Raw genomic sequence first — 72,089 nt, 5'->3', positions numbered from 1 at the left:
GAAAGGGGTAGTTAAGTGACACACATAATATTTTTCTTGCATATAAACAAACAAAGATAATGAATTAAATCTTCATATCACAAACATTGTTTTAGATGAAGACAATAAGCCCTAATTGGTATCGGTAAAATCAAGACTTCAATCTGGCAAAGATGTTCTAGAAAACATAAATGCTTTGGGTGTCAAGTAGAGGGAAATGGATGAGACCAATAAGTTTTGTCTTGTCTACAAAAGGAGGTTTTAGGGGAAGATTCTGGAGATATATAGACATGGATCTTAGTTTCTAGGTGGGCCCTCACTGAACATCCAGATGACCCCTTAGAGGCCAGAATAATGGAGATGTTCCAAATGTCTGTGTTCATACATTTGGCACACTTCGTACTATTGAGAATGCTCCATGGAGCATGAGCAATGTAAGCATTAAATGGATGTTTTCATTGGACTAATACTTGATTTTAACATTTGTGAAATGCATTTGAATCTGTAAATGTTAAATAATTTATTTTTGGCACTCTGTGAACCAACAAGATGTGTTGTACACTTAAACTGATGATGTAGAGTAAGTAATATGTATTGAAAGTGTTATGTTTCTCTGGCAAGGAAGAGATTCCCTAAAGTATTCTTAAAACATACTCCCTTGGATTTATAGACCACTGTACTTGTGGTGTTTTTCCCAGTATTGTACTAAGCGTTTATACCCAAATTATATATATTTATATTTTATATACTCAGTAAGTAATTAAACATTCTCTTATTAGCTATGTGCGTAATTTTAAAATAAACTGAGAGTATGCTTTTACAGTACATCACATAAATATTGCTAAATGAAATAAAATGTATATTTTGCGCACCAATATATTATGACAAATGACTATCTTGTGCATATAAATATTGTATAGTATATGTGTGGCATAGGATGGAAAAAGCTAGGCTATTGAGATTTTAGAATTCTATTTTCATAGTGAACTAGTTTTGAGAATGAACATATATAATAGTTGCTATGGTTATATACTGTATATATGTGTGTGTGTGTGTGTGTGTGTGTGTGTGTGTGTGTGTGTGTGTGTGTGTGTGTGTGTGTGTGTGTGTGTGTGTGTGTGTGTGTGTGTGTGTGTGTGTACAGTATATATATATATATTTATATTTATATTTATATATATTACTATATATAAAACCCAACATTCTAGTAATAATTCCCATGAGATAGTGCATTGTGACTTGCACCTTTTAGCTATTATAAGAACCAGTTATTCGTTAATGGTATGTCCTGTAGTGTAGAGGAGGGAATTTCTATATGGTTTCCTGTCAAGGGGTTATACAATTAGATGTACTACTTCACCTTGCTTCTTTGGTGCCATGCATTTAATGTTTATACTTGTTGTCACAGAATATCACTTTGGAAAGTTTGTTGGGCAAGACGAAGAAAACTGCTCATACACAACTCCCTCTAGGATTTTCTCTCATCCGTTCTATTACACAGTAATATGATATTTAAAATGGCAAGATATAGTGATAGTGAAGACAGAACAATACAGTCAGGCAGTACAACAAAGGTCTCAGCAGGGACTTAACCTAATGTATGTTCATCAGAACTTACTGTACTGTACGTACATAAAATAATGAAATAAAACAAAAAAACACAATGGCCATTTAAATTTCACGAAAGTAATGTTGTGGATAAAAGAAAATCTAGTAAATGTAACCATAACAAAATTGGGACTTATTTTACAATTTGCTGACTCTTTAGAGGGCCGTGTATCCAGCTTACACTAATACTGCAGTTTCTGGTCCTTGCCAGTTAAAGTTCAATTTTGGATTCAAAACAATGCATTTTGTGATATTAATTATATTTGTGTTGTTATAAAGATTGAGTTAATGGAGAGCCCTTTTAGATGTAATTATTGTCACGGTGTAAAATGCTTAATATATATTTATGCAGATACATATTCTTGAGTCTTGTACTAGTTTGCTTTAGGCTTGGAACACAGCAACTCTGCACCTGGCAAACTGTAAATTACCATTGTTTTATTATTTCGTTTTAATTACTACACCTGTGAGCTAATTCCCATCTCAACAACTTCAACATTGCCAGTGCAGACTGCTTTGCCAATATTGAAACTACTATCACAGCAGCTTACTTACTGTATAATTACCTTCCTTCTTCCTCAATAACAATATCACTAGAGATGTGCAACATTTTTTGCTGAAATTCCGGAACCAGGTGAAAATTGGGAATTCTTTGCAAAAATGGTCTTTAAAGTCTTCAAACATCACAAGAAATAAATCTCACTCCCCCACCCCCTTACTTCCTATGAAGTTGTAATAGAATTTAAGCAAAAAAAAAAAATCTCCAATCATTGACTCAATGGGGCAGGTCACACCACCTTAAAACCATACAATTCTAGTAAAACGTGGCAAAATTCTGGTGAAATTTTGAGCCCTGATAGCTCAAGTTAAGACTTCATGTAAACGCAAATTTTATGAAAAATCATAAAATGTTGTCGACCATATTTGAAGAAATTTGCACATTTCTAACAATCAAGTTGTCATTTTACTTCACTTCATTGTGACGGATTTGCCTCCTAGGTAGGTTTAGTATAAGGATTTCCCACACTAGTTCTTAAGAAAAGTTCTTTATTTCCCAGACAAGGGAAATCTGGTTGTAATACACTTTGTTCAACAGTGCATAAGAGCAAACACAGACAACATATGCCTGCAAACAACAGAAATGTCCTTAGCTTTGGTGCTGGGTGTGAGTCCCAGCTATTCCCAGATCAGCCCTCTGTGAACCTGTTCACTTGCAGGTAGTGAAGCCCGGGTTCCTTGAAGGCTTGGGGACCTCTGTAGGTTTGGTGCCGGAGGAGTGTCCCAGCTTTTCCTAGGCAAGCCTTCTGGGAATATTTATATATTATATCTGAGCACCTCCAAGGACTCCAGACTACTAGTGTTGCCAGGTGACTATTCCAAAAATACTGGACACAATGGTGAAAGGTTCAATATGCTTGAGACACACACCCCCTCTCATCACTCCATGCTGTTTTCTCCTCTCCTTGCCCCCACCCCCAGGCTCCTGACACGTCCACTTGTTTGGCATTCTGAAATACCAAGCAGACCTCAAGCCTCCTTTGGCCTCCTTTGGCCTCCTTTGCCTGGAACTGTGAGGGAGTTTAACCTCTTAAATCCCACACAGTCATAAACTGTTTAATTTACAAGGCTGGCTCAAAAAGAACATTTTTAAAAGGGCCATTGTGATCTGCAGCAAAACACTTACAAATATTCATATTTTTTTTTACAGATTTTTTCTGTGCCCAAAAAACATACAAGGTTCACCAACAGAATATTATTGACATGGGATTGGATTTTTGATGTTTTTCATAATGTATTTAAGCTCTCTCTCTCTCTCTCTTTAACTTGGCCTGAATGTCCACAACATGTTACCGTGTGCTGTGTCTTTGTACGTTTCTAGTTCATTCAGTGTGTTTCTGGCTGATTTGTTGCATTTGTCAAACAATTCCCGTAAGTACGATTTCACTGAATCTTTAACCCGAGTATCTTCTGAAATAGCTACTACTGAAATTAGGTTAGCTTTTCATGGGACATATGGGATGTACAAAAGGTATATGAAATGAATTTTCAAGTTACCCAGCAGTTACTAGCTTGTGTTAAGTAGTTATTTTCTTACCTCTTGAATGGCTGTGTTAGTTTTATGGATATGCATGTTAATAACCATACAAATATCCTTTATCACAGCATTATGTATTCACTAGCCTTGACCTTCACCCCCGATATCTGTGTGATAGGGGGTATATTTAATTCCTTTTAATCACGTGGTGCAAACTGGTGTTATTAGATTGTTAACTAGCGTGTAGAGAGAAAAGGGAGAACAATGATGACAGAGAAAAAGGAGTTTACACAATCCCTTCAATGCCCCTAAAATTATAACTGGTGAGTTATTTTATCTTTGTAACTGTTTGTTGAACATTGGTATCACAGCTAATGTATTTGCAGAATGTTAATTTTATTACACCAAACACCATGAATATGCAAATTGGCTACTAAATTGATGCTCATAATTAGAAATACCTTTCTATTTACAACCCTTTGCAAGAATTGTAATTCTTTTATGTTGTGAATTTGTATATATACGTTGGACATTTAAATATACTGTACATGCATAATTTCATTGTGTTGCATTTTTATATAGAAATACGCCTCTGCTATAAGATGTTGGAGCAGATCCACAGAAATCCGTCATTTTTGCATTAATAACTCTCATTACTGAAATTGGGAGTGGACACAATTTTTCTTCATTTTAACAAGTATCCTCAAAGCTAATGAGATCCAAAAATAACGTCTGTTTGTAAAAGTAGCAGCTTTATTAACGGGGAATTTCATGTCTCACAGACGCGTTCTTCAATACACTGCACATGCTCATTGGTCAAACTTTAATGCGCACTGTTAACGCACGCAATAAAGACGTGTTACTCAGGTCTGTTACCAAAAGCTTATGCAAATCTTGTTAAAATATTCAGAAATGTTACATTTAACACTTAACTTTTCCATTATTTATAGTGTCCCTCCTTCATTTTAATTGTACATTAATACAATGGATACAATGGATACATTATTGGACCCCCATACTCTATACAGTCTATACAGTCATGATTACAGTATATATATTGTTCACACCATATTCGTTCACACAAACATATCCCTTTAATCATTAAAAACCATACTACAGTTTATGATGTTTCAGACATTTATATGTAACGGATTTTCTGGCCTAGCCTGACCCACACAATCTCACATTGGCCCCTGTGGTCTAACCAGTCCCCATTACAGTGTAGTGTCTGGTGGTGCACCTGTTGGCCACAGGACTCCTGAGTCGCCCGCATGATGGTATTTGGGGATTGTCAACCCAGACAGGCAGCTGAGGTAGTGTGCATCGCCTCCACCTCATCAGGATCCCAGCGTCCGCTTGTGGATGGTCCTGGTGAGGAACTCCTCTGTGGTGCACTCCTCTGTGTAATCACTCCACACTTACACACGAGGGTATAATTGATCAATGTCATCTTTATTGGCATGGTGGTATGGACCAGCTGCCCCTCACAGCTATCAGCTTAGCCGCTCATTCCTTTGCTGAGCTCCATCTGGAAAGTTCCTCCTTCTCCTAATGGAGTTGCTTTCCACCTCTCCCCTTGGGGAGATTCAACAGCTTCTCTGTCTCTCTGCTCAGAGCTGCACAGACTCACAGCTAGCATGAGACTACTGCAACACTGTTGCAGACCTTCACGTGCCTCTCACTGAACAGAGGCAGCACAACAACAGGAAACCGAACTTCTAACTTTAGGCAGTGCTGTGTCTTATATCACCTCAGGAACAGGCACATCTCTGATGTCACTAAGGGTGGACACCAAGCATGTTGTCACTTCCTTTGGGACATATGACACATCACCAGGGTTTGAGGGCAAACCTCCATGATGACTACTGGCAATCCTGCATACTTACCAGGTTTACTGCCAGCATGAGAAAGAGATATGTACACCAATTTTACACATGGCTACATATATGATCCCTTATATATATATATATATATATATATATATATATATATATATATATATATATATATATATATATCTTTGTACGCTACATGTAGCTTTTTATAATGAAAGGGTTAAGTCTTATCCTCATTACATTGCCTTTAGGCTGTTCCCAGAAATATAATCTGGATCTGGATGTGAGTAACGGCAGCTTTTGGAAGGTCTTAAATATGGCAGCGTTATTCCCATGCGCTAACATGGACGGAGGATCTCCGTTGTTAGGTAAACTTCTCGTTACCATATGATTTGCATACAAGTAACCAAAAAATCAGTTAAAATGTATCGATATTTTTGGCGGTAACGCGAGAGTATTGTAACGCAAATCTCCTTTGGGGATCCGCGGCACGGATATCGATATGTAAAATGGCGATAACATAACAATAAAAATGTAACGCCCTTTGAGGTGCTACCCCCACATGCGCTAGTTTATGTTCATGGTATTCAATAGTGGTTGGTACTGTAAGTTCTATGTGAGATGCAACCAGCAGCCCATATATTTCTGCTTCATCCTGCACAGGGATTGATTTACAGTCCCTGGGGGATATAGTTCAAGAGTCATAATTTCAAGCAAATTTGAAGCATTGCTCCAAAAATGACACATACAGTATAGCACTCTTTACACTCTGTGTCACTGACATTAATAGAATAGAAAAAAAGAAGCGCAAACTGATTGTTTCACCAAACAGTGTAACCAAGTCCTCCTCAATGCAGCTAAAACAATACTGTAGGTCTCTAGGAACCTGTGACAGAATACACGTGAAAATGAAAGTGCAATTGAGTTATTGTTGTTTGATATACAAACAATATAAACCAATATGGGCAGTGCCAATAAGTGAATTAAGCACTCACAATATTATTGATGATGAAAGTCTCTGCAATCTCCTTGGTTCCTCAAAAGATACTGAGGTAGGAGCCGGTAGAATGGTCAGTGTCCGTTTAGCCATGGTCAGGGGTTGGATCCAGTAGGAGCGTAGAGGTTCGTAAGCCGTGGTCAGGATTGGAAAGATGCGGAAGGTCAGAGGTAAGCCGGGTCGGTGAGCTAGGAGTGCGGAGTCCAAAGTATTAGCCGGGTAGGTACACAGGAGATCAATGAGGTTGGAGACAAGGCAAGGCAGGACAAGGAACCAGGAGGTGGGAGAACAGCGCTAATTGGAACCATGCTCAGCCAAAGTGCAGGTGGCACAGCTGAGCATACAGAATATAGATGAGGATGACGAATGAGAGAGAGGGGCGGAGTGTAGGCGCAGTCTAAGCGGAGGCAAAGATAGGAGGAGAGACACAGGAGAAAGGTGGGCATGACGAAGATAATTGACACGCAGCTTGGGAGAGGTGCACACGCCTCACATGTGCGCGACGCTGATTCGTGCCGCATGTGGGAGGCGGAGCCAGACTCCGCAACATCCACAAAGCTCCTGCATGAGTGCGCGCGCACTGTAAGGACAGCGGGGTTGCGCGAGGCATCAGGTAAGGAGGAAGTGCGCCATGGGGGACGCGCTCCCCGGTTCCTTACAGGATCACAGGATCCCACACAGGTATATGGAGTTAATGCATAGATTACCATTTAAAGAATAAATTCATGAATATCACTGGCTTATTTGATCATATATTCCCTAGCCGAGACAAACACTTAACTATAGTGTATGTTTGCATACACTAACAGTGTAAATCACCGGTAAGGAACACTCTTTAGCAGACAGGGAACCTGGTAGCTGCAGCTTGGATCTCAGCAGACAATTAGGCCTTTTGTATGATGTTACTGACTTGCAATAATACTCTGGCTTTATTTTCTAGCTTAGTTGGGTGCACCATATACAGTACTTTTCTTGGTTGATTATGCAGTTAATGTGTTGGGAGGATCCTTGTTACTTGTTGACTTAAGGAAGGGATCTCACACTGCAACATTATAACCCTGATGAAGGCACAGATAGTGCCGAAACTCATTGGATTACAAAGACTACATGTTCAGGAAGTTCATCAGTATATTAGCGGATTACCTCATACCGACGGATCCTGCTCCTATACTACACAGTAGTGAGGAGGTTTCAGCCCAGGAGAAAGCCCCAAGTGCTCAGACCGGAAAAGCTTACCAACTATGTCACTTCTGGTGGAACGGAGAACGAGACTTGGACTACCAGAAAGCCAGCCACAACACAGCCCAACTCTGAAAGAAGCGAGACACCCCATGAGCAGCCAACCCAGAGGACAAACGCTTCAGAAGGAGGACAGCTATAGCAGTACAGACATCGGCTCCACAGGCAGTTCCCACTCCAGGCACACAGTGAAGGACAACAGACGGACTCCTAGAGGGTTCATTTACCATCTCCCGCAGTGGGCTGTTCTTCTGATATCACTCACAGCTAAGCTTTTTGTTTTTCTATTATTACATCAATATATTCATGTAACTTTGAACATAAAATATATATATATATTATATTATATCTATATGCTCCAAATGCGCCCTTTCTTCTGGTTTTGTCTTTGCTATATGTATACAGGATTGGTTATCCTTGTTTGGGGCAGCATCTAACAGCATATCATCTGCCTTGCATGTGGACTTTGTATCCACAGTAGACTACACAGCACTGTGATTTTGGACTTTTCAGGGTATACAGACCCATATGTATTATTGGCAGTTTGCATGTATACATTCTGAGGTTACTCCACACAGATTCTCTATCAGGTCTACTGTATGAGGTTAATGGATTGAACATTATTGTTTTTTATATATGGTTCATGTCAAATCATCTCTATTACAGGTGAGTTAGATCATGAGTGTCACTACATAGAAATAACTAGTCAGCATCGCTTAACACTAAAACTCACACTCTTTCTTATGTTAACAGTTGAGATTTCAAATTCATCGACCCATTGCACCTGTTTGTCGTTGTCTAGCGCAGGGATGCGCAAAGTAGCAGGGGGCCCCCCTTCAGGGGGGAAGGGAGGATTCCCAAAGGGGGCGTGGTGGCTACAGAGGTCCCGCGCTCTCCCCAAAGGCACTTAAATGAAGTGCCGGGGGACCGCGCGAGGCCTCTGCAGCTTCTCCTACCTGATCTTCAGCAACGCATCGCCATGGCAACCAGCGTCAAATGACGCCACGGTGGTTACGTGACATCACGTTGCCGTGGCAATGTGATCACATGACCCCGCGACGTCATGTGACACGGAGACAAGCAGGAGGGGGGGCCCAATCCAGGAGGTGAGCAGACAGGGGGGCGCAGGGTCAAATCTTTGCGCACCCCTGGTCTAGTGCACACTATTTTCTTTATTGCTGCAGGATCCTCGTTAACCCTGGAACATCTGATTACATTGCCAGGTTCTGCAGAACAGACTGTTGAGTGATTTTTTTCCCTCTCTGGATTTTGTGCTTGTTATTCTGTGTTTGTTACTAAGTTTCCGTGTTTAGAGAAAGAGCTCATTTTTACTTGACTTTAAGGTATAAGAACCATGTTCTTGCCTTTGGTTTTATGCAGTGTTAGTGTTTCAAAAACTTCCAAGTTAACTTTTGCTTTATGTTAACTGTAGTAACTGGTAGAAATTCTGTTTTCCAGGCATCAACCTTCCAAAGCAATTTCTGTTGGTCTTCTGTTCATGACCAACATCTAAGTTTGTTCACAAGGACGTTCCCACGTTTTTCAGTATAGCTCTCAATTTCTTCTCAGGTTCTTTCCTGTGTTGGCAAATTTTAATCTGAAGAACAAATAAAGACTATTTTCATTTGGGCTGACACTGGCTATTGCCTACATGCTAACTGTTTGTTGACTGGTCATCTCTCTTCAGCACCCAGCCATCACCACACAACTCCTTCTTGTAAGGCACAAGCTTTTCTAAGAGCCAATAAGATTGCATTGTCTTTTCTTAACCAAACATGCAAAACAGATGATGCAACAAGACACAGAGATTTAGGCTCTCCACAAGTTTTTTTCAGTCAGGTACAGAATTTAACACTTTGCTGTATCATAGAATAACACAGAATTTAAGGCTGTCCATTCCAATGGCTTAGTAAATATGGCCCCTAACAGCACGTGCAAATGAACGGGCTGTTACTAAGGTGTCTTCTGACCTGGAAGGTGCCTTATGGAGTAACGGAGCTTAATAAATATCATGAATGGGTCATCCAAAAGGTAAGGGTCTTATGACATGTACTGTAGCACCTTTTAGTTAATATGGGCCTAAATGTTAGTAATTTTATATATTTGATTCTGATCTCTTTGGGAGAGAGTAATATCAAACCGTATTGTATTTATTGTATACATAATTACATGTTGTCACGTACGACACACCTGTGAGCGCATGACCTGAATATGGAACAAGGCTTAATATTTTGCTCGCAAGCAGCCCCACTTTTCACCTCTGCAAAGGTCCCTCATATGAGTAATATCTCCCTAAATCTGTCCCCATATATCATCTGTCATGAACTGCACATAAGTGGGCACGTAACTTAGCAACCAGGGTTAATACACACAGATACTCTAACCAACTCCACTAACCCCAGAAATGCACAAACTAGATGACAACAGTAGTGAGCTACCTATATGTGATAATCAAACATCAAAATAACCCAGTATTCCTTGTATCACAGTCCATCATAAATGCTGGGCAGGATAAAGGGTTTTAACAGCTAAAATAATTAAGAGAACATTTCTAAATTGTATTTCTCATCAATTTACAATATATATAAAGTACAAAGTATGGGACACATTGTCTAAAACACATTGGCACCCGACTGAGACATTGAGTATATGTTATTCACTCCAGCCATCATTAATTACCAACTAAGGCCATTTATAAATACAACCATTGTCTGGCACTTTTAAAACTGCAATGCCAACAAGGCATCTGAAGAATTAAGATAATGGTTTAGAAAAATAAACATTCTGATGTCACCTTAATTTAAAAATCTATTAAACTTGTTCCTCATATATTTAATAAAGATGGGTATTTAACATTTTATTTTATATACCTATATTGTAGATTCTCATTTTTTCCTGCAAGTATCACAGACTCCTGGTCAGTATAATTTTAATATGTGTATGTTTTACTGCATGTAATCAGTTCCTGGTTGAACATTGGCTTTAATATGATGAAATCCTTCCAATCTCTTCAAATAAAATTCAATTAATTTTCCATTTTTTGTTGAATTTAGAAACATCATTTTAATGAATCATTATGTATTCTAAACTCTATACTCACACAACTCAGCTTTATTAATACATTCAGCCAATAGGCTGCTTTATCCAAACGTTCCTGTTCCTTGCGCATACATGAGCCAATAATACTGAAAGGTTTCATAGATTTCATGCCCCTCTGGTGGCAAAGAGGTCAAATTAATGTCAAGTATGTTTTTTTGCAGAAAAGTAAGTGACAGATTCTGTGTAAAGGGAGAAACCATGATACCATAATAGTCATGTAAAAACAAAGGGGTTTTCAGCTGACACGATATAACGGCATTGGGGACGGATGACATTAGTCCTTACAACATGTAAGTGACCAGTTGTGTTTGCTAAAAGCTTTGTTCTCTTATACACAGTAGAGCGTAAAGCTTCATTTAAAGCTATTGATACAAATTGGAATTGTCAGGAGGAGCCTTTCTATAGCAATCTTTCCAGAGAGATCCTAGAGCAATGTGTAAATGTAAAAGGTAGGCACAATGAAGATGAAGGATTATGGGAATTCCAGTACTTGCCTGAAAGATGCATAGTTCTATTGAATATGTCTAAACTCAGCAATTATATTGGCAGACTAATCAAGAAGAAGAAAATTGGCTTACAGTATTCTTTTCTATTTTTACAATATCTGATTCAGACTTATTTCGGATGTCAAATTATAGCATGCAGTGAAATTGAAAGGATTAATTTCAAGAATCTTTACTAAGGCATCACCCTTAAAGTAATAATGTAATTTGTAAGTGAGATGTTGTGTCGTACCTTCAACGTGCCATACAGCAATAGTAAATACACAACCAGAATTTTTAAAAGCCTTAAACCCACTGAACAATATAAAATTGAAATAAAAACTTTTTATCTGAATGTTTTATTATTTTTGTTTCATAACCTGCATCCAGTTTTGGAAGCAATATGATTGGAGCATTTAATATGCATGCAGCCTCATCAATGCCATGTAAGATCAGAGCGGGTAGAAAGGCCTTTAGCCACAAAGCTACACTATGTTTAAGATTAAGAAACAGAATAGCAGACGTCTTTGATTGGCAGACGAGGATGTTATATATTATTTGTATAGCATATAAGATGTTGTTACTTAGATGGTTATCTAATACATTTTTTGCATGACTCAGTGTTTCTGGAGTTGCGGCTAGACTCGGGAGCGATTCCGCCCCGATCCACTGCATGGGGCCCGTAAAGGTGCAATCCCACGTAGGCCCAGATACACAGAGGTCTGTTAACTCCTACTACCAATTACAGGACGCTATACAATCATTAACAGTAATTAGTTTCCCTGATATTAACGCATATATTCACAAAGCTAAGTATACGCGGTTGTATTGTATTTTACTGGGGTACCAAGTCATTTATATAACTCTCCAAACACCTCTTTAAACAACACAGGGAGAGAAACGTGTGCACAAAAAGGAACACACCTGACATACCTAGGGATAATATGCAAATGTAAGTAATTTGAATACACCAATATCAAGATTAGCATATTTCCCAGGTATGTTCCTCTTTGTCCTCTCTCTCCTGTATGGGAGTAACGCCACCTTTAGGTATGACCAGAAACCACAGCAGATTTCTCCCCCTGAGAATTCCACCTTTAAATTCCAAAAAGGGCTATCTGTCGCCCATATAAACATCCGGAGCCTGCTGCCCAAACTAGACGAACTAAGGGCATGGTGCCTTATGCATAAACCCAAAGCCATCGTTCTTACAGAAACATGGCTATCCTCTAAAACCCCTGATGCAAATATCGCCATTCAGGGATACTCCATTTTTAGGAGAGATAGGTCAAAGAGAGGAGGAGGGGTGTTATTTTATATTGCAGACACCTTACAATTTACACTGCTACATTGCCCACCAAGTCCACCCTCTTTTGAAACTCTAGTTGGCAAAATCTGCCTCCCCTTTTCTAAGCCCATCTTGCTTGCTGGCATCTACCGCCCCCCTAAAGCCCTTCCACAATCCTTGACTGATATCACCCAATTTCTTGCCTCCATTTCCTCTCTGAATGAGAAGAGTGAGCTGCTAGTTCTTGGGGATTTCAACTTCAATTGGCTTGACCCTAAAAACCACAAAATCCAGATACAACTCAAGTCACTTAACCTATCGCAACTCATTTCCCAACCCACACGAATAAACCTGAAGTCGCATAACCATTCCTTGCTAGACTGGATTCTCTCCTCAAACCCCAGCAGAATCCAATCCTCTGGCATCCTTCCTGACATTTTCAGTGACCATGCAATAGTGTACTGTGTAAGGAAAATTAAACCGCCCCATTCAAGCCCCAAAGTTCTCCTAACTAGAACATTTAAAAACTTTAACCCACAACAGTTTCTGGATGACCTTACCAACTGCCCATGGCACAGAATCGATTTAATTCCCGACCCTGATTCTGCGCTCGACTATTTCCAATCCGAGTTCTTAAAACTCTGCGATACCCATGCTCCACTACGCAAAATAAGGGTACGGGGGGCCCACCTTCCATGGGTTACACCTGACCTTATAGCACTCTACCAGTTCAGGGATGCCTTGTGGAAAAGCTACAAAGTAACTGGCACTACCAAGGATCTCAATCACTACAGATGCCTGCGGAACGTGTGCACAAGGCAAACAAGGCATGCAAAAGCACAATATTACTCTGACAATCTCCTCCAGAATACATCAAACCCAGCTAATTTCTGGAAGGTTATCAACAATATATTCCAGCCTCCTAACCATCAACAACCAAGTAATATCACTAAGGGGGATATTACTCTGACAAACCCCACTGACATTGCAAATGCATTCAATGATTACTTTGTGGGGTGTGCCACTAACCTATTAGCGAAACGCAGCACAAACCCCAAACCTGAATCTCATCCTGGGAGTACCCCTATAGTCCCACCCCCTCCCAACACTGCCCACAATTTTCAATTTAGCCCAGTATCTGAAGAGGAGATTACACAAGCGCTCCTCAAACTAAAACTAAGCAGCCAATGTGGACCCGACTTACTACAATCTAGGTTCCTACGACTTGGTGCCCCAGCCATTGCCAAACCAATTGCGTCGATAGTCAACTCTATCCTGTCTGCAGGCCATATCCCTAAGACCTGGAAAACTGCCAGAGTTGTCCCAATCTTCAAAAGTGGGGACAAAAACACTGTCTCAAACTACAGGCCAATCTCACTTCTCCCAATTCTATCCAAAGTTATGGAAAAATGTGTCCACTCCCAATTAAGCGAGTTCTACACCAAGACAAATTTCCCTAGCCAATTCCAGTCTGGGTTTCGTCCCAAACACTCCACCGTAACTACCCTGCTAAAAGTTTGCAATGAAATCCAGTGTGGAATGGAACGGGGACAACTCACTGGTGCAGTATTCCTAGATTTTGCAAAGGCTTTTGACACAGTTGATCATGCTATCCTGCTTAACAAACTCCAGAGCTCTGGAATAGGGAAACATGCTTTAAACTGGTTTCAGTCCTACCTATCAGGAAGATCCCAACATGTGTCCATCTCAGGCTCTAACTCCAACCCCCTGGATATCACCTGTGGTGTCCCGCAAGGCTCTGTTCTGGGGCCCCTACTCTTCTCAGTGTTCATTAATGATCTTCCCACAGCTTGTAAGGAAGCCTCAATACACATGTATGCAGATGACACAATCCTGTATGCACACAGCCATAGCCTCTCTGACCTTCAACACATACTTCAGTCTGACTTTTTGAGACTCGAAAACTGGATTTCCCAAAACAAACTGTTTTTAAACACTGACAAGACTGTAACAATGGTATTTGGGACCAAGACTAAATTTGTAAAGCTTCCAGTGACTGAGCTCCTGATTAGAACCAACGCTAAAACCACCCTAACACCTGTCACTAGTTTTAAATACCTGGGCTTATGGTTTGACTCCCACTTAACATTCGGGATGCACATTGATACCCTGACAACCAAGACCTATGCCAAACTAGGGGTACTTTACAGGAACAAATCCTCCCTAAGTCTCCTGGTCAGAAAGCGTATTGCACAGCAGATGCTAATGCCAATTATTGACTATGGAGACATAGTATATGGCTCGGCTCCTCAAACCCACCTTAGCAAACTTGACACCCTCTACAATTCAATTTGTCGTTTTGTTCTCCAATGCAACTACAACACACATCACTGCGAAATGCTCAAAGAACTAGATTGGTCATCACTAGAGTCTAGGCGCAAAGTTCACCTTTCCTGTCTCACCCTCAAATACTTTCTGGGCAAGCTACCCAGCTACCTGAACAAGCTCCTCACCCCTACCACATGCAGTACCTATCACCTGAGATCAGACTCCAAAAGACTATTCATGGTCCCAAGACTCAACAAAGTATCCGGACGTTCCTCCTTCTCCTTCCGTGCACCCCAAAACTGGAACAACCTACCAGAGACTCTCATATCCACCACCAGCTTAAGTTCTTTCAAATCTAAGGCTGTCTCACACTTTAATCTGGTCTGTAACTGTTTCATAAGCTCATAATATATATTTTCTTTAACTGTGCATGCAATGTCTTGTATATAAATGTATACCTTGTTCATTTATGTAACTGTATTTGTAACCATGTATTATTTGTTTTACTCTGTGCCCAGGACATACTTGAAAACGAGAGGTAACTCTCAATGTATTACTTCCTGGTAAAATATTTTATAAATAAATTATGGAACTGGGCAAGACTTGACTATCTGAACACTTTCTGAAAGGATTTCCATAAGACCTATATTGACAAACCTAAGGCACCTTGTCAGGAAAGGGGTACTAGTGTCAGGCCCAACAAGATCTGAACCCCCATCCTCTGAACTTTCCACAGCTGCTCTAGCAGAGAGTGTGTAACTAGCTGCTGGACCTCACATGCCATAGCAACAGCCTCTTTTTCGCATGTGGTCAATGCCATTACAATGGCGTCTGCTCCCGCTAGTCCGTTGTGTGTGTCCCCCGATGCAACATGCCAGTGGGAGCAATAACAGCTGCTATGTTCATCTGTGTAGCTGCTGTTCTGCCTAGCAACAAGCTGGGATTGGTACTAAGATAAGCTTCCTCTTCAAGAGTCATGGGGAACTGTAGCAGTCTGTGGGGGACCAGGACACAGGTCTGCAAGTAAGAAAGCAAGCCAGGATTAGTATGCCTGTGACTGCTAGCATGTGAAATAAAGATAACCTTCAGGTAGATGTGGGCAAACCAATTGAAATCTGTTTCCCTGAATTCTGCCGATTGTTCAGACCAATCTATCTGCGGATTGGGCACTCTAAAAGTAGAGCTGATTCATTTAAACCTGGCATTGAATACAATCCAGTCAGAATTTTAAGCAAGACTTTCATTTTAATAGTGTCTCCACTTGTATATATATCCCATCACGTCCCCCCCCAAATAAATTAGGGAGACATGCCTGTGCTAGGAATAGAACACACCGGAGGTACCCGGCTGGGAGATATGCTAATGACTATACAATGTATATTTAAATGACTCCCACCCCACACTTCCTAAAAGGATTTCCAAACCAACTATATAGAGTTGATAAGCCTAAGGTACCGACCTAATGACTGCAACAGTGTCAGACACAACAGTGTCAGGAAATCACAACCACTACTTTTCCAGGCTGCGTTCTAGCAGTGTGAGCTAACCCAGCTGATGGCTAGCAGAGCATACTGTGTACTCGCAGCAAACCTCCAAGGGATATCTATTTTGGGCATAGAGACAGTAATACCCCAAAGAATTCACGGTTTGAATTTTGTCAAATTTGCCCATCTTTAACATCCACAACAGAAAGGGAAATTCAAAAGTTTAACAATTAAAATATGATTGCACATTTCTCAGAAATAACTCCAATACTCCACTTTGCACATGGGTTTAAGCCATTCTCCCCGACAAGTCAGAAGAACTGGTGTAGAGGGTCCACAATAAGGTGCAGGGCTGCCAACAGAAATCATGGGGCCCAGAACAAATGAAAAGAGCAGCCCTCCACCCCCAAACCATAGAGCACCGAGCACACGAAAATTAGGTGGAATGGTGGAAGCGTGGGAGGTAGGCTGGGGGGCACGGAAGGTAGGTTGAGGGAGGGAGCTATACTGATGGGCTAATTCCCGCAGGTTGGTGGGCGCATGGGGAGCTGGGTTGGCGGGCACAGGCTCGACACAGCACTTCCCCTCCATATCATGTTGGGAGCGTGGCAGAAGCAGGCCCACAGGCAACAGGCCAGACACCCTGCTTACCTGCGCATGCGCTCCGAGACCTCTGCATGCGCACGGGGATCGCCGACATTATTATTATTTTTGTCTGACACATTTTTTTTTAAACGGGCACGGCAGAGCAGGGGGCTCTGACTCACCGGGCCCGGGACACCAACGCCGGCAGACCCACCCTGTTGGCAGCCCTGATAAGGGGAGGCTTTTTGTCAAAGAGCCCAGCCACAGTTTCACCTTGCTGCCTCCCTGAGGAAACAGAGCACTGCTTCACTGGAAGGTTACGACAAGAAGAGGCCTTCTCCATGAGACCACCCCTTGCCTGAGGACACCCCCTCCCCCCCAATAGAACAAACCTTAGCCTTCCTCGTTAACTGGGGAAGGGAATGGGCAGGTCGCCTGGTCATGCTGCACCAGCGTTAGTGCTAGTGCTTTATTTACAGCAAGGGCGGCCAACTCTAGTCCTTAAGGGCAACCAACAGGTCAGGTTTTAAGGATATCCCTGCTTCAGCCACCTATGCTGCAGCAGGGATATCCTTAAAACCTGACCCGTGGGTGGATTTTGAGGCCACCACTTCTTTACAGTAAGAAACTTAATTTTACAGTATGAATCTCTTATTTTGTATTTGCAAAATCTCTGCCCCTGAAACAGGTTGAGTATGCTATGTGCTGACCAGTACAGAGAGGTAACAAAATAAATGAAGATCAGAAAGTAAATATGAGAGAAAAGTCCAGCTTCACGCAAGAAAATACAGATTTTTTGGAATCTACTGAATCGTAAAGGAAAAAATACTTGTAACTCTTGTCCAAAAATCAATCCTGTATCTTTACTATTTATAGAACTGGTGAGAAAATGGGAAAATGTTATGTTTTTCTACTATTTAGACATTCTACCCCCCAAAAAAAGTTCCCATGTAAAAAGCAAATTCTAAAACTCCCATCAACTTTCTCAGAAAATTATTTTGAAAATACGTAGCTAAAATACCGTATGTCTACACTGGTTCTATTTGTACGTATGCTACTAGGAATATTTTACAGAAATACTGTTAACTTGAGGAATTAATTTACATGTTTACTGTAAATGTCTGTTTAATTGATTACTACACCACACCAACTTACTCCCTGCAGCGTTAGTTCTGCCTCGCGCTACTACTCACACCGAGCACATATGGCACATTTTTTACATGGCAATTTATAAAAAAATCTAACATTTAATAAAACGCTTTGCAAAGCACATTCTGTGATTGAATTCTTTTCTACCTTTTTTTTTTTTACCCATATATATTGAAGTTTACAAGTGACAACATTTTGCTATAGTTATATCTTACACAATTGGCCTATTTAGCAAACTCCGATATTGTAAAAGCAAAATTGGGCTAGGACAGCGCAGAAAATTCTGGTATTCTGGCAGAATTCATTAAGAATTCTCAAAGCAAAAAAATTGCAATGTTTAAAACCGCAACCCACACCAAAAAAGTCTTTTTTTTTTCCAGCTTACCTTAACTCGGTTTTATGTAGCTCAACCAGAAACGTTTCTTTAACAAACACAATAGAGGCTAGTAAGATATTGCTATGTAATGTAATACAAACTGAAGATGGGCAAATTTATCCTAAAAATTATTATTATTATTATTAGGTTCTTATAAGTTTATATGAAGATTTGCATCTCTTGATATGCAGACCTGCTATGGGACTTTTGGGGGAATGGCCAACATGAGTTAGAGTTTTTAATTACTACCTGCTTTTAATATACAGTACGTTACTGGTGCTGGAATTACTGCTGGCTGCTGGCATCACACAATGTAGGATTCATTATCTCCCTGGCTTGCCATTACTTACACTAACTTACCCTCTGTTATATTATGATTCATGAGCCACAATACCATCATCCATATCATTATCTGCAGCATTTTTTTCATCCTATATTAGTCCTATTTGAATGGAGAACATCTAGTAGTAGTTGTGTCCCAAACAATGCAACCCTATAACTACTGTCTGTGCTGTGCCAGGCAGGCAGTGTTACACCCATCTCTAACATCTTTATCAGAATGTGCATGCCGCTCCCAAATTCTGCCGCCATAGGCCTAATGGGAAATTAGTCACTGATTAACACTCTTGCTCTGACTGAAACTCTCATTTTTTACAGTAACTGGTATTCACAAAGCTTCGAAATGCAATCGCAGGTTAAACACTCGCTTTTTTCTCTCGCTACCTAAAAGGTGGCGAGATAGGAATTGTGAGTTCCCTCCAGAACCTGAAATGTGGAGGACAAATGTGCGATTTTTCTTAGTGAAAACTGATTTTACACAAATTTCATAGTGTTCGTTAGGAACATGCAAACTCAATCGATAATGTAATTAATTTATCGAAGCTTAGTGAATATTCCCCACAGAGTAATACAAATTAAAATCAGCTTCTTTATTGCAGACTAAAACACAACAAATATACATATTCAGTATAACCAACACTTATATACCAGCAAAAGGTCTGCAGAAAACAATTCAGAGGTAATGAAAAAAATATGTTTATTTATAGAAAGCAAAGTAAAGATGAGTCAATATGTACACATTACATCTGGTAAATGTCACCCACTCCACTGGCATTACACTCTGTAACACAATGTGGCTGAAGTTCGGGATGGATGACTGCTATTTGTGATAACTTTACAGATTCCTTGGCTGATGGAATTGTCCATGGGGGCAGGTCTTTAGGGTCAATAGACTTGTGTCTCAGTAAGGCTGATGCATATAAAATTGAATGTTATCACCAACTGCCTCTCCTTTCTCTCACAACACAAAGCAGGATGATGCCTTCGGAGGAGAATGACTGGAAATCTTAGGATAATGCAGACTGTCTCAACTTGTTCATGTGGTGCTACTGTATTTGGGACCGAATTACTTTCCGGGTCTTTGATTTTTACGATTACTCACAGCATGTAGCAGGGTTGTGTCTTTGGAACAGGTAGGCTAGAGTCTTTTAACAGGTACAGAAAATCTTAATTTTGAGAAATCACTGGTCTCATAAGGGACATAGCCAAGGTATACCACAGTTCAAATCTACCAAAACATCAAATCATGTAACATCGCCACTGGTATCTCTGGATGGCGATCTTGGCCTCCTCTAATATTTGCAGCAGAACGGCCCTGGGTGAGGGGGGATGGAAATCAGAGGTGTCTGTTAGCAAGGCAGCTGAGAGAGCAGTGGTGGAGAATAAAACCCATGAAGGGGAAATTCAAGTCATACAGTGGTCAGCCATTAAAAATGCTTATTCTGGTGATCATGAGCCAGCAACCTCTTCTTACCTTATAAACAACTGAAAAGTCAATTACATGGATTCACAATATTCAATCAACAATAAATAGCATATACGGTAGTATGGAAAATACTATAAATAGTGCACTTTAGACGCGGTTTGTCATACAGTACTTCAGAGTTACCAGAATAGGCCCCAAAGTCTTCAAAAGTATTCTAAATATTAGCAACAGCATTAGATTGTGAAGAAAACGTATGGATAAAGCAGAATTTATTATCCAATGTTTGCTTTTTATTTTTTTTTAAATCAGCTTAATTCTATTAGCAGTGAAAGCACAATGAAAAGCTGTATTTGAACAATTTTGAGAGTAACATCTTCTCATAAAGCAGCTTAACCACCTTAAAAAATATCTTTAGATTGACAATTCTTTTTAATATGTCACATAAATACCGGCCTATAGGGATATCTATTATATATCTATGCAAGAAAGTGATACTTGCTGTTATTTTGCGGTAAACTGAAGTGACCAATTTTCACTCAATCGTCTGACTGATAGACAAATCAAGAAATTAAATCTGTTCAGAACTATAATTAACAATACATTTTAAATTAAACGTTTTTTTTTACAAAATCCAAATGGGAATCCACTGTCCCAATCCAAATGCAACACAGATCCATGTGGCAGAGGTACTCAGCGATTCTCCAAAACAATCTCCCTTTCCCAGTAATCTAACTATAAATTGGCACACAATGGAGCACACTTTGTACCCAATGGTGCTGTATTTGTTGAAAAAAGGTGACCATTAAAAATACAATTATTGTGCCAAAGGATGAAATGTAGTAATTTCCTTTAAACACGTTTTAACCTCTAGACAGACCAGAATTGCCCTACATAGAATATCTTCAATAATTTGAAATAGATGTATCATATGCTTAAGAAATGTAGGAAATCCCACAACAAAGACCTACACGAAATTCTGTAATTTCCATATTGGTTGTGGTATAAATAAAACCCCACTCTAAGACTTTAGGGTACCAGCCTGTCAGAAAGCTTTTATTTCGTATTGTGTAGCTACAACAAAAGTATATATAATTATCAAACACCCGGGTCTGAATAAAATATAGCACTGAAGCTTTATTCTTAAACACCTATTTTTTTACACCTAGCAAAGAGGTGTGTATGTACTGTATGATCTCTCAATGTCTACAACAAGGGGTGTCTACTTCGCATTCCAGCAATTAACAGTTACACAATTTGGCATCGATTCTTGTAGAGGAGACATGCTGGAAATATAGACAAGACATGTTTACACTATTCAAGGGCGCAGACTCGTGGTCTCCTGCTCTTTCACATATCTCTCTGTTCCCATTTTCTAAGAAAACAGTTAGCCCAAAATATATATTCATCTAAAGTAAAGCATAGAGCATGTTTTTGTAAACACGTACATTGCTCTTGAACACCTGCCAGTTGCCCACAATACATTGCTGCAGCAAATCAAGCTCTTTACCCATAACTCAACACTGCAGATAAATCTGAAGTTTTTATTCCCCAGGTTCACACTGTACGTTCTGTTAAAGAGACAGCTCAGGACACTAGAGACACTTTTTGTACCCTTTCTTTGTAGTTAATAATTCATACCTTTCTCCTGAGATACCTGGGAGATATTTAAATTATTTAAATGAGTATTGTAGCCAGGTCACCTGATGGCTACTATTCTACCCTTGGGCTGGAAGTAAACCCTGGTACAATCAGTTTACCAGTAGTTGGTATGGGGTTTTCCCCCTCCCTTTTGGTACTGCACTTGAATGACAGCAGGGCGTGGTACATCCTGTTGTAGCTGGGACAACGGGGTGCCCGCCTCCTGGCTGTATTTAAGGGCAAGAACACCCTAAAGTTAGTGGTTCCTTCCCCCTCTGAGGAAGGCAGGTCACACAACTGGGAGCCTGAGATTGGGGCCTTACCATGTGCTCCTCCCTCAGGGGGAGAGGGAGTGTGGACCATACCTCTGCCTCCGCTAGGGCGGTGGGGAAGAGCCTAGATGGCTGCGGGTACCCTTGGCCTGTAGTGAAGGTCAGGGACCATCATTCAGTGAGAACTGAGAGCACTGTATCGGGCAGAAGCCTGCCGTGTAACTGTGCTGTGCAGAAGGCAATAAACCGTTCCTGTTGTTATATACCTCCTGCCTGGTGCATGACCTTACTGGGGGGAGAGGTAATAGTTATACTGTGGGAGATCACCTTCAGCTCCTGGAGCCTACGGCAGATGGAGACGCTGCACTGCTAAAGAGATATGTGGGGTATGAACCCCAGAAGCCTGGTCCTGTGTCCCCACTACCTTCGGCGGATAACTCAGCCCTCCTGTTGCCAGCAGGTACAGTAGAGGCAACGTTTATTCTAACATTTGCCGTAAACTAGCCGGGTTACATTCTGGGTATGTGCTGGGTATGTGCTGGGTATGTTCTGGGCTAGTTTGAGGCACGTTTAAGGCATTTCTGCATTGACTAACGACCCATAGGATTAACACAGCAGGGATCCCTGGCAGTCCAATGCAGTTTGAATGGGACTGCCAGGGACCCCCGCTGTTAATCTGATAGGCCATTAATCAATGCAGAAATGCTGGGGCTAGTTTAAGGAAAGTTTAAGGCATGTATTCAGAATGTACCTGGGTGTTTCCTGTTTTTTTTGGGGAATTGCCACTGGTTTTTGTTCGAATAAGAGTTGCCTCTACTGTATACAGTATGTACCATACACCGTAGTAATGGCAAATCTCACACCGGGTGGGGGAAACACTGTTACAGTATATTTCCCCAGATATCTTGCAAATGTTCGCAAATATCTCTCCTCTTCCCTTTAGCAAAGTACTTATTTTGCCTACCTGCGGGAGGCAAGATTTCTGGCCACGCTTTTCCAAGCAATCTGGAAAGGGTTTGCCTATTTTCCATTGGAAATATGTAGATTGCCCATTGGTTTGGACATACGATAAGGGCTTAATAAATTTGTCCTTTAGCACATTTGTGGGAAAATTTCTATTTTCGCCTAGATCAGAGCTAAATGAATAGGTTCCAATGTGTATTATAAAAACACATAACATTATCAAAGGCAATTGTACCAATATAAAATGTAATTGTTACCTTATAGTTTTTGGTCAGCATTAAATTTCAAAGTTTATACCTAAAATGTATTATACTATTATATACTTAATAACCGCTGTGGGGGCTATTCATTAAACTGCCATAGTGATGATTGCAGCACTATCACCGTTGAATGAACCCCCGTGAATCAAACCCTGCTTTGCAGAACGTGTAAATTAGAGCAGCAGACACAAAATACACAAAACTTCTTCCAGTGAGATTTATTTTTTGTTAGAGTTGAAAGACTTTTTTTAAACTAATTTTCCTCAATTATGCAGCCAGGAAAATTTGAAAAATAACCCTTTACCCCAGCATTAAAATGATGTGGGGAAAATTGCTGACAAAAGTGACAATCTGATGACTGTGGTTCTTGCATTTCCAACTGAAGATCACACGCAAACTACTGAAAAGAAAACTAGATTGCTTAGAATTATTGTTATTACAGACATGCAATATAAATGACCTTTTATTGTTTGCAAGCCACGAAAGATACATTGTTATGTCATTTAGGGAAAATTACATTTGTATAAGCCAAGCAAGATGAATTTCTTTTGACGTTTTTATAAGGCATGTAAAATCTAACTTTCTTATCAATTATTTCCCAAATATCAATTATTTTCCTACACTTTACGTGTAGAAATAAATATTGTAATTACCCAAAGGGTATGATATTGTTATAAAAATATGTTTAATGTATCACATGTAATTAGGTGTTTTAGTAAGAAAAATGTGATACACAAGCACATTATTTTTTTAAAATCAAATGTGAACATACAGATGCAGCCACGAGTATCTGAACACTTGCCTTTGAAAATCCGGGGCAATCTCCCAGTAATGCTGCAACATTTCTGTGACATTTCTGCAAACAGACTAATGGCCCATCGGATTAAAACAGCAGGGTCCCTGGCAGTCTCATTCAGTTTGAATGGGACTGCCAGGGACCCCCGCTGTGTTCATCCGATGGGCCATTAGATGACATTAGAAATGTCACTGAAATGTTGCAGCATTACTGGGAGATTGCCCCGGATTTTCCCAGGCAAGAGTTCGGATACTCGTGCTGCATCAGTAGCATTGGAAAGAGAGGTTATCTGGCAATACACAGGTTTTTCAGCACACTCCATCTAGGGTGTATAATAGCTATTTACTGATGTTTTAATTAATTGTGCACCAAGCACAAGAACAATCAGAATTTTATATGATCATTTATATTTATTTTTTTCTGTTGTCAACTTAATGTATGCATACAAATAATACAAGTATTACTGTACAAGTAACCCATTGATAAACCGATGTTCCTGAAATGTAGAGTGCAGTGACAATGAGAAATAAATAAATTATGCATGATAGCCCTTCCATTGTACAATTTGCTGTCACTTTTCTAACCTTCAGCACTTTTGTAGCTTAGTTTTGGAATGTTAGCACAGATGATCTTTCCTCTCCTTAGGTCAGATAATACTGTATGATGCTCTTGGTACAGTACATCAGCCATAAGAATAGAACAAGATCTTCAGCAATGTATAAACACCAGATTAGCACATTTCTGAGTGAGAAGAAAATACTCCATTTAAGTACTATCCACATGTAGATGAGCATTGTATTTCCCTCCCATGTTACACAACAAGACTATTACAGAAAACTCAACCTGCTATTTCTCAATGTAAACACAATGTTATACCAAGCTTGAGAAGGGAATTGAATTACCCTCTCTCCTTCTTTCTTAGGATACGGGTATATAGTAGAACAGTAAAACATATAGGTCACCTGCAAGCTCATATTAAACCCCCAAATTAACCACAACATATATAAAGGCATATAAGTGTCACAGAGGAGTGCTACTGAGCATGGCAATATATATTTTAAACCAGAGACAGAACAGGAAACACAGACAGAGCTCAGTGCACATCCAGTGAAACTTATACACGGTGCAGTGCCTAAATATATATGTGTAACGGATTTTCTGGCCTAGCCTGACCCACCCAATCTCACATTGGCCCCTGTGGTCTAACCAGTCCCCATTACAGTGTAGTGTCTGGTGGTGCACCTGTTGGCAACAGGACTCCTGAGTCTCCCGCATGATGTTGTGTGGGGATTGCCAACCCAGACAGGCAGCTGAGGTAGTGTACTTGAGTCCTACCTATATCCAGTGCAGCGCCTCCACCTCATCAGGATCCCTGCGTCCGCATGGGGATGGTTCTGATGAGGAAATCCGTCTTGGTGGTGCCTTCCCCTGCTGAGTAATTCCAGACTCACACAGGGAAGTGTCTTTATTCAAGGTCATCTTTATTGGCATGGTGGTATGGGCCAACTGCCCCTCACAGCTATCAGCTTAGCCGCTCATTCCTTTGCTGCACTCCATCTTGAAAGTTCCTCCTTCTCCTAATGGAGTTGCTTTCCACCTCTCCCCTTAGGGAGATTCAACAGCTTCTCTGTCTCTCTGCTCAGAGCTGCACAGACTCACAGCTAGCATGAGACTACTGCAACACTGTTGCAGACCTTCACGTGCCTCTCACTGGACAGAGGCAGCACAACAACAGGAAAACTGAACTAACTTTAGGCAGTCCTGTGTCTTATATCACCTCAGGAACAGGCACATCTCTGATGTCACTAAGGGTGGACACCAAGCATGTTGTCACTTCCTTTGGGACATATGACACCTCACCAGGGTTTGAGGGCAAACCTCCATGATGACTACTGGCAATCCTGCATACTTACCAGGTTTACTGCCAGCATGAGAAAGAGATATGTACACCAATTTTACACATGGCTACATATGTATATATATCTATTAAATAAAATGGTCTTTTAGTTTAACATTTTGGCCAAAGTGTTGTAAGCCCCTGAGCCACTACACGGCAGACCACATCTCAAGGGTCCCTAACACTAATATAAATTCTTAATAACCTGTGTATTACCAGGAAGAATGATTTATAATAAATCTGTCAAAATTAGTTGCATAGTTCTAAGTCTGATTGAAGTTTTTATTAACCTGTACATTACCAGGAAAAGCACTCTGTATTAGATTTGTCACAATCATACTGCAAGCAAGCAAGTTCCCCAGAGAGTGGGAGATGCTATGGAGTGAGCTTTTAACCATTTAAATGTGGGAGGGGGTGAGCTCCAACAAGATTGGAAGCGCCATCTTCCAATCAACTAAGACCAGCTGAACAAGAATTGTAAAACATACAGAACAAAAAGACCATTTTATTTAATAGATATCTATACATATATATTTAGGCACTGTACCGTGTATAAGTTTCACAGGATGTGCACTGAGCTCTGTCTGTGTTTCATGTTCTGTGTCTGGTTTTAAATATATAGTAGAACAAGTATCATCATGAAATGTATCAGGATCATATAGCAAGGGTGAGGCAGAGGGAGAGAGATTTAGCACATGAGACTGATCAGAATTCCAATACTTTGCTTATCAAAAACCAACCAAAATGGAAACATCACAAGCCACATTGGATTGTCTGAAATGCAGAGTTCCAAATGACCTACTTTTCTCCCACTATGGTCTGCTACAGAGCCAAAATGGGTGGAAAGCTATTCAATGAATTGAGAGGATGATAGGGTGTTATAGTTTTTATTTTATGAGAGATTTTAATTATGCTGCTTTGAAGCCTGGCAAATAATTGATTTGCAATGCTTTGCAGAATTCCTTAGCAGAGAATAAAATAATACTTAAAATGATTACGCACTGGGTCTGAATATCCTCACTGAAAACAGTGTGTCAGTGCCAGGAGGGGCACAATGATAACCAAGTTTGTTGCCATTCCTCTACGAGTAATATATTGGCTCCTATGGTCTTCCCTTCCAAGACCACACTAATGAGTGCTCAGTTACCGTATGCATGTGTTGTTAGGGGAAGTATTGTTACTGCAAGCTTTTAATCAAGTATGTGTCTAAAATATTTAATATATTTTCCTACTTCGTTATCATTGATAGCTCTGACTTCTGCCTGTCAGATTATTATTCATGCCACAACAGTAAATAAATCTCTCAGCAGGCAAGTTTCCTTTTATTTCTATTTCTATCCCTTGCAGCTAGGGACCGTGCTGGCACAGTTCTTCACTGGCCTTTCAACTATAAATGTCCATTTTCTAGTTTGTTGCCAGTCACATTATTTCAGCTGGAAGGGACAACAAGTCTCTTGATAGCCAAATTCTTTTTTATTTTGATTTTTGATCCAAGTAAAAAAAACAAAACAATTTAAATATGTATTAAAACTCTATAGGATCCTGTAAATATGTATGAACTCTGAAGGGACCAATCGGTTATGCTACCAGGAAAAAAAGCTAATACAGTATATAATATAAATATATAGTATACTACTAGGAAAATATGGATATATTAAAACTACAAAATGATAGAAAAAATCCTTGAAGACCAATGTTAAGCATTACATAGAATAAACAATTTAACAATGCCAAACTTGTTTCCTCACAAAAATAAGGTCAGAACAGCTTTGTAAGCCACAGATGTGTAAAGTTAAGATTCATTTGACTAAAATAATTGTAATGCCTGATGTGCCCCTCTCTTTCTTCTAACATGTTCCAAAAAAAGTTAAAGTTGACGTACACTACTGCAGTGCCGACGAGTATTCCAAAACAAATCTGGGGCTATCACCAACAAGACCCAGGTACATGCCGGGTACAGTACACGCTGCAACATTTCAATTACATTTCTGCAGAGACTAATGGCCCATCGGATTAACAGCGGGGGTCCCTGGCAGTCCCATTCAAACTGAATGGGACTGCCAGGGACCCCTGCTGTGTTAATCCGATGGGCCATTAGTCTCTGCAGAAATGTCACTGAAATGTTGCAGCGTGTACCCAGCATGTACCCAGCATGTACCCAGCATGTCCCTGGATCTTGTTGGTGATAGCCCCAGATTTTCCCAGGCAAGTTTAAGGCAAGTTTTGGAATACTCGTCGGTGCACCTGTATGTGCAAATATCCTGAGACCATGCACTGTACAGGTACAGTGAGTAAAGACACTGACTCTGTAAACAAAGACTGAGTGTGAATCAAGGGAGTGTCAGCTCCTTGGGCAAGCCACTTTATCTCCCTGTGCCTCAGGCACCAAAAATGACTTTTGGGGGTTTGTCGTAGAAGTTGGTGTACAAAATATTTTCTTCTGCTGTACTGTAGCAGCATTGAAGATATGGCACGTCGGTATCTAACATTTACTGATAGGCAGCTGCTGGTGCTGACTATTGGGAACAGAGAAAGATGTTACGATAGCGACTCAGACATTTGATCCCATATATTATAGGTTGCCATGGTTAGGCCTGATTCATTGCTTTTGGATGTAGATAATCAGAAGCGGATTTCCTATTAGGCCCTATAGACCCGAGCCACGGGCGGAAACATTTTGGGGGAAGCATACAGAGGCCCTGCTCTCTTCCCACTGATTGCGAGAGGAGAGCGTGGGGCCTCTGTAAATGTCTCTTACCTTGTCCTTCGCACCGCCCTCCTCCTCCTGTAGCATCGCGGCGTCAAATGATGCTGCGACATCACATGGTGACGCGTTGTCCTGACAACATGACATCACATGGCGTCTCATTATCATGGAAACGTGGCGTCACGTGATTTCGCAGCATCATGTGACTGCTGTGACTCTGCAGGATGAGGAGGCGGCACTCGTTTCAATGCCACTCTTTCCTCTCTATTTTAACTTGGATTATTTAGAAAGAGAAGTCACTGCCTCATACAGCTTGGGACCTGTATTTTCACACTGCTATTCACAAAGTAAGATTTGAAAGAATGCATCTTGTCCAAAAAGCAGTAGGACTGTGAAAACATTTCTGTTTATTTAATAAAGCCATTCATTGGTTTGTCAAAGTACAAGTATGGCAATAACCACACATTTAGACAACGCTCTTTGCAGTTGCATGAATTCATATTTGAAATGTAGAATCCTGCACAAAATATAGCAATTTGCATCTTTAGACTTTGAATGTCATTAGTAATTGAGATATAATCTTCAAAAGTATTTATTTAAATTTTCTATTGTCCCCCACAATGTTAGATTTTAGAAATTCCCACTGAATGACTCAAACTGGTATTTCAGGCGTTTCCATTTGAAGCATACATACACATCCTGGGTGGAAAGCAGAATCTCCTCTCATTACATGTTCTCTGGCTTTAGTTGCCACTAAAGATGGTGAAACTTTAACTGAAGTTTGCGACCAGGCAAAATTTGCCTTTTTTTTCCTGCAAAACATTAGCGACAAACTCTAATCTTTTAAAATTGTTGACAAGCATTAAAAGTCAATGCACAAGATCGGGTGACCCTTTGTATAATGCTTTTCACTGCAATTTTACTACATTCTGGTAAAAAAAGCAAACATTCTGGTGAAATTGGAAAAATTCAAGTGAGAATGAGGAAATTGGTGAAATTCAGAGTAATGTGGACTTTCATTAAAAACAAGACATTCACCATTTTTTATTAAATAGCTAGTCTTCACCTTCTTTCTCATGATGGGTAAGTGCAAGGGTATGCCTGTATTTGTTGTGTTGGAGAGAAGCAACTCCGTTCCTGGTGCTAAGTTGAGCTGTGCCATATGACATGCCTGAAGACGTTGTTCCCGGAGTCTGGAGGAAGAGGCTGGCCAGAGGCATTGTTCCCGGAGCCAGGAGAGAGGATGGCCGGAGGAATCGCTCCTAGAGGCAGGAGAGAGAGGATGGCCAGAGGCATCGCTCCTGGATCCAGGAGAGAGAGGAGGCCAGAGGCATCGTTCCCAGAGCCAGGAGAGAGAGAATGGCCTGAAACATTGCTCTCTGAGCCAGGAGAGAGAGGATGGCTGGAGGCATCGCTCCCGGAGCCAGGGGAGAGAGGATGGCAGTAGGCATCGTTCCCGGAGAAAGGAGAGAGAGGAGGCTGGAGGCATCGTTCTCGGAGCCAGGAGGGAGGGGTTGGCTAGAGGGATCGCTCCAAGAGCCAGGAGAGAGGATGGCCAGAGGCATTGTACCCGGAGACAGGAGAGAGAGGATGGCCAGAGGTATCATTCCCGGAGCCAGGAGAGATAGTGTGGCCAGAGGCATTGTACTAAGAGCCCCAAATTCTTGTCTTCCTTGCCAGCGGACGCGCCATCTACTGGGGCCTGCCCGATATAGGGCAGGATGTGTGTTGGACATGGCCATCACATGCCATGCCGTGGCCACCGGGGACCTAGCCTAAGAACCCTTGGGGGCATGCCAGGGGGTCTATTTACCTTCATTTTATCAAGCCACCTGTGCACTTCTTTCTCAGTTAATGAAATGTTAGCTAATGTTGAGATTGTGGCTTCCTTCGAATGTTTTGCAATTAACTCCTCCTTTGTAAATACAGAGGTAAATAATTTATTTATTACCTCCGTCTTTTTGTTATCTCCAAAAATGTGACTGCCCATCTCACAGTGAAAGGGCCCTATATTCTTTTGTTGTAATAATTTTGTTATTAATGTACTTGAAAAACTTTTTAGGGTTGATCTTACATTCTATTGCAATCCTTTTTTCATTTTAAATTTTTGCTAATTTGATTGCCTTTTTGCAACTTTTGTTACATTCCTTATAATCTGGGTTGCCACCTCTTTGGGTTTCACCCGTAGACTCTGGGTTTCGGGCACTTACCTCCGGACTATGGGTTGCCGTGGTCAATCTCCCAGTGGCGGTGGGATGCGGTGTGGCGGCGTCTCCAGCATTCTCCTACAATTCCCCCTCCAACTGCAGTGAACATGGCGGCCCGGCATGAAATTACGCAGTGTTGCCATGGCAACTGGACGCTACGTGCCTTCATGACGCGTCGCCATGTAGCGTCCGGTTACCATGGCAATGCGGGGTCATTTGATGCCGCACAGCCATGTTCACTGCAGTTGCAGGGGGAATAGCAGTAGGAAGCCGGGAGAAGCCACCTCACCTCGCCACACCAAGTAAGGGATTTTATTTTCTCCGGGTTCGCTTCAGTAGAAGGCGCCAACCCTGCTTATAATTCTGATTTGATACCTCCGTCCCTTCTGACGTTAGAAACCTAAGACCCAGATACATCTCTGGGGCGGTGGTTGTATGGGTTAACCCCTTGTTCCCTTAGCGGTTAATAAAGCCTTGCATGGTAATACTTTATTAGCCACTAAGGTAGGTACACTAGTGTAGTTTTCTTGTGCATTAATTCCTTTGATGTCTGTAGTTTACCTCGGTAACAAAAGTCAGCATCAAGAGGGGCTTGTGTTATTTCTATCATATGGTTCTATATTAATAGATATTACAGAAGCCTCTGATAGAAATATTAGTAATGCGATGCTGGAATTAATATGCTATTAATGGTCATGTTAATTCCCACGTTGCGACTATGGGTAAAATGTCGCACCTGATAAATTATTACCGCATTCTTGATGACTTCGCTCATAAAACTGCAGTAATAAGACATTGTATTTTTTTTTTACTGGGTGCGACATTAACTCAGTGTGAAGTATTCCTTTCAACCTGTTAATTTTGCCACATTGGTTTAGACTTCTTTCTTTTATATTTATTACCCAAGTGCATACACTGATAAATATACTTATCTCACAATGTTTTGTGAGTGCATACACTGATAAAGTCCCACGACGGGACGAAACGCGTCAGAGGTTCTCTCTCTGTGATGTGCAGCATTTTGATTCAATAAAGCTGATTTTATCTACAGTCTGGCTGATTCCCATCCCGCAGTGACTGCCTATCATCTTACCTTTCACAATGTTTTAAAGACTGCCCATTGTCCATCCGTATTTTTTCCTGCAAGAACTTCATCTCAATTTATTCCTTGAAGACTCTTGTTTACTTTACTAAAATCTGCCTTTCTAAGATGATGTATTTTACCAGGGGTGGCCAGCGCCTGTCTGCAATCAGAATGAGTCAGAATGACAGGGCCACTTGTGCTGAAGAAGGGATACTCTTAAAACCTGACCTGTTGGTGGTCCTTGAGGACTGGCGTTGGCCACTCCAAATATAGAGGCTTCCACCTGTACGTGCGAGCTCTATATTATTTTAATCTTATGTTGAGAGCATTATTTAATCTATTATCTGAAAAAATTTAATTTTTAAGAGCAAATCGTCTTTTCAGTGATGGAAATGATGTTTACTATAGAATTTGCAGCACTTTTTCTTCTTTTTATACCTCACAAAATATATCATCATCTACTTTCATAAAAGGTTTCATCATATGCATTACACTGTACAAAGAAATTCGCTAATTCATAACACTAGTTTGATATATTTTTAATGGGTTGTCATTTCACGCACAATGCATTTAATCATATGATATAATGATTAGGAAACTTGGCTGTTTCTTTTCCAGTTTCTGAGATATAGATAGGAAAACATTATTCATAATGTCACTTGTCCTTAAGGTACAAAAGAATTCCATTCTTCTAACAAACAGATGATAAATAAAAGGAAGTTTAGATAGTTCAGACTGTAAATTAAGAACAGAACACATTGTTCTTTGTTTTGACTCGGAGCCTGGAATAAAGACCAGATTCCTTTTTTTAAGTGGCACATTGAACCTTCTTGGTACCAAGGGGAAAATATTCAGAAAAAAATGTTTACACGTACAACAAGTCATTTCCATGTATTTTTAACTGCACATCCTAATGATACATCTTACTAATGTATCACTCAAAGGGAAATCCAGAGAAACAAACTATGATGATCTCATTTCCAGCAATTCATTACATGCAGGCGCCTCCATTGATTAGGGAAGGGGTAGCCAACTTCAGTCCTCAAGGGCCACCAACAGGTCAGGTTTTCAGGATATCCCAGCTTCAGCACAGGTGGCTCCATCAGAAGCAGCAACTGATTGAGCCACCTGTGCTGAAGCTCTTTTGGACTGGCGTCTGCTACCCCTAGATTAGAGAGAACGTTGAATGCCTTTTATAGTTTCTTTTGTATGAACAAGTATCTTGTCTCCAGTACCTCCTGACTCCTAACATAGTAAATAAAACTTATACTTAAAAGACTTGGGGGGCTATGCACTAAGTAGTGATAAGTCGTTTTAAGAGCGCAAAGTGCTTTTAGAACGTGAAGTTCCGCCGAGCGCTATGCACTAAGCCGCGCAAACAGGCACTTTGTGCTCTAAAACGGGCTTTTCCTTGAAATTTTTTCTAAGTCCAACTTTGCTCGTACGATGAGCTGTTTGCGCTGAATCCTGCCCTTCTGCGGGATTCACTAAGCAACGCAAAATGATCGTACGTTAAAGTTGCGCTGAATAAAGCTCACCAGCTAAAGGCAGGTGATAAAAAAAGCTGGACTTAGAAAAAATTCTTTGTTTACCTTTTTGCAGGCGCAAAACCAATACAACAGGCCGGCGGGTGTCCCCGGCTGACCCCGCAGGGGTCCCCGAGGGAGGCCGGGGTCGTCCCAGCTGACCCCGCAGCCGTCCCGGGTCCCCGCGGGAGTCCCGGGGTACCCGCGGGCCTGCGGTACCAATGTTGTGCCAACAAAAAATACTAAACAATATTTCTAACTAAATACACCCCCCTAACACATACAGTACAATAATGTGCAAAATAACTATTATCCAGATATGGATAATAGATTATTTGCCCATTATTAAACACTGCATTAGCATACCTAAATAAAGTCAATAAAAACAGTATCCAGCTAATCCAATCAATACAAGCAGTAACAACATCACCAATTATTTAATTAAGCCACTAACCAATCAAAACAATTAATTACAACATTAATGAATGTAAACATTAAAAGACAAATAAATACATTCAAACAATCTCTGAAAGAACCATAAAACGCATTAGCTAACATAATACAACATTAACTACAAACGAACACCAATCGTAAACATTTTATTACATTAAGCATGAAAAAAAAAACAATGACATCCACCTAAGAAACTGACATTAAAAAAACCAACAGCAATACCAAGCCACAGATGCCCCCAAATATTGTAATAATAATGTATTAATCTGTACCCTAAAGTTGTACAGATTAATATATTATCAGTCAATGTGCCTCCCCCACAAAATCAAAATCACATCCAATGAAAAAACCTGTAAAAAGAGACATTTACAAACATTGAATATATTACTTACCATCAGAAGCGGTGGCCCTCCGACTCCCGGGGTAACAGGAAGCTCACGTACCTTGAAGGCCTCCAACAGCATCCGATGCCATCCGCCATGAAGATCCGGCTCAGGTACCCCAATCTTCTTTTTTCTTTCTTTAATCACCTTCTTCTATCTTCATCTGTCACCATTTCTTCATCTTCTTAATCTTCTTTCTTCATCTGTCAACCCAAAATACCCCATGTTAAATCCCAACCGATGCTGTCTCGTCGGTTTCTTGGGCTCAAATGAGGCGTCACGGCCTTAAATAGGGCTTGTGATGTCACATTTAGCCTCAAAATGGTGAACAGACACCTGATTGGCTGTTCAAACCATGTGCTGACTTTAAAAAATTTTTTTACATGACATCACTCAGAGGAAATGATGCCAGCCTATCAGAATGGCTGTGCTTCATTTGCCTTTAAGATGACGTCACGAAATCCAAGATGGCCGGCGTCACATGGTATTTCAGCCAATCAGAGTGTGGAATTGTTTCCCACGATCTGATTGGCTGAAATACCATGTGATGCCGGCTTCGTGACTTCATCTTAAAGGCAAATGAAGCACAGCCATTCTGATTGGCTGACATCATTCCCTTTAAGTGACGTCATGTAAAAAAAAAAAATTTTTTAAGTCGGCACATGGTTTGAACAGCCAATCAGGTGGCTGTTCACCATATTTTAATATATTAATCTGTACCACTTTAGGGTACAGATTAATACATTATTATTACAATATTTGGGGGCATTTGTGGCTTGGTATTGCTGTTGGTTTTTTTAATCTCAGTTTCTTAGGTGGATGTCATTGGTTTTTTTTCATGCTTAATGTAATAAAATGTTTGCGATTGGTGTTCGTTTGTAGTTAATATTGTATTATGTTAGCTAATGCGTTTTATGGTTCTTTCAGAGATTGTTTGAATGTATTTATTTGTATTTTAATGTTTACATTCATTAATGTTGTTGTAATTAATTGGTTTGATTGGTTAGTGTAACTATTCATTTTGAGTTGTTTAGGAATTAATTGGTTTCATTGGTTAATGGCTTAATTAAATAATTGGTGATGTTGTTACTGCTTGTATTGATTGGATTAGCTGGCTACTGTTTTTATTGACTTTATTTATGTATGCTTATGCAATGTTTAATAATGGGCAAATAACCTATTATCCATATCTGGATAATAGTAATTTTGCACATTATTGTACTGTATGTGTTAGGGCGGATGGTGGGAGGGGGGTCGTGTATTGATGTTTGTTAATTCTTTTTTTAATATACATTTTAATTATAGTGTAGATGTGCAGGGATTCTCCGGAGCTGACCCGCATTGGTTTCAGGTCCGAGGACCCCCTACTTCAGGAGATACAGGCCCCGTTATGGGGTGCCGGTATCCCCTGCACTTTTAAGCGTCCGCGTCATGTGACCGGGACATTGAAATTCTGCAGGGGATACCGGCACCCCATAACGGGGCCTGTATCTCCTGAAGTAGGGGGTCCTCGGACCTGAAACCAACGCTGTTCAGCTCCGGAGACCCCCTGCTCATGTACACTATAATTAAAATGTATTTATTTATTGTACGATTGCCTGTAACAGCCTTGCATGGAGATGGCAAATCTCCATGCAAATGTTACAGGCGGCTTATTTTTTCTATCAGCTAGCGTGCGTAAAGGTTAAGAACGCTAGCAGAGGGGAAATACATGGCACGCACGATAAGCCAGTTTTGGGCACGTCCGATAAAAAATGGGCTGAGGGCCTTAGTGAATCGCGCCGCCGGCTTCATTTTTTATCGGACGTGGTAATTTTTTTCAGCACGGCGCAAAAGCTCGGAGCTTAGAGCATAGCCCCCCCTGTCCCTTTACCCTGTGTACGTTTTATATGTCGAGAAAAAGGGGTATGTGTGTTTAATAAGATTCTCCCTGGAAATGAATGCGTGGATCCTAAAAACTAGAGGACTGTTGTACTGATTTTACACTTACTAGAGTCATCTGAGTTGGGCATTTTTACCATTATTCATTGCCTTTTGTTTTTGATATTTAGTGTCATTCTTCTTTTTTCTTCACTACTGCATGTCCAAGATATTTCAAGTTCCAATTCCCTACATTTGTACAGAATCATTTCATTAAACATAAGCAGCAGTGTCAGCCTTCTGTTTATCCATTTGCTAATTGGACATCACTTCCGCTCCATGATATCTACTGGAGCACAGAAATATCACTTCAACAAACTAAGCAGAGCATGACTCCATAATAGTGAAAGGTGCATTTCCCAGTGTTCTTCTCTTTATTACATTCAGTGCAGCATATTGATGTCACTTTTCCTCCATTAATACCTAACAAGGTGATAATTCCTCTGCAGATTGTGCCTTTGCAGACCAACTATTTGATTTCACTAATCTTGCTTCTCACATATTGGGAGGCTGTGCTGGCAGTGGGCTTAGTAGATTTAGCTATTGCCATATGGCTCTGGTGCAGTTTTCATAGTAAATGCAAGAGCAATGGTACTCAGGAGAAGGGGTTGACAGGTCATGGAAGGTATCTTGGCAGGGACTGTTCTTTCGATGGTCATTATCTCCTTTAGCTTGAGAATATCTACTAGGGGCTAATGCACCTGCACATATATTTATGATCAGCTGAAGAAAAAATAATAAAATTTTCTTAATACATCTATGTGTCTGCTCCTTTTTAGATATTAAGGGGCCTATGCTATAAGCGTTCATAAGCCACTTATCGGCCAAAATGTCTACTACGATTCTGTAAGCGTTGATAAGAGGGTGTTAAAAGACTGAACCGCCAACATTTTGAGCCTTAAAAAAAGGATCGCCGAGTGAGCGGCGATAAGCCACTTATCGGCAGGTCTTGAAACTCGTGCAATTCTAGTAGCCGCAATTAGGTTACCGAGGCCAATCGTGGCCCTAGTATGGAGAGTTTCTACCAAAATCCTCATGCCAGGAAAAGTTGGCGTGAGGCTAGTGAGAAGTTGCAGAGAAGCGGCGAGACGAGACTTAGAAAAATAAATGCTTTTTTTCTGCATCGGATTGATGCCGGGAGTCTCCGGAGCTGATATATATTCTTATCTGCACGGGAGACCCACGGCATGAATCCCATGCCATAAAAAAAGCATTTACAGGCAACTTCATTACCTTAGCGGCTAACCGCTAAGGCAATGAAGGGGTTAACCATTTCCGCTACCCACCAAGGGCCAAATACCCCCTTAACTCACAACTAACACTAATACCCACCTACTCTACCCCCGCATGATTGATACCAGAGGCCGTGGGTGTCTGGGGGTCCTCAAGTGTTCCCTGTGGGTGTCGGTGAGCCCTCGGTTGGTCCCCGCAGGTGTCTGGGGGTCTTCAGGTGGTCCCCACAGGTGTCTGTGGGCCCTCGGTGGTCCCCACTGTTGTCCAGGGATACTCAGATGGTCCCCATGTGTGTCCGGGGGTCCACAGGTGGTCCCCGCGGTGTCAGGGGGCCCTCGGTTGATCACTGAGTGTCCCCACAAATCCCTACTGGCCTGCGGTACCAATCCTGTGGCAAAAATTAAGTAATGGGCAAAATAACTATTATCAGATATGGATAATAGCTCATTTGCCCATTATTAAATAAAACATTAGCCAGCATAGGGGAGAAGGGAATCCGGCGCCACAACCCGTGACAGAATCCAGGGCACTTCCGGTTCATTTGAAAAAACTTTATTCAGCTCACAAATGAACAACAGGCTACACCACAGTCTCCCCCTCAACGCGCTTCACGCTCGAATCAGCGCGTTGAGGGGGAGACTGTGATGTAGCCTGTTGTTTGTTTGTGATCTGAATAAAGTTTTTTCAAATTAACCGGAAATGCCCTGGATTCTGTCACGGGTTGTGGCGCCGGATTCCCTTCTCTCCTATGCAAGCTACACAGAACTCTGACGAAGCGCCACACAGGCGTGAAACGCGTAAGAGGAGGAGATCTTGCACCCATACCTGTCTGCACCATGACGTGTCAATAAAGAAAACTTTTTACTCTTCATCACTGCTGTCCTGTGGAGTCCTGTCGTTCCGCTGTGCTCTGCACTACCGCATCCTGTGGCTACCAGAACAAGCTACACAGAAGGCTGCACGCCAGGATTTGGAACGCAGAGGAGAATAGGACCGAGATCTGCAAGTGAGATTTCCATAGGTAAGGTTTCCTTCCCAAGCTCTGACCTCACTTTTGGCCCATTACAGCTCCCTGCTTCTTCCTATGCGACTGTTGTTGACACCAATTGTGCTGGATGACGGCCGGAGCGCAGGACAGTTTTCTCTATTGCTAAAACATTAGCCAGCCAGCAGAAATAAAGTAAATAAACCTTTCTACTTACACCTGCCATCATGAAGGGCATCCTTATGAGGTGTCCAGGCTTTATATATGGCCTGTGACGTCACATTTTCAGGTCAGATGGTACAGCTTCAATCTGATTGGATGCTGTATCATGTGCCCACATCTTTTTTTTTTTTAAGGCTTTGACATCATCTCCAAGGGAGGTATGTCACATCCTTAAAACCACATGGCAATATCACATGGTATTACAGCCAATGGGATTGAAGACAATCCCATTGGTTGCTGTGCCATGTGATAGGTAACATTAGTTCAAAAGGATGTGACATCACTTTAAGGGATGAGGTTGTAGAATGTGGGATTTTCGCTTGGGGAATCATGGCGTCTTCTTCCAGGTAGGAATATTCCGATATTATATAATATATAGTAGCAACATTTACCCATTTATTTTATTTAGAGAGATGTTACTGTTTTTACGCTTCTTGACGCCAGTGGAAAAAAAATATGAGCTCACTAACTTAAAATTCATCCTCAAATTATGCTTGCTGCCCTACAAAAAGGACGCCAGGCATTTATATGGAATGGGTCTTTTATTTTTGCATAACATATATTGCTTACCAGACATATCTTGGCAGTTTATAACCTGCATTTTTCGCTAAACTCATTTACAATTCTCATAAAACATATGATTTTCAATGCATGTGATTTTTTAATAAGGGTTTTGCTCCTCAATTATTCTACAAACCTTCTGTATGCCCTTCAAGGATGGTTGAATTTTTTAATGCTATTGAAAATTAACCCAATTGTCATGGCTACTCATGTCACATGATATGTAACTCACCACCAGAAAATGCTAAAGGTGACATTACTGACGAAGATTCGGGAGAAGAAGATAGTGGAGGTACAATAATAATAATAATAACTTTATTTATATAGTGCTTTTCTCCCAATGGGACTCAAAGCGCTTCACCATTACAAAAAGGGACAATGACGAAAACATTTAAGGTTAATAAAGAGACCAAACCCAACGGAAGATATAATACAGGATGGGACAGAACTGTAGCTATTAAATGCTGGACAGGTTGTACGTCATTAATTAAATGCCTGAGTAAACGGGTAGGTCCTGAGTCTGTTTTTATAGATTCCCAGAGAGGGGCTTCTCAAAGTATTCAGGGCAAATTGTCCCAAAGAGGGGGTGCAGCGTGGCTAAAAGCTCGGGCCGCAAAGGAAGTCAAGGAGATTCTGGGAACTGTTAGGAGTCCTTCACCTGCAGAGAGAAGTGAGCGAATGGGAGTGTAGGGAACAAGAAGCTATCTCAGATAGCTGGGACTCTGGGCATGTCGGGCTTTGCATGTCTGCAAGCCAATCTTGAAATAAATGTGCCATTTTACAGGCAGCCAATGCAGAGAACGGAGAACAAGTGGCATGTGGCAACAACAGATCTGGCAACCAGTTAACAACCTGGCCGCAGCATTCTGCAGCAGCTGCAGGTGGCACAGCTATTTTTCCAGGAAGACAATGGATAACTTGCCTGGAAGCATGCTCCGAGCCTCTGTGCCATGTAATGATTCAGATATTGGTGATGAAAATGATGAACCCGAGACACAACACAACACGACAAAAGAGGCAGTAGAGGACAGCTGCATTTACGCAGAAATGGACAAAAACAGACAATAGACCCGAGTTTCCAAACTAGAAAGCATCAGATTGCGAAATTGTAATTCAGAAGTAAAATGTCAAAACTCAGAACTACTGTATTTGAATTATGATAAGAACATTTAGCTTGATTGTCAAGGAAACAAATCGTTATGCTTCTCAGAAAAAAATGAAATAGGGAGTTACAAAGAATGAAATTAGGGGTGCTTCTTGGTATTCTGATTTTGAGAGGGTATGTCCAATATCCCAGGAGGATAATATTTTGGGGAAATGCTACTGAAACACATCATAGTCTTGATGTCCATGCAATTAGAGGAGACAGATTTGAACTAATATTTACACACCTACATTTTGCAGATTACAGCCTAGCTACATATAGCAGATACATTTGCAAAGTTGAGGCCTCCTGTGGACAGAATGAATACACATTTCTTGTTGTACAGTATGCTCTGCTAGAGAAATACTACAGCTCTGATTAGTCAATGTGTGAGTATATCGGGCACCATGGACTCAAGCAATTCCTGCATGGGAACCCTATTTGCTTTGGATATAAACTTTGGTGTAGAGCAACTACCCTTGGTTACTTAGTTTGGTTTGGGCCCTATCAAGGAAAATTGAGTGATAAAAAAGGTACGGATATTAGTCTGGGTTTAAAAGGAAATCTAGTGGGGAAATTTACTAATGTTCTTCTGGATCGAAGTAAACATTGCTATCATTTATGTTTTGACAACTTCTTCACCAGTGTAAAACTGATGTCAGTTTTTAAAAATAAGGGGTAAAGGCAACAGATAGAGTTTAGGACAAAAGGATTAGAAAGTGCCTCTTGTGAGTGCAAAGGAATTAAAAAAATGGAGAGGACCATTTGATTTCAGATAATAATGTTGTCACCCTGTGCTCTGATGTTTTAAACATAGAACCAGTAAATCAAGAAACCCGCTATTCTTCTGAATCCAAAACAAAAGTTCAAATAAAGCAGCTGTTAATAGTGACGTTGAATAAGGAGAGTATGGAAGGTGGGGTCAGGAGGGATCAGAATATATCCAAGTACAGAGTGAGAATAAGAGGAAAGAAATTAAATCCAAGTTTGGTAAACTACATTATCAATGCAGCTATGACCAATGCAAGGCTACTATACAAAAGCTGCAGCAACAATGCATGGCTACTATACAAAAGCTGCAGCAACAATGCCTCCTTAAATCTCTTGGGTTTCTGAAGATGTCTTTCTCACTTTTTTCGGAACGCTATGCTACTTCACCATGCAAAGGGAAAAGAGGTAGAAAACCCAACACAAACTAGCAGAGAGCAGGTACAGCAAGACTGCCTATTGGGTAGCAGCCCACGAAAAGCAAACCCCATATGCAAACTGCCATTTTAAAACAACACAATGTTAAAAATGCTAGCAAGGTCTTCATGTGGTGTTTCAAAGTATATCACGTGAAATAGCATCATGGAAGAACATGTGTAAAAAGAGGGATTTTTTTTGTATGTCTGACGCCCGGCGTTCTATGTGTAGGACATCATTCATTTCACTGTTCAGTGCATTTTCTAAAAATAAAATCCTATTTATGTTCTATTTGTGTCTTATTGTGCCTAAATATAGTGCAGTACAGACATATTTCCATTGCATGTCACTTTAGGCATAAATGGATAAATTGGTTAATTGTGGAATACAATGATTCTCCCCCTTCTTGGTGACAAATATAGGTACACCCTGCTCCTTGCAAACGCTACATGTACAGCATTCATAATCACGCACTGTATTTATTTGTCAATTTAAGAGAATATTGTACTACACATTTAACTATTAGTCTGTTTTGTTTATCTGCTCATTAACCCCCCTATTCATGGCTTGTGAACATCACCCGACTCTTCCTTAATTGGTAAGCCGCAGAAACACAGACAGCAGTTTATCATGTACAGTATAATAGCATCAAAGAGAATCCAGAATGTATTTTACATTAAAACGGGCAAATAGGGATGTTATAGATATATTTTGGGAAGTGGAATGAAATAAACTTTCTTTGCTCCACAGTCTAATAAATGTACTATGTCTCTTTAGCTAGAAAAGGAAAATGACTTAATATATACAGTACATGGTTTTGCTGTAATCTCAAATACTCACTAACCAAATACTTATAAGATTGTATATTGTGTACAAGTGGGCATGGAAATGAACAGATGAAGGACTATGCTCTGTGCATTATAAACTTAAAAAACAAACTTAACACGGGTGTCACAAACTTGTTTAGCCATGTCTGGTTTTGGCTACTAATCTACCCTCCTTAACGCTTAAGCCCTGGTGTGATGATGTACGGCCCAATCCGGGGTCTTCTGCTGCAGTAAACAGCTTCCTTGAGTGACAGGGGGGCAGGCTAAGGCCTGAGTACTGCCCAATCCTGTGCTCAGACCTTGGATCCTCCTCCTATGTACTAAGGGAGCGGTAGAGCCAAATTGAGTGAGTGCTGTGAGGATGAAGTTTAGGCTCTGACCACCTTCCAACCCCTCCCTTAGGGGACTGGGCCTTCTGCCTCATACTCAACCAGGGAGTAGGGGAAGAGTTAGGACCGACCCTTGGGGCCCGTTCCTGGGGGTTTGCATCCAGGGGCCATCCTGAGGCTTGGAAGATAAGTGAATCAGTTAAGGACTGGATTCTATATGCTGTATCCTGTGAGTTGCAGAATAAAGCTGTTCCTGTGTTATAAAATATATTCCTGCCTGAGACTACAATCTATCAGGAGGAGTATCAGAGGGTTCTCCTGCAGGGATTGTCTCCAGCATCCCTGGAGTCTGTAAGAGATGGAGGCGATGAACCACAGAGAGAACAACTAAACATCACCCCAAAAGCCTGTCCTGTCTTCCCCATACCACCGGCGGAAAGCTCAGCATCCTGTGAACCAGCAGGTACCCAGCACTACACACCCGGTAACAGGCAGATCTCCCAGAGGGCGGGGGAAACACCGTTACACTTCAAACTTTTGACAACTTTTGAAAATCATTTTTTTTTATCAGATATCAGTATTGAAACAAAAATATCAAACATCCTTATGGATTTTCAATTACTGCTAGACTTTTAACATTTACAGTTGTACTCTGCGTAAGCTTTCTAAAAATGTGTTCTCCCAGCATAATATTACTCCTGCCATCTGTTGTTCTCACACTGAATTTGCATTGTGAGAAACTTTCCATGCTGTCACATACCAGGGAAGAAAATGCGGTGCCTCTCGTGCATATTTAGCATTGCAGATTAGAAGAATCACATGGAACAATAGTTGTAATAAATACAATAAAGAATATTAAAAAAAGAGCCAAATTAAATATCAAATGCAGGTTTGAAAAAAATGCAAATGTCTTCAAATTTGCTTTGCAAATAGTTTTGCTAAATTTCAAATTATTGAAAAGTTGCCCAATTTTGAGAAGTTTTACAGAATTTAGCAAAAATGAAAATATGTCAAGGGACACATGTCCTGAAATTAGGGTAATGAGAAGAAACTCGTGGCCCCTCCGTGGCCACAGGGACAGCAAGGTTTGTGGCCTGGAAGGTTTAACTCTGTGGGGGGTCCATGCTTTGGAATGGGAGCTCCGCAGTGTAAATCCTTCACTTGAATGGGAGAGAGAGGACAGGTGCTCACGTTCCAGATGAGCTGCACAGCCACCTGCGGCCGTGTCCCATATTTCTGCCTGGATCCATGTCTCTGCACCACTAGTAAAAGATGCCGGGCTGTAATTCCTCCCCTTGGATGATGGAGATGCCCTTATATGGGGCTCTACACCATGAGGAGGAGGCTATATGGCCATATTAAGTCATCTACATCCTCAAGGGGCTGTCAGGACACTTAACATTGTACAGCCCCCTTGATGATCTACAGTATTTGACCAAATATGACCATATATCCTCCCCTTCATGATGCAGAGCCCCATATCAGGGCCTCTCCATTGTCCAAGGGGAGGGAATTACAACCCTGCATCTAACCAGTGGTGTGGGGACATGGATCCAGACAGAGAGACTCGGGACACGGCAGGATGGCTGCGCTGCTCATCTGGAAGGTGAGTATCGGTATTCACTCTCCCTGCAGTTAGCCCAAAAGGATTAAGGCATTCAGAAGCGTGGAACCCGGCAGAGATAATCCTCCTGGGCCGCTCACTCACCTGGGGCCGCGAGGGCTGTAGCCGCACCATAGCAGTGAGAATCGTGGCACTGAAGACAGTGGGTCTTGCTAATTAGATTGTAAGCTCTTCGGTGCAGGGACTCGTTTTCATAATGTTACTTTTATGTCTGAAATTCTCATTCCCATATTATTTGGTCATGTGTATTACTGCTGGGAAGCGCTATGTATATAGATGGTGCTATATAAATAAAGATATAATTCATACATCTATATCGCTGCAATAATAATTCATACATAACTTTAAATAATGTACAAAGAAAAAAAATGAAGGAAGGACAGCATAAATAATGAAAAAACCCACATTGTAGCAATAATTGCATTAGCTTTCGGTACCGCACATAAGTAATGCATATTTAATGCATGCATTAATTAATGTGAGTTAAAGTTTTGCCAATACGCATGCGCAGTGTATTATAGAATGTGTCTTTGCTCCATGAAAATCCCTGTTACTAGCGCTGCTACTTTAATTCATTTTAATACAGTTTTGCTTCTCATTAGCTTTGAGGATTCCCGTTAAATGTTACCAAATTAGGTAATGGTCAATACTGGCGCATAAAGGACCGACTTCTGAGGATCTCCCCTCCACCCGAGGCACTTATCTTATAAAGGGAACTGGGCTTTCTGTGTGATCGGTACTATTGCAGTTAATTGAATAAGGATCTCAATGATTGGTAAATTGAGAAAAATTAGCCATTTCTTTTTCAATTACTTTTACCTGATTTGTGAACTTCAGCAAAAATGTCATACATCTTTATGGCAGGTTACATACATTTCTATGGCACGTTACATACATCTCTATGGCACGTTACACACATCTCTATGGCACGGTACATACATCTCTATGGCAGGTTACATACATTTCTTTGGCACGTTGCATACATCTCTATGGCACGTTACATACATCTCTATGGCAGGTTACATACATTTCTTTGGCACGTTGCATACATCTCTATGGCACGTTACATACATCTCTATGGCACGTTACATACATCTCTATGGCAGGTTACATACATCTCTATGGCAGGTTACATACATCTCTATGGCACGTTACATACATCTCTATGGCACGTTACATACATCTCTATCGCAGGTTACATACCTTAAGAGGAAGCATCCTCAATTTGACTGAAGCTTTAATTGAATGTCTATGAAAGATGTGCACATGTGTGCAGGTTGTCTTGGAAGCTTAATGGAGGGTTCGCAAACCCTTCCCCCTATGCCCCCCTGCATTCTGACCTCCCCGTGTTTGCCCCCCTTATCTTGGCTCCGGCGTCAAATGACGCCGTGTGGTCATGTGACATCACGTTGCACATGGGAACAATGTATGCATTTGTTGTCGGTTACATTACATTTGAAATCTGAACCTGACAAATGTTATCACTAGGGTTAACTAAGGTTAAAAAATATTTATATGTATGTAGTCCAACTACCCCCACCCCTAAGTGAGATTGGGGGGGGGTGCTCTTTTCTGCTACTCTGGTGCTGGTACAGACCTGTAGGTAACAGGAGGGCTGAGCGCTCTGCGGTGGTGTGGGGAGAAACAGGACAGGAAGGACAGGTTACCTGGGTCTCATTTGGTGCAATGCCTCCAGCCAGCAGGAATCCCCTGTAGATATTCAGGGGATGGATCCCTATTGACACTCCTCCATTCAACAGAGACAGGAATACACAGCATGTCTTTTCTGATGTTTATTTGGCAGTCAGCTCACAGGACATAGATTATCAGTTCTCACTTATCCATCATAATCATCTGCTTCTTCCTCTCCTTCTCTCTAAATCTGAGCCCTGACTCAGACAGCATAATTCCCTTCCCTCCCAACCCCTCATGGGTGGGAAGGAGAGACTTTGCTCTCTCTCTGTGTTGACTGAATTCTTCCTTGAACAATCTTTCCAGCACTCTCTAATTTGGGAGGATGTCACAATTTATCATCTTTGGGGAGTGTCTCTAACTCTGACTCATAGCAAGCCAGAGCTGGATACAGATTGGCCCACACACTACAAGGGGGCGTTCCAACCAATATCCACCCCTCAGATTGACATCCTCAGAAGTTGCTAGGCCCGCCCTTGAATACTGATACATCATTCAAGGCTGTAACACACACACACACACAGGCCTAAAGAAGGAAGTAACCTTTCCACTGCCTGCACTAACAGGACTGACAGAGGAAAGGCCCAGGGAAAAGAAGTAACTGCTGGAAGGCTATGTTATATGTAATAGGAATATAAATTGCTATTAAATGTGCAATTATCTCAAATCCTCCTACTTTCATTAAGTTGAAGCCTTTTATGGTAGATGGATATCAGATTCAATGGATTAGCCCACTTTAAGCTTGTAAATCAAGACTTGAGGGGCAACTCCCATACAAGACCACTAAAGCCTTAAATATCCCAATAAATGTACGACTGAAAATACTTTTGAGTATTTTTTAAGGAATGATGTACTTTTTATTACCAGTTTTACATATTTTCTAGTCTTAAAGTATATTTGAGTTGATGAATGCATTGGTAAGTTAAGTTAGTTTGTGTTTTAATGAATTGTTCCATTAAGTATTGGCCACTGATACTAGACTATAACCTATTGCCTTGGTACAAAAAAAAAGATTACTCCCATTTTCCAATACATACAGCCCAATTGTGGCCTTGAATACATTTTTGCAAATAATAAGTTCTATCCTGCTAGGATATTCAGAAAGTATTTTAAATATATTCTCAGATTTCTTTACCGTTTGTAATTTAAATTTAAAGAAGAATATGCTGTCACTTATCTCTGTCTCACCCAAGGGAATTATTTCTTTCTTCTGTATTTTCAATAAAAGATGCTTTCCTGACTCCTGAGAAACATTTCTGCCATTTCCAATCCAGGGACCTGCAAACTGTCAATTTTTCTACAAGGATATCATTATTAGATGTATTTATTTATAAAATGTTTTACCACTGAGTAATACATAGAGAGTTACCTCTCGTTTGCAGGTATGTCCTGGCACAGAGTTATGGTGACAGATACATGGTTACATTAAGTGAAAATGGTTATACAGTACATTCAATTTACACACATTTCATGGACAGTTAGAGATAATTTATGTTATAGGCGTATGCAGCAGTTACAAGATTAAAATGTGAGTCAGATGAATACTTGAAATGACTTATTCTGGAGGGAGTTTGCAGAGTCTGCGATAGCTTGTTCCAGACGTGAGGTGCACTGTAACAGGAGGATTCCTTGTTGAACATTGGGACCATGAACAGTCTTTTGGAGTCGGATCTCAGGTGATAGGTGCTGCATGTGGTAGGGGTGAGGAGCTGGTTCAGATAGACGGGTAGCTTGTTGCGGAAGTATTTGAAGGCAAGACAGGAAAAATGTACTTTGCATCTGGACTCAAGTGATGGACAATTTAGTGCTTGGAGCATTTCGCAGTGATGTGTGTTGTAATTACATTGTAGGACAAAGTAGCATATTGGTTGTAGTGGGTGCTTAGTTTGGTAAGGTGAGTTTGGGGTTCTATGCCATATACATTACTATGTCCCCATAGTCTATAATTCACATTAGCATCTGCTGTGCAATGCACTTTCTGACAAGCGGGCTTAGGGAGGATTTGTGCCTATAGAGAAGGGTGCGGAAACTTTTTTATTTGCGTTCCCCTGCATGCTCTTATTTTGTTATTTTAGTTTTCCTTCTTTTGCAAGGCAAAAATTCAGACATTAATAACAATATATAAAAAATAGTAAACACTAGTTTTTAAGATTGTCTACTTTTTAAAAGTCCATAGCTTCCCTAGGTTAGGTCTTGATTTCCCTTAATTTCTTTGATAAATGTACTGTACCATGGCTCAGTTAAATATACAATGAACATTTAGAAGTAATAATGGACATGAGAATTACTCAGGATTTCAAACTCTGGGAAGACCAATTTCTACTGTAAACAATCTAATTATTGTATACGGCAAATCCTGCCTCATATACTCCATATGCCTTTTATGTGACAATACAACAAATGGATCAACTTATTTCTGCATGTTATCACTTGAATATTTATATAATTTTTAAATAACATTCAGTATTACACGAACATAGTTGCAAAGGTTTGATTGCTTCCTCTGTATGTTTTTTAAATATGTGTTTGTTTCTTTGTGGCTCATGTAAGCCCCCCTGCCCGGCTCATAGGGAGATTACACCGTTGTGCAAAGGTTGACTACTTCGCGTGGGTTACCTTGACTTGGTACTGAACTCAGACGGCTGGGCGATGTTGTAGCAAGGTTGTTGAATAACGGGCGCCAGAAACCTTTGCAGTATAACTGTCATTTATTTGTGTCCCCTAGAACAGGGACCTCTCATTCATATATTGACAATGTTGCACTGTATTTTATATCTGACATACATGAATACGGTTCTTCCATCAGTGCCCACTCTTACTACTTGAATGGAGGTACATTGTCTTAGTTGCTCTATGTAGGTATGGGACCCGGCTCCCCTTGTTTCTTTGGATCATAATCTGAATTAATGTGATAACTCTAGGCCCCTACAGGAATCCTGGGAGGTATTTCTTACATGACCTAATACCTTTGGCTGTTTGGGAACGGCCACTTCCTAACAGACTGATGAAGAATATTAGGGCAGATACGCAGTTAGAGCTGATCCAGCCAGGATCCCTTTTTCCTGAGGTCCTCGATGACGTACCATATTCCTTTTCCATAAATACACAAGACTCCATTCCTTCTTTTGGGGATCCTACCTTACAGGGTACTGTCCTATGTACACCATAATAAACAGGGGTCTGTTCTGTGCTATTACTTTATAAATATGACTTATCTACTCTCCCCGAGGCTCCTCTCCTGTTCCTCTCGCTTCCAGCAACCTAACCCTCTCCGTGATGTCATGATTCTGGGAAAACACAGGGTGGGGCCCGATACACTCCAACCTTCCAGTAACCGTTTAGGAGGGGGTTACACTTATTTAAATATATTAATATATGATGCAGAATGCTGCGAAGCCCTTTACTATTTTTAAAATTAGCTTTCTGTAGGCCTATTTGTAACTGTATACTTGTCAAATGATTCTATACAAATTATGTTTAAGATGCTCATGTAGGATAAAAAAATATTTATACAGTAATGTGTGTAGTTGACACATAAAATAAGAGAAGCAGGCGTTCATAATTACTTGACTATAGTTAATTTGACATAAAATTACATTTAAAAAAAAACATTCAGCGAAAATTTGTCTAGAAAACAAAAAAAAACATGTAGTAATACAAGATGCAAAATTTGACAAAAATACAAATATATAATTTGTCTTGGTTGTTTGTAAGAATACTATCATTACTAGGGCTTGAACACTGTTAGCTTAAAATACTCCAAAATTTCTTCAGCACCAAAGGTTACAAACACCCTCAGCACTGAAACAGTTAAGAAAAACTGGCATGGTACCGAGACATCAGTTAATGATGGAGAACTTCTGTAAAACAGTCCTGCTCTAATTCACATACCAGATCTGGTATTACATAGATTGGCCTGCCCGGATCTATCATTGTTTTACATTTTTTTTTTTTTAATCTCGTAATTTACTGTATCACTTTTCTTTACATAATATCAATTAATAGCCAGTTTTGTTACCGTTTCAACAAATATTAAAAGATGTTGCTTTTGGAACAAAGCTTACTAAGAAAACAAAAACATGTAAAGATTTTCTGTCACAGTATAACTTATGTGGTCTTATTTTAAGATCAACCCACTCTCTAAGTAATTGACTTTTCTATGGTACAGTATACTTTGCAATTCCAGAGTAATGCATGTGAATGGTAGGTATCTATACACCGATCAATTAATGTACAGACAGGGCTCATTGCAAACTGAGTTGATTTTCATTCACAGTAGCTGTTTGCTACACAAAAACAAGATCTGTCAAACATAAAGCTTGCACATACAGCATACAGTAGATAGTAAATCTATGCTTACTAATGAACAGATTCAGTAATGCTGGTTACAATTGTATTTATTTTGGTCTTTCGTCTTTTCTTTCTGTTCTTCATATGTCCCCTTTTTCTTAGTATGTTAGTTTATGCCATTGTTTAATCGCATCCTTTCTTCCATATATACTGTGGCACAGGCACGTACAACATGTGAATAAACTGTAAACATACCAATGAGATCAATGCAATCAGTATACAGTGTATTTATAATTTATTAAAGCATCGTTTAATCTATTTACATTAGAATTAATACAGCATTCGCCCTTGTGAAGTCATCCCTATTGTTTCTTGTACATGAGACACAACAAAGCTAATTATAGCCAGTTGTGCAGGTCACTACATTTCCTGTACTCCATCTGCCTGATTCTTCTCTTGTTTAAGTATTCAGATGTGCTCAGAACACAACCTAAAGGCACAGCTTATACTGGGACACTGCTAGGTCTCCTCCTCTCTAACTTAATGAACCCTTCTTCAAACTTGTCCCAAAGTTGCTTGACATGAGAACCGGCCCCAGATATAATCTCCTTATTTCATCTATTAGCTACTGTATACCAGTGGTGGCCAACACCAGTCCAATAGGCCCGGTAATCAGGATATCCTGGCTTCAGCACCATGCTGAAGCAGGGATATCCTTAAAGACTGACCTGTTATTGACCCTTGAGGACTGGAGTTGGTCACACCGGAGCTATACCATTTAATAACTTATCCTAATACAAATGAAATTCGAAAAAAAAGTCATGCAAATAATTGACCCTAAAAAAATGACATGATTTTTTAAATATATTCACTAAATTCAGTGAATGCCAAATGACTCCTAACGGTTAAAACAATCAGAAGAAGACAGCTAATACTATTGCAGCAGTTTCTATTGTTATTTTCTAGAAGCAAATGCACATTTGGAAACATAACATAAGCATTAGGAGAAGTACTTCCATCTCCCGTCTCTGTGTTTCCAATATTACTTTGAATGATGGCATCATTTTGCTACTGGATAGCTAAATAACAGCTGATGTGATCGATAAAGAACATTATCTTAAATCATAGCATGAATTCCCAATATCATACATAAAATCAATAAAACACACAAAGAACAGGGCTGACATTTTACATTAAAAACAGAGCCTGCTGTTTGGAAAATAATATTTAGTAGGTTGATTTTTTTTGTTTTACTAATTATGAGCTCAGTGGCAGTTTATTCTGCAGTAAATCTGCTGGTGTGAGATTAAACCTGTTATTGAGCAGAGTTTTGAATCTACTGCAAGGCACTCATCACTGCTGGAGAGTGAACATTGCTGTTATCTCATTTAAAAGTTGGCCAGAAAAGCATCCCATTTGTTTAAAATGCAATTAAGCTGGTGTCTTAAAGAGAAATTAGCAAGGAGTACTTCATACTGGAAGCATCAGAGGTCTACTCTTGGACACATTCATCCTGTGATTTGGGACCTTCCAATGATTTGGGACTATGATGGGAGAGAATATACAGCACACACAGCAGCACAAAGAAGCACAGCTATTTAATGTGGTTAATCAATATCTTGCGTCTGAAGATAGTCGGACTGTCAGAATATGTTGAAATATTATATGTTTTGTTTCCAAATAAAAAAATCTAAATGTAATAATGAATGCCTTTGGCCATGGATATTCTCTGCCTTTCTGCTATTTATGTTGGGGCACACACCTTTAATTATCCAATTATTCAGCGTTGTTTTGATTAAACAGGGATTCTGGGAAAATGCAGACATTTTGACAATGAGAATAACACCGAGAAAACAGAAGAAGAGAGAAGAAGAGAGCTACATAGAGAGGTAAACTTGCTTTACTGGTACAAATAAGCAAATCTTCAATGCTCCCCGGGGTGCTGCGATCTTTTGGAGTAGTAATTTCCAATTGTTAGAAGATATTTAGAAATGCCTACTTGCTTTACAAATAAAAGCCATAATTACTTCACTCTTTCATTGTTTAAAGACAGTTTGCATTGTCTGTTTAAACATTTGTTTGTTTCACTTTGAATTTATCATAACACAGCTGCGCTGAATTGTCATCAAACATCCCACAGTATTATCTGTGTTACCATTTCCTAAAGCTTATATTCAATAGGAAATCATTAGTAGCTGCCTATACAGTAGCCCTTGAGATTTCATTTGTATTTACTTAAATTCCATGTATGTGGTTGTGTGGATCATGACTCAGTATATTTAGAGACTGAACTACCAACTGAATCTGAATCGCCAAAATGTCTTTTTTTTTTAAATTATTATTACAGGATTGAAGCAGGGGGTCTCAGGAGCTGAAATTTGTTAATTTCAGCTTCGGGGACCCTCTACTTTAAGAGATATTTACCTCTGCAGTGGTGCTGGTATCTATGCAGCCACGGAACTGTGTGCCTAACAAAATGGTGGCATTTAAATGTCCCTCATCCCGCTGGCCAATACGAAGCTTTGACATCATCCGGTGCTTCTTCCTATTGGCCCACGTGACTAGAACATTTATACTCCACAGATACCGACACCCCTACAGAGGTAAGGATCTCTGGAATCAGAGGGTCCCCTGAGCTAAAAAAAAACACAGATCTGCTCCGGAGACCCCCTGCTTCCATCCTGTAACTAAAACAAATTAAACCTGTATTACTGCTTTAATGTTTGCACCAAGACCACAAAATGGCAGTGATATGTTTAATGGGCTATCCCCTTCAGTTTGATTGATGCTTTAAAAAGTATGAGATAAGTATAAGTACTCTAAATCATGTATGCACATTTCCCATATTACTCGAAGGACAAACTAAGAGAAGGGAAGGGAGAAAGCCCTTAAAAGTGCAATCACTGGTGACTGACCGAAAAACAACATTTTGTAATGCGTTTACATAGTTACATAGTAGATGAGGTTGAAAAAAGACATAGGTCCATCAAGTTCAACCTATGCTAAATTTAGACAACAGATACTTTATTCTATATCTATACTTACTTATTGATCCAGAGGAAGGCAAACAAAAAACCCCATTAAGGGGAAAAATTAATTCCTTCCTGACTCCAAGAATTGGCAAACGGATTAATCCCTGGATCAACATCCTTCCCATGTATACTTATTTGGTATATCCCTGTATACCTTACCCATCTAAAAAGATGTCCAACCTTTTTTTGAACAAATCTATTGTATCTGCCATCACAGTCTCCATGGGTAATGAATTCCACATTTTAACTGCCCTTACTGTAAAGAACCCTTTCCTTTGTTGCTGGTGAAATTTCCTTTCCTCCAAACTTAAGGGATGGCCCCGAGTCCTTTGTACTGCCCATGGGATGAATAGTTCTTTTGAAAGCTCCTTGTATTGTCCCCGAATATATTTGTATATAGTTATCATATCCCCTCTTAGACACCTCTTTTCTAATGTAAATAAATCTAATTTAGCTAGCCTCTCATCATAAGTTAGATTGTCCATCCCCTTTATTAATTTGGTGGCTCTTCTCTGCACTCTCTCTAGTTCCATAATGTCTTTTCTTAGGATTGGTGCCCAAAATTGTACTCCATATTCAAGGTGTGGTTTTACTAGTGCTTTGTAAAGGGGCTTAATAATGTTTACTTCCCTTTCATCCATTGCCTGTTTGATGCAAGATAAGATCTTGTTTGCCTTTGCAGCTACTGCATGACATTGGGCACTATTGCTAAGCCTGCAGTCTACAAGCACTCCTAAATCCTTCTCCATCAAGGATTACCCCAATATATCTCCATTTAATTTGTAAGTCGCCTTTTTATTCTTGCATCCCAAATGCATAACCTTACATTTATCTGTATTAAACCTCATTTGCCATTTACCTGCCCACGTTTCCAGTCTCTCCAAGTCCTTCTGAAGAGAAATTACATCCTGCTCTGATTCTATTACCTTACACAATTTAGTATCATCAGCAAAGATGGAGACTTTGCTCTCGATCCCAACCTCAAGGTCATTAATAAACAAGTTAAAAAGCAGGGGTCCCAGTACCGATCCCTGAGGTACTCCACTCAGGACTTTAGCCCAACCTGAAAAAGTTCCATTTATGACAACCCTCTGTTGTCTGTCCTTTAATCAGTTTTCAATCCAGGTGCATATATTATTACTGAGTCCAATTTTTTTTATTTTGTACACCAACCTCTTGTGTGAAACCGTATCAAAAGCCTTTGCAAAATCTAAGTAGACCACATCAACTGCATTACCCTGGTCTCAATTCCTACTTACCTCCTCAAAGAAACAAATAAGGTTAGTTTGGCAAGCTCTATCCTTCATAAATCCATGCTGACTATTATTAATAATTTTGTTTTCCATTAAGTATTCCTGAATATTATCCTGTATTAAACCTTCAAATAGTTTCCCTACTATTGAAGTCAGGCTTACAGGTCTGTAATTTCCCGGTTGTGATCTAGCTCCCTTTTTAAATAGGCTTTCTTAAACAAATACAGATTTGTCTGCTTTATTTTTTCTTTGGGGACGTTTGCACATCTTTACATTAGTACAGATTGTTGTTGACATATAACCAGAAACTGAATTGAATTCCAGCACTCCTACGATGGAGGGGTGTGTGGTAGTGCTCTAAGGGAGGAGGGTATGGATGAGAACATGTAAGGTTAATCCCATGTCTCACATGTTTGCGAAATTGATCTCTTGATAAATACATTCATATACAGAAATGTATATGAACTGTACCTTGTCCCCTCATTCCCCCTCCTGACCCCTATTTCTTCTACCCCCCCCCCACCTTTAAACTTTCTGAAAATGTTCTAAATAAACTGTATAGTCATGGTTGGTCCAGCTATCTTTCAGTCCCCTCCCCCCTGTCACTTAAGGCCTCCTAGGTACAGGCAGCGACAGACAATCCTGTGGGGTGTGCACCCCCACGCATCCTCCCTGAGTAGCAGGAGAGGTGGTGACACTGGGTCTGTGTTGCAGCCTATCATGGTGCAGACCCTGTGCCTTCCCCTTTTGCATGAGGGAGGATGTTCTAAATTATAAGAGTCAGTTTTCCTCCGCCCCGCCTGGGGAGAGGAGTGTGTGTGTTGGAGTTCTCCTCCGTCCCTCCAGGGGAGAGGAGTGTGTGTGTTGGAGTTCTCCTCCGTCCCTCCAGGGGAGAGGAGGGTGTGTGTTGGAGTTCTCCTCCGTCCCTCCTGGGGAGAGGAGTGTGTGTGTTGGAGTTCTCCTCCGTCCCTCCTGGGGAGAGGCGTGTGTGTGTTGGAGTTCCCTTCAGCCCCTCATGGGTGGAGGAGCGAAGATCTGTGCTTAGCACAAGGCCTCATCACATTATCTGCTGGCCAGCACCATCCAAGGGCCTGAAACCCCTACTCTACTATATGCAACGCTGTTATACCATCCTGCAGTAGCTGCATCAAATAAAGATCCCATTTATATACTTCTGGCTAAGTTGCAGTATATTAGCCTGAAGTATAGGAGTAAGACTGTCATGGTAGGGACGGCCTGCAGTTATACTGCACACTGCTGTGACTGGAGGTGCTGTCAACACATGGAAAAAACCTAAGGATCACCGAAAGCCTGTCCTGTTACCCCACAACATCGCAGACGCTCAGCTCTCCTGGACCCTCACAGGTACGACCGCACCATGGACATCAGTAACAGCAACATGTTTCCAGAGATTGGGGGAACAGGGCTGTTAAAAATAAATACAAAAATCAATATCAAGTTGTGGCCGGATTGCGTTTTCAAACTGACCTTTGTTCTGTAATAACAATGAGATAATAGAGTTTTCCAGAAACAAATAAACAAACATTATTTTGTGTGGCTGTGACAAGAGATGTACACTTGGCCGGCATGTTTTAGTTTGGTATAGGGGGATTTAAAATAAATGCATAAAAGAAATGACTTCATGAATTTGGGGGGCAGGGAGGTTAATTTAAAAACACTCCCTGATGAGGAAGTATTTCATATCGTATGCTGCTAGGAAATATTTATATGTATTTATTTTCCACATACACAGAGGATGGAACTAGTGGGGGAAAGCGGGGCAGCTACCGCAGGTGCAGTTTTGGGGGCACAGGTCGGGCAGAGGAGAGAGGCAAAGGAGGGAGTGTGATGGTAGTGGCGGAAGCAGAGGGGGGTGAGGAGGGTGGGGGCAGAGGTAGTCTGACCCAGAAGTCAGTCACAACTTCCCGTGTCTGCAGCACAGACCTCCACCCCTCCCCCGCTCCATAGGGAGGGACTTAGGGGGGGGGGGAGTTAGATACTTGGGGAGGTGAGAGACTTGGGGGGAGTTATGAGAGAGACTGGGGGAGTAAGTGAAACTTGGGTAGGGTGAGTGAGAGACTTTTGGGGGTATGAGAGCAACTGGGGGAAGTAAGAGAGACTTGGGGGAGCAAGAGACTTGGGGGGATTTAGAGACTTGGAGTATGAGAGAGATTTGGGGGAGCAAGAGACTTGGGGGGATTTAGAGACTTGGGGTATGAGAGAGATTTTGGGGGAAGTGAGAGAGACTGGGAAGAGTAAGAGAGACTTGGGGGAATGGGGGAGTGGGAAACTTGGGGGGGAGGGAAGGGGAGTTGGCTAGGCTAGTGGGGGAGAGGGGGGAAGAGAGACTAGTGGGGGAGGGAGAGAAGAGAGAAGGGGGAAAAGTGGAGAGAGAATGGAGATACGGAGCAGGAGAGAGAATGGAGGGGGGAGGGAGAGGAGGAGAAGAGAATGGGGGTAGGGAGAGATATAACGTGGGGGAGAGAGAAAAAAGGGGGAAGAGATAGAATATACAAAAGATTCACATGTACAGTTAAAAATTACAGGATTATTTTGCCTTGGTTCAATAAAAAAAATATTGGGGGGGGGGGGGGCAGTTGCTGTTACTTTCCCTGGGCATAAAAATACCTAGTTCCTCCACTGCACATACACATACTCCTCTCAATTTACTAAGCATGATTTACTGAGGCAGCACCAATGTATTAAGAAGACACATAATTAAATTAGCAGTTGGCAATCACATCAAATGGACCAGACGACAGTGACAAACCACGAGAGTGATGTTGGAGTATTTTGTAAAATCACCAGGTCCAAAAATAAAATAAAAATGTCACCTTTTAATCTCAGTTTTCCATTATTATTTGAGCATAATATTGTGTCCCTGCTGATTATGTTCATTGTGACATATTAAAAATGCAGTAACTGTCATTATAAAGCCCCAAATTAATATTCAACTATGAGTTATGTGATTGTTTCCCCCTAAGGTCCCAAGTCAACGGTCCCATGGTTTCATAATAATGGGTAGAACGACTGATGTGTTAATCAAGTAGGTTTGAAAATGCAGTATACTTTACTTTTCATAGCATACAGAAATGATAATGAAGCACATCTTGAATGACTGGCCATTGATGTGTGTGCCTTTAGTAGTAATTGGAAACTTTATTTTGAATTCAGGAAGCTTGTCAAGAAAAACTTTTCTTTGCCAGTGAAACGGTATCGCATACCATTGTAACATACATACAGTACACAGACAAATAATATCCACATACATGATCTTGATGGGAGTTTCATAGTGAATACTTAGTTAGTGTGGGCTATTTAATCAGCTTAATTTTTGCACAATTTTAATACTACTTCTCCTTAAGCCATGAAATATATATTTTTTTATAGCCGGACCATTTTATTTATTTTAATCAGACCACTGATCTAATTACATTTATATGATATCATTTTATGTACTACTGTAGACCAGCTGATGTCAGCTTTACTGCTTCTTTGTATTTCTGAGCTATTCAGGTTTAACTGACCTTCCTGCTAACCTTTGCAGTCAGACTCTTGGACACACCCCTGAGCTTCGTGCTGCACCTTTGCAGTAAGGCTCTTGAACACACCCCTGAGCTTCCTGCTGCACCTTTGCAGTCAGACTCTTGGACACACCCCTGAGCTTCCTGCTGCACCTTGGCAGTCAGACTCTTGAACACACCCCTGAGCTTCGTGCTTCACCTTTGCAGTCAGGCTCTTGGGCACACCCCAGAGCTTCCATTCAAAGCTGTTTTCTGCTTCTGGATCTTATGGTTCAGCAATCCAGCTTTGCTGCACGTGCATTCCTGGCTTGCCTGCATGCAGCCTTCCATGATTTACAGCATGTTCTGTCTGCATCCTGCCTTGACTTCAGGTTACCGTATCCTTGTTGCTGCCTGACCCTGGGTTGCTTGACTACATTTTAGCCTGCTCCTTCGCTATGGTAATCTGGTCCTGTTTTACTGGAGCTCCTGTTCTGTGCCCACCATGATCCCAGTTGTGGCATTCCTCTATGTCGCCTGCCTGGACCCCGATTTGTCCTGTCTTGGTCCTGCTTGGACCGTGGCTTGTCCCGGCACTCTTGTTTGCCACATGCCTGGATCTAAATTGCTGGTGTTCCTGGCTGGATCCCGCTTGTAATGTTGGTTGGGTCAACGTGGGTTCCCATGGTTCCAGTTCTCTGTATTGAACATTCTTCTGTATATCCTGACATGGTATGTTCTTGACCCATTACCTTCTGCAGCTTGCTCGGACCTTCGTGTCTGACCTTGACATGTCCTGACCTTGCTCCTGCTTTATTCTTCAGTGCTACACTTAAACACAGAGAAGGGAGATCACAAAATCTCCCAAAGATCCCTACTTACTGCACTCAAGAGACTGTCACAAAATAGTTGGGTTTAATACTCCCAGACATGATTGTCAAGCGGCTGTTGGGTACAAATTCCTTATAGTAACCGCTCCCATCACTGTAGGAGGACAGGTACTAGTAAAAGCCATAAATTGACCAAAAAATAATAAATATTTATTTAATGACATGTAGTACAACGACGCGATAAAGTGAATATTTACAATGTTTAGGATAAAAACAAGATCTCCATTGAGAAGTGGTAAATGAATGCTATTGAGATGGGATGCAGGTAATCTTTACTCACATATTTAGAGTATGTACACTCATAGCAATTCGAATCGTCCAGTGATTGATAACACTAAAGTGCCAATAATCTTACATCATAATAAACTGTTGATAGTAGATAGTAGTCTCTTTATGGAAATTAGTCATATTAGCCATATATAGCACAGTAAATGATCAATACACAAATTGAACACGTAATACTGTGCCCAGCTCACACTTTATGGTAGTTTGTTTGTGTTTATAAACTGTTCTAATGAAGCAGTGATAAAGCATGTAGTGTTGCCAAATACTCCAACATGTGATGAGCAACAGCCCCATGCACAATGTAACAGCACTGAACATATGTTATTGTTTATCCAAAGATCATAGTGGAGAGGTTAAGTAATCCTCTCAACTCTTAGCTGCATAAAGGCAACAAAATGTCCATAGGCAATGTTCCAGCATACAACCCATGGCTACTATGTGGCAAAAGGCCAGAGTGAAGATGTGAACTAAACAGGAACAGCAATAATACAATTACAAAACAACTAAATACGATATGTAACTGCCAAGTCGCTAATAGTGCAAACCGCAGGCTTGACAACACACTTAGAAATGCAGCCACCAATGGGTCATATAGTATCAGTGTTTACAGCGCCATACAACCCGTTTCCAGAAGAACAGGAAAGATTCAGCCCACTTCCTCCGCAGACGTCAACGTGGTGACGTCATGCCCATCCATTGTGTAAGCATAGAGTGTCCATTATACCTCCAAGGTGGGAGTGGTTACTGGGCATACCCAATCACTGCTAAGCAGCCAATCATAGCCAGCCCAAAGGTGCTCCATGCACCATTAACAGCACAAATAAAAGAAAAACGGGAGGGGAAACATCACAACACTAAAGATGTCCAAATAAACCTTATAAGTGAGACCACATATTGATACTCGATATTAGTACCAAATAGTTTTAGTACCATGCTCAATCAGCTTGATGTTTAATAAAAATCCATGCAGGGATAACACATGAATGATACAGAACTATGCTAATTGTCTCAAATACTAACCTAGCAAATGGAGATGGGTATGGGGTGAGGATATTCCTGAATGAGGGTATGAAATGTAAAGGTCTCTCATAAATTGTTACATAGCTCTAGATATTTAATACAGTCTGTAACTGGCATGTTTAAAGCAGACATCAGCAAATAGTGTGTAACACATGTACCCCCACCCTCTGGAAGACAGTGCTTTAGTTACAAGGTGTTGTGGTGCGGCGTACCTGTCAGGGTCCAGGAGAGCTGAGGTGTCTGCAATGGAATGGAGACCAGGACACGTTTTTGATGATCTGATGTTCTTTCACTCAGGATGGTTAGCGCCTCCAGATGTAGTGGGCTCCAGAATATCTGGAGATCAGTCCCCACCAAAGCATACTTTCTTTCCCTTCTGCCCAGGGACTGACACTCAGGCAGTGATTTATAAAAGCAAAGGGGCTTTACTGGCAGTCACTACAGTTGTTATGCATTCAGCGGATGTAGGGGTCTCAGAGGATCCCAGGCCTCTGGATGGTGCTTGCTTTCGCATTGTGGAGCCCTAGACCTTCAATGACCAGCAAATCCATGAGGGGCTGACTGCCCTCTCACTCCCAGCCAGGAGGAGATAGCCCACACTTCCTTTTCTTAGGTAGGGTGGAAGCAGACTCACTACAATTTGTCACTTCCCATCTGAACAACCCGAAGGGGGGGGCTCAAGGTCTGTACCCTGATAGGCTGTAAACATACCATGAGTCACCACCACTTTGGTCACTCAGAGAGTAGCATGAGGGGGTCAAATGCCCACTGGATGGCCTGTCACAGCCTGTAGCTACAAAGGACTTAGGCCACGGGCATGGTCAGCACTTAGGCGCTGACCCGCGCTGACCCGCGCTGACACTTGTCAGTGAGCCCCTGCAGCCGCAATGAGAACGGCTTTAGCAGGGGCTCGCACACACTTCCGCACGCTTGTGGAAGCATAGCCGGCAATAATTTTTTAGTTTGAGCGCTCACGGGAGCGAAGGGCCGGTCACGTGAGCGGTTCGCCCAATGAGGGCGAACCAGCTCCGTGATGTCACTGGCTCGCCCCCCAACACGCCCCCAGATGGCACGCAAACTAAGGTCAGGGAAAGCACCCACTTTCCCTTAGCCTCAGCGCGCTTCCGCACGGCTGAAGTCACTATGTGATAGGGGGTAGAGAGGCAATCGGGACAAGCCCTGTTATAAGTGTATAATGTAGGATTGTACTAACCTATTCTGTCCGCCCCGCAGATCAAAACGGGCATCTAAATTTACACTATATACCTGGATCCCCTCCTGATGATAAAGAAGAGCAAAACATGAAATGTCTTCTAAGCCGCGAGGATGACAGGCCACAACCGGAGGTTCCACCTGTAAAGAAGGAGAGAAAGCAAACATACAGTAAGCAAACAGACTGTACGGTACAGAAAACAGTGAGTGGACACGGAGTGTGGAATAGACTCCAAAAAGGGCTCAGAATAGGAGGATCCAATGCGAGCTCACATCCAGATAATATGAAAAAAAGGAAAAAATGGGGGAAGGGGGGAGAGAAGACACTATATAGTATATCCACTCAGGATGGGCCTGGGCTTCAATTCAAAGTGTGTAACCGAGTGCTGTGTGTCTCAAATAAAAAGACGTCATAAGTTGGTTACTTTAACAACCTAAAATCAATACACACAATGTGAGTGGATATACTATATACAGCTTAACCCCGTTATAGCGCGACCCGTTAAAACGCGAATTCGCTTATAATGCGGTTTTCACGTGGCTCCCGTTTAAAAAAAAATTACATTTTTTTTAACATTTTTTTTGCACACTGCACACTGCACACTGCACACTGCACACTGCACACTGCACACTGCACACTGCACACTGCACACACTCTCACTACACACACTCTCACTGCACACACTCTCACTGCACACTGCACACACTCCCAGCACTCACTGCACACTGCACACACTCACTGCACACGCACACACTCCCAGCACTCACTGCACACACTCTCACTGCACACGCTCCCAGCACTCACTGCACACTGCTCACAGCACACACTCTCACTGCACACTGCACACACTCTCACTGCACACTGCACACACTCTCACTGCACACACTACCAGCAATCATTGCACACTGCACACACTCTCACTGCACACACTACCAGCACTCACTGCACACTGCACACACTCCCAGCACTCACTGCACACTGCTCACAGCACACTCTCACAGCACACAGCACTCACAGCACTCACAGCACTCACAGCACTCACAGCACACTCTCTCAACACTCACAGCACACTACACTGCACAGCACATCTCCCACTCCCCCTCCCTACCTTTGGTGTCGGCTGCTGAGATCGGAGCGGAGCTGGCATCAGGAAGAGGGGGGGTGTCGGGAAGAGGGGGGGTGTCGGGAGGAGGGGGGGGGTGGTGTGGATGCCGGTAGGGGGGGTGAGTGAGGAGCAGGCTTGGACTCGAGGGCCGCGTGGGCTAGGCCCAAAACTGATTATGCCGTGCAGGGCCGGTAGGTGTGGGGGCCTTGGGGGTGGGGGGAGGAAGTGGATGCCGGTGGAGGGGGATGGATGCCGGTGGTGGGAGGTAAGGAGCAGGTTGCGGCTGGACTCGGAGGGCCGCCGCTGGGGGACGTGTAGGGCTTCCGGCCACCTCTTCCTTCCTTCCCTCCTTACTCCCTCCCGATCGGGCGCACGGTGGCCATTTAAAAAAAAAATTAGCGCGACCCCGGATCTAGCGCGGTCGGATCGGGTGGCCCCCGACGACCGCGCTATAACGGGGTTTAGCTGTAGTTATAGATCATATCTATATATACAGTGTTACACTATGTGTGTGTGTTTTTGCTCTATATCTGCATAATATCCTGCCGTCTGTGAGTTTGCAAGATATCGGGAGTATCCTGTCGTCGAAGACCATATATTCCATCAGAAGCATCCTGACATCAGACGTTCTTCAGCAACAGTTTGGTTAAACTGATTAACCGAGATGCCTGTTTGACCTTACCAATTGTGAGTGCACTACCACCTTTACTCAAACTGATTACATACAGAATTACACCATTGTGTCTTCTCTCCCCCCTTCCCCCATTTTTTCCTTTTTTTCATATTATCAGGATGTGAGCGCGCATTGGATCCTCCTACTCTACGCCATTTCTAGGGGTTGAAGAACCCACCTACTACCCTTTGCTGCACCCATCAATATCTGTTACACTTATATTCGGGACTATAAGTATCCTTCGTTTATATTCACAGTATCTTTTTGTGCTCGTTTCTCCTATCACTCAAGGGCTCAGAATAGTAAGCAATGCTAATAAAATCACACACTATAAATGAGTACAGTTCTGAGGACCGGTCAGTCACTTAAGACTAAACTGGGTAAATAGCGATAAAAAATTTAATTTCATGATAAAAAAAACTTAAAAAACAACAACAAAAGAAAAACTTTTCTGGTCGTCGCTGAGTAAATTTGGGCTCCTGCTCACAAGAGGTTTCGTGGAATGTTCTTGAGTTTGGTGAACCAGTGTTGGGTAATGCGTGTGAAAAAAAGAAAAGCAATATAATATACTTTAGAAGACAATATCCTTCATAAAAGACACCAGCTGTATCTCATGCATATGAATTCGCCAGTAGTTCCCAGACAACTACATAAACTAAATATTGAATCCCTGTTCATAAATCAGTTATGTAAATATTTGCATATTTTGCATAAATATTTACATTGTCAAGGGAAGCAAAATAATATTTACTTCATAAAATATGTCCTTTAACTTTGCATTTAGTGGGGACATTTTTGTGTTTATGTTTAAGGGTTTTAAAATACCAGCAATTAAGTATTGATGGTTCAGTTTTGTAGTATTCCAAATACCATTGAAAAAGAGGAATGTTGGAATCTGCGAAACTGGGGCCTGGGAAGACTCAGTTTATCAGGTTATTGTGGACCACCTAACCAGATCTATGTAAATGCGCCACATCGGAACTGGGGACTGGGAACACTCAGTTTATCAGGTTATTCTGGACCACCTAATCAGATCTACATAAGTGCGCCACGTCGGAACTGTGGACAGGGAACACTCCGTTTATCAGGTTATTGTGGACCACCTAATCAGATTTACATAAGTGCGCCGCGTCGGAACTGGGGACAGGGAACACTCCATTTATCAGGTTATTCTAGACCACCTAAGCAGATCTATGTAAGTGTGCCACGTCGAAACTGTGGACAGGGAACACTCCGTTTATCAGGTTATTCTGGACCACCTAACCAAATCTACGTAAGTGTGCCACGTTGGAACTGAAAAACCTAATTTCTTCTTGTCATTTGGATTGGATCTCACAAGATTTTCCCATCCATAAATACACCCCTTTCTTCATCATTTTGCTTTGAATGAGGGAATGGAAAAGATGGAAGTGGGACTATTAGGCTTTAGGCTCTGCACTTGAATAATAATAATAATAATAATAATAATAATAATAAATGACAGAAAGCAAGCAGAGGGAATGATCATCAGGAAACCAAGAAAGAGACAGAAAGGTAACAGAGGAGAGGGGCAGAGAGGCACCCAGATCATATCATATGGCAGAGAGGCACCAAGATCAGATAATATGGCAGAGGGGCAGAGAGAGACAATGCAGTTACTCAGTCTCTAATCTCTTCTCTGCAATTTCCAGTTGTGGGTTAACCCTTTATATTTGTATATATATAAGAATGAATATATATATAAAAACAAAAAGAAAGCAGCGCTAACACATACAGGTCATGCACTAATACACTTATCTCTAAGTACCAAGTACAAATCCCAGAGTTCTGTCCGTCAAACACACTCCCCTGAAGAGTGCACCCCCCAGAGGAAGGTCCCATTCAGTGGACCGAAACGTTGGATATATGTGCACGTTTCATTAATACAGTTTATAGCTGCTTATACCTTCTGAGTGCTGTTGTCTCCTTACCTTTGCTGGTAATGTATGCTTTATTATTTTTTATGACATAGGCACCAGGTCATTATATCACTACAGGAGTGCCAGATATTAATTATTTGTGTATAAATATATATATATATATATATATATATATATATATATATATATATATATATATATATATATATATATATATATATACCACCTGGTCACACACGACCATACCCTCCAACACTCTGTCCCTCCACCTGGAAACACAAAGTACAAAATACTGAGGGTCCCTCGGGCACCCAACCACCCAGATGTCCCAGAGTATATAATCCCTCTCAAAATCTGGTACAGTGCTGCCCACTAAAATGTATGGTTGGTGCACTTGATGAGGTGAGGTACCTGCCGGGTGATTCCACACCCGGGTGCGCCGATGCCGCAAGATGGAATCTATGGATCAGGTGACGTTATCCGCGAAGCCTCCGCCTCTGCTTTGGGTGGGTGCCATGTGGATTGTACCACCATATGCAATGTCTCTGATGGTAGATGGGTTATCTGGTCCCAGATCACCTAAGGCCAGTGCAGCCGCGTCCTGGCAAAATCCCTATCACTTGGGCTACAGGGGCAGTGTCCCTATCTCATGGGTCTGTCCCTGCAGCAACCACAAGCTGAAAGGGGAGTCGGGCCTATATGGGGCCTAACAGGGGGTCTCTGGCCTAGTACAAGTGCCACAGACACCTGCACATACACAACCTACCTAACTGGCATCCCAGCTCCGACTGGCGTGCTCCTCAGCGCTTCAAAGGTATCCTTTCTCCTGCTCCATTAATCCCGCAGTCCTATTGGTTGTGCGATGCCTCGTGATAGCAGCCCCAGTGCCTTCTGGGGGATGTCGTCCCTGCGGAGCCCTTCCATCTAATGGCCGCCGCTCGTGCGGTTGTACTGCGCATAATCGAGTCTTGCGCATGCGCAATCAATTACAAAATGGCAGCGCCCTGTAGAGGGAGCCGCCGCAGCCCCCGGCAAGCCGATCGCCGCTCCACACCCCCTGCAGTGCCGCACGCACCTGTCCCTGCACCTGCTGCCAGGTGTGACCGCGCCGAGAGGTAAGGGGACAAAGAGGCACCAGGGGATCCATGTTATTTATACACATATATATATATATATTTTTTTTTATATATATGCAAATATAACTGTATGCTCATCTGCATGTCTTAGTCAGGTCTGCAACCCCGTCTTTCCCCACCATCACCCAGCATACAGCACTTCCACTGCAGCAAGGGATTCTGGGAAATGACATGCAAATGAGCACACAGTGTCACTTTTTGCCTCAATAACCATTTTTAACATGGTTCCCTATAGGCTTAAGCTTGCTGCATGGTCACAGCTTTGAGCACAGCCAGGGTTAAGGTGCATACCCAGAAAACCACCCACAGACAGCCGTTTCGACCTTGATGGGTCTCATCAGTGTGGGGTTGATTTTACTGGGAAAGCAAGAGAAGCTATGGGATAGGCTAAACCATAATACTGAGTTAAGTTATGGTGAGTAAAAAAAAGTGACAAAAACCCTCCACAGGAAAGCAAATATGCAAATATAACTGTATGCTCATATATAGTGTTACAGGTTACCATACAGATGGCACCTGATAGCATCTGACCTTTCTCTACTTGAGACAATCTGTGCCTGTTGGTTTAGTACACCAAAGGAGGGTTGGGTATGATGGTTTGCATACAGAGTGCCCCATCTGACTTCTACTTTCTGCTATTATACAAGATCTTTACTCTTTGCTGTTATACTAGCCAATCAGTGCCAGTTGGTTTAACACTGTTACATTACACCAGTATTAAGTCAAGTGATTGACATACAGATCGCACCATCTAACCTCTCTCCTCTTTCCAAGTACACTTGCCATTTAGGTGCAGTCTATTTCACATACCACCGTGTAAATAACACCCGTAATAGTTTATTTGCCGAATTCAGCGTGTTTGTTTTATATGTTAGGAACTGGGTTGCAGTGAGAGATTATCTGATCGTGTGTTTACATAAAGTACTACAGTGCTCATATAATCCATCTAAAAAAATGTTCTTATAAAACCTGAATAATATATTAAGAAATATACATCATATTGAGTTAGAAAATGTGAGTACCAAAAACGGCCAAATATATAAACACCCATGAAATAGACAAAATAAAAATTACATGTGATCAAGGATACATATGTACAAATGGAACTGCAAAATTAAGTACAGTAGAGTTTCTAGCAGGATGAATCTATAAGATTCATAAGCCTTGTCAACAGCCTGTCTGCTGCCCTATACCCCAGGGAAGGTCACATGCAGTTTAAAATCAGAACTCTATGTTTTAGCTGCAATACTAGATCCATGATTTAAAAACAGACTGCTCTCCTCTCTCCCAAAAGGCACATACAGAACCTCAATGCCTGTAGATATAGGCTTATCAGCCTACTGTAGCATCTCATAAAATGCAATTATATGCTTATTTTAACTTGTCGAGGCTGTACCATCCAGCCCATGGGTGACCAACTCCAATCCTCAAGGGCCAGGTTTTAATGATATCCCGGCTTCAGCACAGGTGGCTCAATCATTGGTTCAGTCATTGAGGAGTTGGCCACTCCTGACCCAGTTCTTCTCTAGCTATTTCAACTCCATCTTCTTGTGACAGTCAGCAACAAGCTAAGCAACAACCTCTAAATTGTAATAGTAGTGACACTGTGAGATCAGATGACATCTGATCAGGCTTTGAATAAATGGCAGAAGATGCTGGTGGTGCATTTGCCTACTCAGCTGCCAGTATCGTGGAGGACTATTTTGAAGATAAAAGACTGTCCCACAACATCAGGGACAGTCCTTATACATACTGTGTTGAAAAAGGGAAAATTTGGAATCCTTTTCAATGTTGCTGTCAGACATTTAAACTGTCCACCTTCCAGTATCTAATCTGAAAGAAGATTTAGCACGGCTGGTAGCATTGTTAGTGAGCATTGCAGAAGGCTCTTGGAATTCATGAAAATGATCCCCAGCCTCTTTGATAAAGGTTGCAAAATAATTTTTTATTTCAAATGCCCTCACCTATTTCAAGATAATTTCAATTCCAGCGGGAATGATTTTATTTATTTTTTCTCATCTAATTGAGACAATTTGTAGAGAGATACACAAGGTGAGGACTTGACAAAGACAGCGTGGCAGTCGAAACGTTGGAAGTTTTCCTGAATAAATCACCCTGTCATCAAGTCCATGTTCCTTGATGTTTCCTCCTTCTCTGTGATTCATTAGGGTAGTGCAGGATCTTCCCCATTTATACGAGCGTCGGCAGTCTACCTTCACTTTTTGGTTGAGACGTGTGCCTGTAATTCTCTCTGCACATCAAACTGTACCCACAGCCAACTTCTGTTATAGATTCCATGGTCATATGAACATCCATACAGGGCAAAAGTATCATCGCTACAAATTGCTAACTAAAATAAGAAACATTTTCTGAAATTGTTCAATTTGTAGAGATACACGTGATCCCCTAGGTGTACAGTATATAATAAGTATGTACCCTGTAACTTGTAAATGGATACTGTATTTTGTAACAAATGACTTCGTTCTGAAGATTGATGGTGACCGTCCTTAATCTTCCACCCCCCCCACCCCAATTATCCTTTAATTTTTTCTGTACCCCTTCCCTACAAACATTTCAATGGAAAATGTAAGTGAAACTTCTCTGTGATTTGCAAATGAAATAGAATGTACTGTACATAGTCATGTTTACGGAAGAATTAAGCATAGTTATGAGTTTAATACATTTAGTGTATTTGTGGCATAACAGTTTCTCAGTATTATTTGAGTACAATAATACTGAGTAACTGTTATGCCACAATACACTAAATGTATTAAACATTTGCAAATCACAGAGAAGTTTCACTTACATCGCATGTGCTTGCCTCACACCACTTTTGTTGGATGAGCGAGCAAGTAAAGTGAAGATTTCAACTAGACTTTGTGGCTACTTTGGGTGTATTTGTCTGTCTGTGTATTCTCTCTCCACAGACAAAACGCCTTGACCGACTGATAAAATGGCGAGGGTACCTTTCTGCCATCCTAACTGAAATTTGCCAGAAGGTTCAACCGAATCGGTGCAGCCCCATTGTAGAATTTGTTTTTTGAAGTGATAAAAAAAACATGCAGATGTCGGCAGACTTACTGTCCCAGGCACCAAGGACAAAACGCCGAAATCCGTGGCTTATCTGCGGCCGCGAAAAAAGTACATCTTATGGCCTGGTTGCAGCCCTGGAGGATTAAAGCCGGACCCCACAGCGTTAATCTTACCGAGCCAGTCATGAGTCTGTAAGAGCTGAGCAGAGGAGTCGGAGAGAAGCAGTCTCTCCCCGGGTCTCTCTGTGCAGCTCTTACAGGAGCAACTCATATGCTTTTATTATTTATTTATTTTAACATAGGCTTGAAGCAGAGGTCTCCGGAGCTGAACTCCATTAATTTCAGGCCCAGGGACCCCCTGATTCAATCCTATGTTAAAAATAAGAATAAAAAGCACTTCTCTCTGGTACTCCTCTGCGCAGCTCTTACAGACTCATGGCTGGCTTGGTAGAATTAATGCTGCAGTAGTTCCATTCAGAAGCTGGGGCACCCGCATAGTTAATCCTGCTGGGTCGTTTTCCGGGGCGTGATCTGTACGCGGCTGCACTGCGATGCGGCGGCAGCGCACTAATGTGGCACCGAGGACAGTAAGTCTGGGCAAGTCTGGGTACATCTGTACACGGCACATCTCATCAACCAGACACTTGATACAAAACATTAAATGTGTTATTTTGCAACGTATTACATTCTCAAACAATTTGCTTGAACTAATTCAGAAACACAAAATATTTAAATTTAAAGAAATTGTTAACCCCGGTAATGACCACCTCTGTATATTCTAATAGGTACATCCATGTAGATGTACATACATACTCAGACTCCATTAGTTTTTGGGATATGTATATACTTATACATTTTCCACTTTGGCCATTTTAATTCCCCTTTTAAAAAAAATATTATTACCAGTAAATTGTTTTAAAAATGTTTTCCTTCTTTCTATAATCTCTTGAGATGAGGTAGATGATCTGTCTTTACTAGTTGATATATACTGTATATACATATATAATGTTGACGTATAAGCGCGGTTGCCACTTTGGCAGCAAGGAGTTCCCTTTTGGGAACAGCTGAGTGGCGCTCTCTCAGTCAAGTAAAAACTCTGCCCCTTTAAGGAAAAACACAAAAAATAAAAATAGAACCTACTCCACGTTAGGAGACTAAATAAACAGTTTATGCCCTAACTATCTGACTGCCTGGATAGGGCAGTTCCCAGTCCCAAAACATATAAAACAATATATAAAGTCTTATGTTAGTGAGCTGGTTCGGCATCTCAAGTTTCTCCAGGCACATCAGATGCAGGTGTTGCAGTCCTGCTGCTCCCAGGAAGTCTGTTGCCCTATTTCTGTGCAGGCTTGTCTGCAGTGTGGGGTTTTGGGTTCCTCACTGTTTCAAGGCAAATCCCTCTGGTAGACAAGAAGCCTGGACCCCTGCGGGCTTGGAGCAGTTTCTGATGTTTGGGTCCAGCTGGTCACAGACAATACTTCTGTTACCCTCTGTGCTTGTTGCAACAGGATCAGGGACAGGGACTCTAACAGAGACTCCGACAGAGACTCCGGCAGAGGCTCCGGCAGAGGCTCCGACAGGGACTCCGACAGGGACTCCGACAGAGGCTCCGACAGAGGCTCCGACAGGGACTCCGACAGGGACTCCGACAGGGACTCCAACAGGGACTCTGACAGGTGCTCACTTTCTGCATTTGAAACCCTGTTTAATCAGTTAATTTCACACCTCAGGCAGGAAACCTGACACCAGTCTCTTGATCCGTGCAAAGGGAGTTAACTCCTTCTCTCTCTTACACATACAAATAATCACATTTAGATTTCAAGTGCAGCTGAAAAACCCAAAACAAGAAATGTTCTGTAATTCTTCTGAAACGTAAACAGTGATAAAAAGCTGGAGAGCACAGGCTCCATGACCAGGTGAGTATGAAAAAAAAGTGATATACAAGAAGATGTGAAATCTCACAACTTTGTGGTAAATATTTAGAAGAGAGAAAGGAGACACATTCATGTTACCCCACAATGTAAGCTCATATGCATTAGAGCAAGAGGTGATGTCTCTGGTTCATGTTTTTCCTCAATGGATATTTTTGATCAGCAGGGTGTAAGCGATTTCAATCTTGGATGCAAGTTAACAATATAAAGTGCAAGATGAGTGGCAGCGTCTCTCTGGAACAGCAGTTAACTGCAACTCAACGTGTTTCACTCATAGGCTTTGTCAAGAGGTACACTCTCCACCTTTCCCCCACTGTTTAGGCCTTTGTTATTGGATGAAAAGTGAACACTGAGCATAACCTCTAACACAAATGCAAGAACTTGTCAATATGTGTTATGGGGCTGGGTGGAGGTACTCAATGGCAGTCATGTCCTCGTCGTGAGTCCTGGTTACTGGAACTGTAATAATATAATCAATTGATTAAGTATATTTATTACTGCAAATGTGGGGTAAAAAAATTGGCGGATAAGAAATTGTATTTAACATATTGTGTTTCACTGGCGGAGAGAGAACGTATTATGATTTTTCAGAATTCAGAATGTTGAAAATATTGATAATATAATTTATTTTCTGGCTATAAGCTGCTGATTGGTTTAGAACCTGACTTGTGATGTTTCGGATAAAACAGAACACTGACCATGCACACATA

This window comes from Ascaphus truei, chromosome 10, assembly GCF_040206685.1.
Source record: "Ascaphus truei isolate aAscTru1 chromosome 10, aAscTru1.hap1, whole genome shotgun sequence".
Taxonomy (NCBI): domain Eukaryota; kingdom Metazoa; phylum Chordata; class Amphibia; order Anura; family Ascaphidae; genus Ascaphus; species Ascaphus truei.
The sequence above is the reverse complement of the archived record's forward strand: the minus strand, read 5'-3'. Positions refer to the sequence as shown.